General features: G+C 41.4%; 5 protein-coding genes across 8 annotated transcripts; all 5 read left to right on the top strand.

The window, feature by feature from the left end:
* Nucleotides 1-13921: 13921 nt before the first annotated feature.
* On the top strand, nt 13922-17837 carry LOC311173254 (keratin, type I cytoskeletal 10-like; the record flags this gene model as incomplete). The annotated part of the gene is made up of 8 exons (XM_084237105.1): nt 13922-14566; nt 15329-15411; nt 15710-15866; nt 15952-16113; nt 16204-16329; nt 16642-16859; nt 17182-17429; nt 17731-17837. 8 exons carry the CDS (start codon nt 13922-13924, stop codon nt 17835-17837), a joined length of 1746 nt encoding a protein of 581 aa, XP_084093231.1.
* A 12242-nt stretch (nt 17838-30079) lies between these two features.
* Nucleotides 30080-33936, top strand: LOC311173251 (keratin, type I cytoskeletal 10-like; the record flags this gene model as incomplete). The annotated part of the gene is made up of 8 exons (XM_084237100.1): nt 30080-30736; nt 31492-31574; nt 31806-31962; nt 32048-32209; nt 32300-32425; nt 32743-32960; nt 33282-33529; nt 33830-33936. The coding sequence occupies 8 exons, from the start codon at nt 30080-30082 to the stop codon at nt 33934-33936; spliced, it is 1758 nt and encodes a 585-aa protein (XP_084093226.1).
* Nucleotides 33937-37373: 3437 nt separating this feature from the next.
* On the top strand, nt 37374-41298 carry LOC311173252 (keratin, type I cytoskeletal 10-like; the record flags this gene model as incomplete). 3 transcript variants are annotated; one of them, XM_084237101.1, is made up of 8 exons in its annotated part: nt 37374-38030; nt 38786-38868; nt 39167-39323; nt 39409-39570; nt 39661-39786; nt 40104-40321; nt 40643-40890; nt 41192-41298. In XM_084237101.1, the coding sequence occupies 8 exons, from the start codon at nt 37374-37376 to the stop codon at nt 41296-41298; spliced, it is 1758 nt and encodes a 585-aa protein (XP_084093227.1). The 3 variants fall into 3 exon arrangements, with proteins under 3 accessions (XP_084093227.1, XP_084093229.1, XP_084093228.1); XM_084237103.1 differs by lacking the exon at nt 41192-41298 and having other exon boundaries at nt 40712-40911; XM_084237102.1 differs by lacking the exon at nt 41192-41298 and having other exon boundaries at nt 40703-40911.
* Nucleotides 41299-44752: 3454 nt separating this feature from the next.
* LOC311173253 (keratin, type I cytoskeletal 10-like) lies at nt 44753-48676 on the top strand (the record flags this gene model as incomplete). Its single annotated transcript, XM_084237104.1, has 8 exons — nt 44753-45409; nt 46165-46247; nt 46546-46702; nt 46788-46949; nt 47040-47165; nt 47483-47700; nt 48022-48269; nt 48570-48676. 8 exons carry the CDS (start codon nt 44753-44755, stop codon nt 48674-48676), a joined length of 1758 nt encoding a protein of 585 aa, XP_084093230.1.
* Nucleotides 48677-56864: 8188 nt separating this feature from the next.
* KRT28 (keratin 28) lies at nt 56865-65913 on the top strand (the record flags this gene model as incomplete). 2 transcript variants are annotated; one of them, XM_084237110.1, is made up of 8 exons in its annotated part: nt 56865-57549; nt 58527-58609; nt 59471-59627; nt 61561-61722; nt 61800-61925; nt 64635-64852; nt 65458-65507; nt 65771-65913. In XM_084237110.1, exons 1-8 carry the CDS (start codon nt 56998-57000, stop codon nt 65911-65913), a joined length of 1491 nt encoding a protein of 496 aa, XP_084093236.1. In that variant the 5' UTR covers nt 56865-56997. The 2 variants fall into 2 exon arrangements, with proteins under 2 accessions (XP_084093236.1, XP_084093235.1); XM_084237109.1 differs by having other exon boundaries at nt 65455-65507.
* Between the last annotated feature and the right edge of the window lie 6176 nt (nt 65914-72089).

The following is a 72089-nucleotide window of genomic DNA, read 5'->3' as shown; positions in this document are numbered from 1 at the left end:
CCTTTGCATTTCCATATGGGTTAATGGCAGCCCCCAAAGTGTGAAATGGAAACCTCCTGTCATTTTAGGTTCCCCCCACCCCTTCATCAGCCCGTGACTTGTCAATAGTCAAACGCCACCATGTCTCTCTTCTACCGTCTCCTTAGCACCTCCTCACTGCTCTTCCCTGGAAGTCTCACTGTCTCTTCTCCTTACCCTCAACGTTTCCTATCTCATCTACCTGCCTCTGGTTTCCCTCCAGCTCATCGTGTACAGTGCCAACAGTGTTATCTTTCTCCAAATTAAGATCACTTCATCCCCTGCTTGGGAGTGTTCAGTGGTCCACCCCCTGACTATGGGACCAAGTCCAAATTCTTTACGTGGTTTTAAAGGCTCTTTGCCATCTGGCCCCCATCTTTTTCCAGTCTCACCTCTTGGCACTCACTCTCTCATATAACCTCATGTGCCAGCCAAACCACATTTCGCCGAGTCTGTCCACTATGCCACTCATGTTTACACCTCCTTCACCATGCTCGTCTTCCCTCTGCCTGGAATTCTTCTCCCCACACAATGAATTCCCCCTCGTTTTTTAACCTATCATTCAAATGGCCTCTCCCTAACTCCCCCAGACACTAGTTTGGTTTTTTGGTGCTTGATTTGCCTATAAACCTGTATCTATTTTTTAATTATCTATGGCTTATCTCTACCCTCCCCCACCCTTGAGGGTGAGGACCACATCTTATCTTTGCATCTCAGGACCCCGTAAAATCTCTGGCATACAATAGCTATCCAGTGAGTGACTACTGTATATGAATGGGGGGATCAGAGTCAAGGCACTGGCCCTCCCCACCAGAAGGTAAGGGGGAAAGGCTTAGAGACAAAAAAGAACACTTTTCACCCCCTTTCCTGCTTCAGCTCATCTGAGGATCAAGTTGCATCAATTAAAAGCATACAGAAAAGGCCCTTCTCCAAAATTTTTATCACCACAATGTCTAAAACTCCACTGGACAGGAGGTAGCTTTGGTGACTACCTCTGCATCCCTACCCACCTGTGTCAGTAAGTCACACCCAGATGCCATTAGATGCTTATCCTCCTAACACCTATTCTCATAGCAGGCTGAAAAGTTTTTCTGCAGAGGGAAAAATATGGAAGCGGAGTCCAACAGGGGAGGACAAACTAAATTGGGGTGTAGTTTTATGGTACCAGGGAGCAACTTCAGAGCACAGGGTAGTTGGGGGGTGAGAGGGGGTGCTGCAGAGAGGAAGAGGGCAGCAAGACAAAGATCCAAATCCAACGATGGAAACCGGGTAGGTACTAGTTCTCCTACTCCTCCCCAGAGCTGGGGGAACACCCTCTCTCACGGTAAAGGCAGCCCCACCTGTGCACACAGGCCAGCCTGCAGGCAAAGAACCCATCTCCCATTGTTACTTAACTCCAGTTAGCTCTTGTAACCTAACCATTGTTCCCACCTACTGCCTGCAGTATCCTGCCTCTCATCTAGTGAGGAGGCGAGGAGAGGGGTGAGCTGGTTTCTGTAGTTTGGAGACATAGACTGTCGCTGAGGATTAGATCTCATCTTAATCTGTCCCCTGATCTACCTGAGAGCTTCTTTCTCCTCCTACCTTACCTGCAGCAGTGAGCAGGCCTTCCAAGAGGAAGACTGGAAGGTACAAAACCAGAAAGTTTCCATGCAGAAGACAAGAAAGAGAAGACAAGAAAGCCAGAACTCAAGCACAGACCCTTTAACTCCAGGGTGCAGGGACTGCTCCACGCGCTCCCTGGCCAGGGACTAGGCGTTGCCTTGAAGAGTTAAGTGGAAGGTGAGCGATGCCTGAGCTGGCTCAGGAGCATGAGGATGACATGAAAAGCAGGTCAGAAGGAAACCAAGGTTTTCTATTTGAGGAGAGCTCCCGGGATTCAGAAATGACCATTCATCATGGTTCAAAAGACAAAGTCATGAAATCATGGTCTCCTGTGCTTTTCCACACAGAGATTCCTGTCACATATAAGAGTCCAACGCCAGAAGGAGGCATCACTTGAGCATCTGCGGCTCATCAGGCACTAAGCTAAGGGATAAAGAGATTAAGCTGACCCCTAAAATCTATACTTTAAAAAAAAACGTATCATTAAAGATGACGCGATGTTACCAGGATCATAGTCACAATCTGAGTCTCTGGAGCGTGCCGGCTGGCTCCAGCTGACTGCACGTCCTCTCAGTGGCCTGGCTTGGAGCAGCGCGGCAGTGGCTGTGAGGCTACTAGGGCCTCAAGAGGAAGCTGTGGTATTGTGGGGGCTCAGAGAACACAGGGGCCTGCTGGTGGAGTTTGGGGTGGTGGGATCGGGTTGGGAGCCTGAGTGCTGGACCAACTGCAGGCCTTGGAGATGCTGGTGGTACTAATGAGGTGGCCTCCCTTCACGTCAGGAGAGAGAAACCATGCAGAATTTAAACACCTGCACAGTCTCCTGATCAGCCAAGTGCTCTGCTTAGAAAGTGACAACCCTGATCTTGAATTTAGCTTATGAAAGGTTTCACAGGAATGCTCTATCTTCAGAAGCCAGAAACCCTGTACTGATTTCACAAAACACAAATAAAAGAGCAGTGCACAGTCAGCATGTCTACTAGGCTTTTCACCCCTCTTTCCTTTGGCACAGCCCACTGCCCTCAGTGACAGCTCCCGGGACCCCAGGCACGAGAGAGGATCTCACTGAAATTCACGCATTCTAAGAGCAGGATCGCAGGGCCCTGTGCTGGGCAGTACTCTCAACTGGAAGCAAATATGAAAATAAGGGCTGGCAATGCTGGCTGATGGGATATGTTATTTCTTACATTATCATTTGCATCTTTCCAAATCTTAAAACTTGATGCTTTTTCTGCACTTTGCAAATGTCTCAAAATTTTTCAAAACAGCACTGGGCTAGGAGTCAAAAGCCTTGGATTCAGGTTCATGCTTCGTTCATCATGATTTTGATGAGTTATTCTTCATTAAGTCCCAAACTTTTTTAGTAATTAATAAACAATAATGCCCCTCTCCCCGCCTCTCAGCAAAATTTAACTCTCAGGGTAACTGTCAGGGTCAAATAAATCACTTAAATTATTTTGTAAAATATAAAAAATACGATTATATTACATGGCCCTAAATATTTTTCTAATACATTACTAGATAAAATACAGGACACTCGGTTAAACAGGAATTTCAAATAAGCAATGAATAATATTGTGGTACAAATATATCCCAAATGTTGCAAAGGACACACTTATAGTAAAAAAAAAGTATATACTGTTCATCTGAAATTCAAATTTAATTGCACATTCTGTGTTTTTACTTGCTAAATCTAGTAACATTTTTGTGATCTCTTAGAAATTGTTAAAAATCTCAAGTTATTTCTAAAATCTGTATTTCCAGTTTTATCTTCAAGTTATCATATGCCAGACGAAAAAACCAAGTAACCTGTGACATTTCAAATTATATATTAGATGTGGAAGTGAAGGGCGACAATGATAAGGTGCCTCAAGGTGATGTTAATGTGGAAATCAAGATGGTCCAGGGAGGGACCAAGAGCCCTATGGAGTGAGAGAGGGGTGCGATGCGGCCCAAGCTAAACAGTGACACAAAAGCCTGGCTTAATGAAAGGGAAAACTATCACCATCCAAAATACTACCCGATATTAAGCAGCACCTGTGAGAGCTGGGGCTAAGTGTCTTTGTTTGTATTCTACTCCTCAGGGTAAAGAACTGAGTGGGCAAGTGTTGGCGTCTGAGTATAAGCCCAGCACAAGAGGAGCAGGACTACGGGGCTGCGGCAGCTCTACGGGCATTGGGTTAGAGCTCCCTGCCCAGACACCTCCAGTAGCATGTTGTTTTGAAAGCCCCAGTGGTTTCCCCTATGTGAAGGGATGCAGTGGTTATCTATTGTATGACAGCTACAGCGCTGCTCACAGAATTCCCAAACCATGTCTCCCCAGAATAACATCTGCACTATAAAAAAAAAAAAAAGCAACCTCGTTTATGGTTAAACAATAGGGGAATGGTAAATTAGGATAAGAAAGACAACAATTCCAAGAATAAACAAATTTGGAATGGTTCCTTTAGGTTATAAATTAAGCTCTGCCTTACCAGACGATGTCATTCTGCTCTGCTTTTCTGCATTGCAATGTTTAACAAATAATCTTTTCACTTCTATTTTCCATTCCTTCAAAGAAAATCCTGTGGCTCTAGTTTGACAGAAACAGAAAGTTAGTACTGTGCTCAACTTTCACAAGTGTTAGAAATGATCCCCAATCTGGATGTTCAAGTTAACAAATCAGGACTCAAGTAGAGAACCAAAATGCTGAATAGGAACAACTCTTGAGGTGTGAAGATGCAACTGATGAATGAGAGAAACTGATGAATGCAAAGTCTGGGTAGGCAACAAAATAAACACTCTACTAAATACACAGTTCTTAAAACGATGGTGTGTACTTACTCACACCAAGGCTATCAGGTCACACCAAGGCACCTGCCATAAACCAGGCTAGCATCATGACTGACCCTCTCCCAAACCCAGCCAAGTCCATTACCCTCAAAACATACACGTCACAAAGTCGTTACAGCACAACTTTGAAATAACATTTGTAAATCAATTTTTTAAAAAGGAATGCTCATCAAATCTTCTTACCTTAAAAATTCCACTTAGTTCATTTATAAGGAGGAAAGGTAAGCCTATCCTAAAACAGGCCTGCTATTATAAACATTTCTGGGACAGCCTTTGAAGCCACCAAGCAAAGTTTAATTAAACATTTGGCAGTGAAAATTAGTAAGAATGTGGGATTTAGAGAAGACAGACCTGGTTTCAATTATGGCTCAGTTACTAATTTATTACCCTGAGCTTGATACATAACCACTCTAAATTTCTGTTTCCTCCTTTATAAAAAATATCAATAACAGTACCTGTCTATCTTAGGGTTGTTAAGTAGGTTGTATAAGAAAATGTACATAAATCCCTTCATACAGTGTGTACACAGTAAATATTAACTAAATGTTAGTGATTAAAGGAGGCAAAGCACTTGTTATTCTTGGTCTTCTTGTGCCCAGAGTGATTTGATGGCTATGAGTGTGCTGGGCTGTCACAGTAGTCATCCCAGTGCAGGTTGTAGGATCCTGTGCTTGGAGAGTTTGCTTTTTTTTTTTTTTTAAAGATTTATTTATTTATTTGTTTGTTTGTTTGTTTATTTATTTATACAAGCACTGGGTACAGTCAGAAGTGCGGGAGGGTGAGCAGAGCCAGAGCAGGGAGCAGAACAGGCAGACTGACGAAATACACTGCTGAGGGGAGCAGCGGGGGCGGCAGGAGAGGTCTGTCGCGCCATGTGGGACCCTCGCCAGAGGCCGGGGATCAAACTGGCGCTGCAGAGGCTGTGGGCAGCTTCTCAGCCCAGCGCTCAACCACTGTGCCACCAGGGGAGGCCCTGGAGAGTTTGCTTTGAAGGGAAAAAAAAAAAAGACCTGTCTACTAGATCATATTTAAATTGCAGCATTTGTACCACGGAAGTCAAGAAAAAAATAACATACACCTTTCCATAAACAGCCACTCATTTCTATCTAAGCTAGAAATTTAAGTCTAGAAAGGACTAGAAAATGTTCATCTTAATTCTACATTTTAGGTAAAATTATCAATATGGTAAATTATTTGTGAGAGACAACCAAAAAAAAGTATCTTTTTAGCTCTTGGATTACAGAAGTTGGGAAATTGCAAAGCAGCATCACTTACTACTGCATAGTTTACTATTGCATTAATTCAGACATACACCACATGTTCACGACTTAGAATAAAAACCTGATGAAAAGCAGATAATCTCTGTGTGAATGAAAAGCAGATAATGATGTGTGTTAACTCCCTCTGGAAAAGCCAGCATTATAAAAGGATTAACTCTGCAATCATGCATGGTAGCTAATTGCTCTGATTTGTTATTTTAGTAACTGGCCTGGAGTTGAAGGACAATCCTGCCAAAGAGTTCAGAACCTCCAGAAACCCAAGCGGGAGGGACCCTCAGAGAGCTGGGGCACAGCCACCTGGCACAGGCAAGAGCCACCAGGCTGACCTATTCCAGAGCAGGGACGCTTGTCTCCATTATTTTCTTTCCAAATTAGTCTGGGGTTTGCCTTTGTTTAGTTGGCTGGATGGGGACGGGGTGGGTTACAAATGCAATGATAAGAAAGAAAGTTTGTCCAACCCTTTCGTTCCTGGTAATTCTCTAAGTCACAAGACTGGGAAATACAATTTCAGGTCACTTTAGGAGAGTTTTCTGAAGGTAAATGTCTGTGTTCAAATACCAACTGAGCCCTTTCATTGAACCATTTTGGAGAAGCTACTTAATTTTTTAGGTAAAAAGCTACGTCATCCAGTGGCTGCCAGGATTTGAGGAAACAAAAATGCAGGTCAAGTGCTTAGCACAGACCCTGAAGCATAGAAAAGTCTCAAGTTATAAAAGCTCTAATTATCTGAGGACTGATTTAGCAAGTGTTACCTACCTATTTATTTAGTGGCTTTAATTTAAGAAATTAAAAGTTCTTTGGGCATTATCAATCTATATACCTGAATCTTTAGTTTTATAGAAGGAGGTTACATTAAATTATTAATAGTATTAATTAATTTCATTAATATTAATTTTATTTTATTTATTTAAAATTTTATTTTATTTAAAATTTAATTATTAATATTAAATTTTCTCCATTGCTATTGTGTTTCATCTAAATAATAATTTAAATCTATTTGTTAACATGCCCCACCATCAAAAAATAAGGGTGATCTGAACAATAATTATTCCTGACTTGTTAGAAAACTGACAAGTTGTTTGCTCATTTAAAGTCAAGTATTTTAAAAATCTCTGAATAATAATAAAAAGATTTACTCCATAAGACTTTTTTTGTTTAAATCTATACACTTTGCAAATATTCACTTAAGATCATGAGTAGGGAATCAGAGCTTGAATTATGTACTTTAACCACTGTATGCATAATTTCTAATCCAATTTTTTCTCTAATATTTTTAGATCTGCCCAGACTCCCGGATGAGGTGGCTGAGTGGTTAATGCAATGGAATGCTAACATAACCTATTGATAGTTATTTTCTCTTATTACCAGCCATCTTTGAAATGATCAGTTTTGATAAACAACCACAACCGGACCTAAAGTAATTTTCTTGCATTTATGAGTAGCGGGCAAAACGGCCACTGAATTTTTGGCAAAGTCCACTTTCAAGATTTTAAGTTTGGAGTCTGAAGAGGTGGGTGGGTGGGTGCTTTTAGCTTTACTAATTTTTGTGAAAGCTAAAGGGGATACTAAGTTTCCACTTTCTTTTCCATGTCTGTTAAATTTTCCTATTAATCTAGGTAATTCATAGTGACCTTTCACAGAAGGAAAGTAACTCCATCAAAAGGAAGACCTTGAGGACATACTACAGAAACTTAAAACCTAAGTCATGTTACATGTAATCCTTAAATTACACCATAGTCATAGTCTAGCTAGCCAGAAAGCCAACTCTAATAGCCAATTCACCTAATAAAAATACAAATTTTAGCAGCTTACTAGTATCAAGATTATCTCAATAATGGACACAAGACCAAAGAAGGGAGCTTTAATATAAAGGAAAAGGTGAGGGCCCAAATGTTTTCTTAACATACAATATGTATACATGATGGAATACCACTCAGTCATAAAAAATGACTACTCAGTCATTAAAAATTTTCAGCAATGTTGATCGACCTTGAGGGGACTAGCTAAGTGAAATAAGTCAGGAGGAGAAAGACAAATACCATTTTATTTCACTCATTTGTGGGCCATAGAGGAGACAAAGCAACGGAACAAATGAAACTAAAACAAAAGCCCTTAGACTCTGAAAATGGAATGGTGGTTACCAGAGGGGAAGTTGGGGGAGAAAACAAGAACAGGGAACTGATTGGTTGGTCATTAATGGTGACTGGACATCTGGTGGCGGATGTGAGGTGATATATACAGTTATCGAAGTGAGAAACTATATACCTGAAATGCATACAGTGTTGTAAACAAATGTTATCTCAATAAAAATTACATAAATATATATTCTAATGTATATATCTTTACACATTTCAAGCTATCTAAAAATTTCTATGCAGAATCTTGGATTTCTTAACATTCTTACACAACATTCTCACATCTAAAAGTTATAATTTGCTTCAAAGTAAAATTAAATTGTCTTCAACTGACCTTTAAATTTTGGATTTACACTCTTGCCAAAAAAATGAGGTAGAAGAGTTTCGAGAACAAAATAAAGGCTGAGAAAAGGAAGTAGAGAAAGACACTGAGGACATGAAAACATTCAATAAGTACCTTCCTGGTTCAGCAAGCTATAAGGCATCCACCCATCTCTGAGGGAACTTAGTGTCCTAACTCACTCTGAGCAATAAGAATATATTGTAGCACATTATTATAAAATACTAAGTTGTACACAAAGGAAATGAAAAGAGACAGACATGACTAAACTAATGGTGAGAAGCCTAATGAAGATGACATTTAAATCAGAGCTTGGAATTGAGGTAGAACTATTTGGACAACAGCCAAATGGAAGAAGGCTGTTCCAACAAAAGTAACAAGGGTCTTTTTCCCCCTTGTTTCTGTTAGAATAATTGATTTTACTTAAACTCTAGGTACAATATTTTAGCTGTGTCTTTCCAGCATCAGGATTACATTCATTTTACTTAAGACAAACAAGGTCTTAAAATGGGGTTAAGTATAGAGACTTTGCCAAGATTAAACAGAAAAGCTAGCTTAAAATTAAAGGAAAACACTCTTCATGGGATCATGGACTATTACTGTTATATATATTTTAATATTTATTATCCATATTTTATAAGCTAGTAAAAGACACAGAAAGGCTGAGCATCTTGCCCAAGCTCACAGAAACACTATGAGGAGAACATAGCACCTGTTGCACTCCATCACCCTCAACTTGAGGATGGACAGACAACACAGGTCAAGGTTATTAGGAAGACTCAATCTACCCAGGAAAGAAAGATGCTGTGGGTGCTTCAGTATGTTGCTGAAGTCACGACAATGCTTTCTCAAAAACTTTAACATTGCAGCAGCAAACAGATCTTAAGTGATACCACACCGAGCCAAGAAAAACAGCTCCAAAGCTGGTGATATAATCCTTGAGAGAGGGGATGACAGCCTGGCTGAGGGCGGTTACCGTGGTACTCGACCAAAAAAAAAAAAACCCAAACACATCAGAAATGGCAAAAGAAAATGTGATAAAAATGGGAACTTGGTGGCTATAGGAGGTAAAAGAATGAATGACGTTAAAAATGAAAGCTAGTATCATTCAGAGAAAACAGATGACACAGATTTTCACAAAATGGAAGAGAATCCCCTATTCTCCTGCCTATTCTCCTCACTGGTCATATTCCGACTCCAACCTTGTCCTTTCCTGCACTCAGCTGTTGCTAGTTGTGGGTTAACAGTGGGTTAGACTGTGAGAGAGATCACAGTAATAACAACCACCACCAAAAACTATCAAGCACCCTATATATGCCTGGCACTGTCCTAAATGGTTTGTATTTATTAACTCATTTCACTCCCACTACAATTTATACCTAAGTAAGTGATTATTCCTGCTTTGGAGATGAGAAAACTGAGACAAAATCACAGCACAAGCAGTTGATCCCAGAGCCCACCCACTCCACCCCTCTGCTTCAGTACGCTGAGGCGTTTTCGAGCTTTTGTGACTTCCATTCTGAAGTCCCAGACGTTTCATAAGAATTGTGTAATATGGGAGTGTCTACAGACATCAAATCCTGACTTTTAGAAGTTTGCCAATGAGAAGACATGGGCTTTATCAATACCTTACCTGTCTCAGTTACTCAGAAAGCACCAGTCTGTCAAACACTGGTTCAACTTTCCATTTGGGATTTGCTCCAATGGCAGTAACCAGAAAGGCATATTCAGCAATTTGCACAAAGCCTCAGAAGATTCAAGCCCAAAAAAATGCCTAACACTCAAATTTTATGTGATCAACAACAGAAAATTCTCAACATTTAGCTCATCAACCTTGCGGTCTTGAGACACAATCTGCATTACCAGATTTGTCTATTTGCAATGACCTGATTTATTATTGTATTTCAATGACTCAATCAGAAAAAAGAAACTCACAGAATTTCCAACTAGAAACTTCAAAAGGGAATTTTATTTGAACTAAAATAAGGAAGAAAGAGGAAACATTTAAAACCCAACAGTGACATAAATCAAGCTGATAACAGAGCCGGATCAACAACATGGTTCACTTGTTCCAGCCAAATTAGCCATGGGAACAGCACCTGTCCTCATTCTAACCATGACACAAAGTCCAGAAACAACTACAGAAGAAATTTATAAACAGAAATACAAGAAAATAAAATGCCAATAAGCAAAGTAATCAGTTCCAGTATTGGGCACTGACCGTGGGTTCCCATCACCACTCTCTGCACCTGTCCTCTGGAAGGATGCCAATGGTTCCTACTGGCCAAACCAAGTTTTTAATTTCCTTTCTCTTCAGCCTCTCTCTGGAGATCACCCCCACCTTGTTCTTTGGGTTCCCTGACTTTTCCATGACCCTTTTCCCCTCATTAAGCACCCTCCTCAGTTTTATTCCCTATTATTCTTCCCAGCCCCTAAAGCAGTGTAGACATTCTGCTCATTTCTCTAAATTTCTTCCCTTAGTGATTCCAACTATCTGAAATATGCTGCTTTAATTTTCCTCTTAAATTATAAACCTATGACTTTAATGGCATTGCTTCCAATTCATTTGTCTTAAACCACTCATCTCCCAAAAGCTGATCTACTATTCTTTCATTGAGCACACGTACCTCTCTCTCTCTCTCTCTCTCTCTCTCTCTGCTTGTTTGCTCACTCTCGCTCTCTCCCTCTCTCTCTCCCTCCCTCCATCCCTCCCTTCACTCCCTTAAGCACCTATCCACACTTCAAATGTAGCCCAGATTACCCTATATGATAATCCCTGATTCATGGGTATGTTTGTTTGTCTCTCCAAACAGAGTATAAACTCCTTGAGGGGCATGAAGTATATATAAGTCACCTATATACCCCAAGGACTACCATTGATGTTCAGTATAATCTATTTAAAAATTCAATAAATATGGATAATCTGTTCCAGACAAACTGATCCATTTAGTCTTCACCTGCTTGGCATTTTCAGTCCCCACTTTCCAGAACAGTCCTTTGCTGCTGCACACATGGAAAATTCCTACCCATCCTTCATGAGATTCAGTTTAAATTCCAATAAATTCAGTTTAAATTCCATTTTGAAAGTTTATTTTTTTTCACCTATTAAATGAAGCAAGTAATACATATCACAGAGGATTGGGGGAGGATTGGGGGAGAGTAAACCATCTAGAACACAGATCTTGAGGAAGTTGTTAACTCCTCTCCATCCCACCTCCTTTACCATCTATGTAGAGTTTATGTTGGTAATTTATCTTACGTCTCAAGTAGGTTGTAATGTAAAAACTTTAAGGGAAACAGCTGAATTTCATTCATGTTTCTATCTTCTAAACACCTACCAATGTAGCTTTCATAGAGACAATAACAATCGAAAACAATGAAATTACAGTTACAGTGGATTGTGGCAATCGTGTAAATGGTGCCAAGGCTACATACGACAATTTTAAATTTTCATCCAATTTAGCTACTAAATTATTAAATGGCACCTCTGTAATTTCACCCAAGCCAAAAGGCTGATTTCCACAGATGATAGTGCAAATATAAACAAATCCATTTCTAGAGTATGCAAGTTAAATTCATCTTCAATTATACTATTTATATATAATCTGGGCTACATATACTAGCCACAAGGTGGCTTGAAGCAAATGTTATAATCAGTATTCAAAGAAGTTTAATACATATATGTGTGCCCATGTATTTTCATGCAAAGGCTTTCTTTCACATGATTCTTTGAGTTAATATACTCTTAACAGATCTCTTCATATCACTTGTTACTAGATAGAGATTTTTATATTTTCCTACTGGCAGAAAAAGTTAAAGACTAATATTAAAGCAAAACTGGTAAAATCAAGATCCAAAATTTGTGATAATTACAGGCAAAAATCGATTAAAATCACTCTTTAATTGAAAAGCTTTCTTTCCAAATTGCATTCATTAATACCAAGGCTCCAACATCCTCTCTGAACTTACTGAATTTTTTTTCCACCCTGATTCACCACAGCCTTCCTTCATTGCATGTTATCTTTGCCAAGGATCAATTCCCATAGGTGAGTTTCATTTTTTCTTTTATCTGCTGCCCCACTTGCATGTACTGACAAGCTAGAGGAGCTGCAGTGTGTTGGGGAGTAACCTCCATTCTAACAACCAACTCTTCGTTAATCCTCCCAATCGCATTCTCTTTTCCTACAGAAACTCTTTCTATAATTTTCATAAACTGGGAGGTGAGTATATAAATTTAATTTGAAAAAGCAATTAGTAACAGAAGGGTATATGCCAAGTGCCCTACCCTTTCAATAATTTCATACTTCCAAGGAATTTGGCTTTCCCATGTGAAAAGTTTATGCTATGAAATAAAGGCATTCTGTTCTATCAGACCAAATCCACCAGAGCAAAGAACATATACACACACTGACATAATAGAAAAGTCAAAAGCCAGGTGTCAAAAGACCAGCCACCTATCATATATCTTTAGACAAGATCATACACTCTCTGAGCTTCAACTTTCTCTCCCACAAACTAGAAATTAATCACCATCCCTATCCCAAGATTATAAAAGCACAACACAAATTGCACTATATAACTGTAAAATAAAGTGAATATATAGGGACAGAATAAATATGTAAACATATTTCAGAACAGTAGCAATGTAGTAGGATATGGGTAGATATAAAATTATTTTATATCACGTATTAAAGTCCCAATTATATACTTTCCTACAATGACTGTTACACCAAGTTATCATTTTCTAACATGGATTTATATCCCTGCAGGAAAAGTTTTACTCACAATCATAACACAACTAAATCCTCCCATTTCAATTACTCAAACACTGTAAAAAAAAATAGTATAGGGGGTTAGTCCTTATCTTGTGCTATAAATTTCTTCATTATGGTTTTCATAAATTTAATTACACTAACTGGACTTTATCAAATTAGAATAAATTTAAAAATGAAAAAAATAACAGGGTAGTTTCATGATTTTAGATTTTTTTTATGTTAAAAAGCACCACGAAATTGGAAAACTCCTAAGTCATTACTCATTTCCAACTTCCTAAGCAATGGATCAATATACTTTCGTTCTATAAATAAACGAAAATATTCCTTGCATATACACACAAGTCCTAAACTGTGCATTTAGGGCTTTAACATTTTGTCTGTGAAACTTCTGAACACTGATTAAATTGTTTAGCATAGGTTTGGAATTTTTTTCTTTCTGGTTGCTTTCAGTTTTCTACAAGACCCCTATTACAGCACAGTTCTGACAGACTTTATATTAATTGTTGTTCCAATTAAATAAAACTGCTTAAAACATGAATTTCAAAAAGACCTTAACTATAATTTTGGAGTTAAAACTTTCTCCAAACTTTGCAAATATTCCCTCAAATTAGTGCTGAAAAATAGATTTTAACTGTTGCCCAATGTTTTCAAATAGGTGAAAACACAAAATGGAACATATGCTCATCTGAACTACACCCCTTTTCAGTTTCAACACAGCAAAAATCCTGTTTGTTCCTAAGACAAATTCAAAACTATACCTATTGGGTTTGGTTATTACTGAAGGAAATTTATGCAATCATAAGCCCAAGATGCTAAATTGGCAAAAAGAAAACCAAGCAGGTAAGCAAACTCTGACACATGTGGGACACACCCTCTCAGTATATAAAGGCCTGTCACTGTCCGTAGTAGCAGGTGCTCCCAGGGCTACACAGCATCACCATGTCTATTCGCTGCAGCTCAAGCAGGCAATTCTCTTCCTCCCGAAGTGGAGGAGGAGGAGGATCATGCAGAATTTCAAGCAGCAAAGGCTCCCTCAGTGGAGGATTTAGCTCCGGAGGGTGCGGTGGTGGCTCTTTCAGCCGTGGGAGCTCCAGTGGAGGTTGCTATGGGGGTGGCTCATCTGGTGGCTTTGGAGGAGGAATGGGAGGAGGAATGGGAGGAGGAATGGGAGGAGGCAGCTTTGGTGGAGTTTATGGAACCAGCAGCTGTGGTGGTGGGGGCTATGGAGGAGGCAGCTTTGGAGGTGGCAGCTTTGGAGGGGGTGGCTTTGGTGGGGGTAGCTATGGTGGGGGCAGCTTCGGTGGGGGCAGCTTTGGTGGAGGCAGCTTCGGAGGGGGCTTTGGTGGTGGCGGATATGGAGGAGGAGGAGATGGCGGCCTTCTCTCCGGAAATGAGAAAGTAACCATGCAGAATCTGAATGACCGCCTGGCTAGCTACTTGGATAAAGTTCGGGCTCTGGAAGAATCAAACCATGAGCTAGAAGGCAAAATCAAGGAATGGTATGAAAAGCATGGCAACGCAGGCCAGCGAGAGCCTCGTGACTACAGTAAATACTACCAAACCATCGAAGACCTTAAAAATCAGGTAAGAGGCATTTTAAAAATCCAACTTAAAGCCTATTTCTTATCCACGTGGTTTAGATACACGAAACTTAAATTAAGCACAATATAGTTGAGTGTGTTTGCTGTTACTTTCTTGTTTCCAAAAATAATTCAGTCTCATCAAAGATAAATACTTGTGAAGATATGGCCACTGCCATCTTCATTCAACAGGTGTGTTGTATGCCTTATAGAATGCAGACTACTGAGACTGCTTTAGGTTTTAATGAGTATATGATGAGTCCATAGTTAAAATACACTAGATCTCTTACAAATATGAACTGAATTACTAAATGAAACAAAATATTATTCATATTAACAACAACAAAATTACATGTGCACTACCAGCAGTATGAATTCTACAGTATGGATGTGGGATGTTCCTTATCTCCAAGGAATTTGTGAGCTATACCTATTGCATGCCAGCTCAGGCTGTGTTCATTTAGAATATATATTTATAACAAGCTAAACTAAATACAGGTATGAATCAGTGAAAAGTTGGCTGAAATACATGGCAATCAGTTGCAGGACACACTTGCAGGAATATGTCTATGACATTCCAGTTAGTTTTCAGAAAGGGATGATACAGAGATAAGAGTACAGAAACTCAAATTTAAGTATATGGTTAAGTTTACAGTACTTCCTATTTGAGAGAAAAAAATTCCACCAAAATGAACATAAAAATGCAGTTCATCTATGCCACTATCAAAACCATACCTGCATCTAACTTACTCACTTGTCCTTCCAGATCCTCACTCTAACAACCGACAATGCTAATGTCCTGCTTCAGATTGACAATGCCAGGCTGGCAGCTGACGACTTCAGGCTGAAGTAAGCTAAGTGAATGTGATTCAAAACTGCCACCACAAATATCTGAGGAGTTTTTAACAATGACTTTGAAATCTGACAACAGCATTTACATTTTCCTAAATTCACTCAAATTGTAATTAGCAACTCCGGCAATATTGAAAGAAGAAAAGGCAGCTCAAAGTAACTGTTCAACTTCTTTGCAGTAAACCACTAATATCCCTGTGTGAATTAGTATATTATCAATGTGGCCATGATGCTTTTTAAACAGGCACCTCTCTCAGGGAAATTGTATCAAGGATTTGTCTCATGCTTGTTTCAGGTATGAGAATGAAGTGGCCCTGCGCCAGAGCGTGGAAGCCGACATCAACGGCCTACGCAGAGTGCTGGATGAGCTGACCCTGACCAAAGCTGACCTGGAGATGCAGATCGAGAGCCTGACCGAAGAACTGGCCTACCTGAAGAAGAATCATGAAGAGGTATACCAAAAAGTCTTACTTCCCTTAGGTAAAAGGAGCTCATTGTAGTCACAGTGCAAATTAAATTTTACTGCTCCTCAAACAGGAAATGAAAGACCTTCAGAATGTGTCCACTGGTGATGTGAATGTGGAAATGAATGCTGCCCCAGGTGTTGACCTGACTCAACTTCTGAACAACATGAGAAGCCAATATGAACAACTTGCTGAACAAAACCGCAAGGATGCCGAAGCCTGGTTCAATGAAAAGGTAATGCCTCTTCCTTCAGGGTGAAGCGGGTGGACGTTTGTTTATCATTTCAGACTTTTTTCATCTTCTCCTCTGTTTTTAATATTCTAGAGCAAGGAACTGACTACAGAAATCGACAGTAACATTGAACAAGTGTCAAGCCATAAATCTGAGATCACTGAATTGAGACGCACTGTTCAAGGCCTGGAGATCGAACTACAGTCCCAACTAGCCCTGGTATGTTGTTCACTCTCTGGTGAAATGACTTCAACTTTATCTTACAAAGTTTCATGCTCACATAAGAATATGCAGCACATGAGAAAATGCAGAACTGGGGTAAGACAGTAGAAATAGCACTGAAACTCTCAAGTATAGAAAAACATTATTGGCAGTGATCTGAAAGTGCCAAAATTGAACTGTCATTCAACATAAAGCTCAAGTTCTACTCATTTATTCTTCTGTGCAATGACTTATTAAATGAGTAAATAAGCTTCCCTGTATTCAACTGAATGAGATCATTAAGCCACATCTGTTCTCTCTTCTTTGCAGAAACAATCCCTGGAATCCTCCTTGGCAGAAACGGAAGGTCGCTACTGTATGCAGCTCTCTCAGATTCAGGGCCAGATCTCCGCTCTGGAGGAACAACTGCAACAGATCCGTGCTGAAACCGAGTGCCAGAATGCCGAGTACCAACAGCTCCTGGACATCAAGATCAGACTGGAGAATGAAATTCAAACCTACCGCAGCCTGCTAGATGGAGAGGGAGGGTAAATTATATTTTTTAATCCTTTTATTCAGTATTTCAAATCACAAGAGAATGGGCGTGAGAGGGCAGGAGCCGATGACAGGAAAACCAGTCTCATTTCCCATGAATTTGTCCAAGAATGATTCTCAGGGTTGTGTTACATAAAATGTTTCTTGGGGGTGGTTGTATTTTTATTTTTGAACCCATCTGGCAGGAATTTTTTTTCCTCGAAGCATTCCTGCTTATTTTCTAAAGTCACGATAAGCTGGAAAGCGGCCTGCCGTTTTCCAAAATTAAGCGTTAGCCGAAAAAATGTGAACAGAGCATGACCTTACTCCCCGCAGCATCGGAGGCGGCTCCGCAGGCGGCTCCTACGGCGGCGGGCGCGGCGGCGGAAGTTCCGGCGGCGGAAGTTCCGGCGGTGGCTACGGCGGCGGGTCCGGCGGCGGCAGCTCCGGCGGTGGCTACGGGGGCAGCAGTTCCGGCGGCGGTGGTTCCGGCGGCGGCTACGGCGGCAGCAGTTCCGGCGGCGGCCAAAGGCCGTCCGGGTCGGAGAGCTCAAAGGGACCAAGGTCAGCAGAAACAAACTGGGGTAATCAGAACTAGTTTTAACTTTCTGAGCTGGTTTGGTTGCTTTTTAAGCACTAGAGCTGCTTTTTGAAAAATTGAAAGCTTGCGTTTTGGGCGAACTGTATGCTTGACACCAACCCTGAAGGAACTTGGTGTGGTTTAAGTGCTGTCTTGGACACGGCTCGGTTTTTTAAAACAACATTTATTGTTGTTTTTAAGCGAATTTTTCTCTTAGAAGCTTTGGTTGCTAATTAGTAAGACCCCTCCCCGCCCCGCCCCAAATTGCGTGGTCCTTATTGTAATTCTGTGTCATTCCTTTCCAGATACTGACAAAATCAGGGTAATCAAGACAATTATTGACGAGGTGGCACCTGATGGGAGAGTCCTTTCATCTGTGGTTGAATCAGAAACCAGGAAACACTACTATTAAGCCACAACGACTGAAAAGAGTCTCTCTTCTACAAAAGCCATTCGGTACAGAGATGCAGGGGAAAAATCTCCAGGGACGCACTTCAGTCTTAATGGTCTATGGAAATAGGTTCACTCCTCGAAAATAATTGATCGAAAGGTGTCTTGTGGTTTCTGTAGTTCTTCTTTTCACTTGACCAGAAAGTGATTTAATGGATAAAAAGGAAAAAAACCTTTCTGTTCTCATTTACTAATGAATTTCAATAAACTTTCTTACTGCCGCAAACTATCCATATGGTCGTAACTGTCCTTATTTAAATTAGGTAATAATTTTAACTTTGAAGATAGATTTATCCCAGAAATTCTCAAGACGGGGTTATTGTCATGATGATTTCTCAGTAATCTCACTGACTAAAAAAAACACATGAGTCAACAATCTTATTCTTTCTTAAAAATACACACTATACTGAAAGCAGCCCTGGCTTTCAAATCATTTCAATCCTAGAAATTCTAAAATAACTCCATTAAGATCCAAAATATTAAATGGAACTGTTGTAGAGCAACCCCGATACAAAACGGGGTGCCTGACTGTGGGTCCTCACCCGCGCGCTTAAAAGGACTTATCAATGCTCTACTGCAGGCACACGTGAAAGGTTAATAAAAGGTTTATTTACAAGGGAAGGGGAAATGAGGAAATGTACAGCTCTGGGAGAAAAGCGGGAGACAAAGTTTTAAATGAGTCCTACCCGATCCACAGATCAGGAATCCCAAAATGGCGCTCTGAGAGCTGGCCACCAGCCAGGAGCCGTGAAGCCGGGAGGCGAGCGATCGCGAGCCAGAGAGCCCAAGGCCCACGTGTTTGGTTTTTTATATCCAACCTGGCTGCCCAACTCCACCCTCAGGTCCCAGCCACCCTCCCCTTGGTGGTGATGGGATTTGTCTTCCCCAATGTCCTGATGGTTATAGTCTGGAGTGGGGGGTGGAGTCCACAAAGCCTGTATGGGATTAACTCAGGACATCACTTCCCCCTAACAATTCTCCCCTTTCACTTTTTGCCACCATTTCCATGGTGATGAAGATCAAACATATGGATGCTGGGATACAGTCTCAGATGAAAGTTTTCCAGGGTTCCAGTCTGAAAGAAAACGAATCCCTCCAGGTATTGTCCATTGTGGAAAGCAAAAGTCCTCCATTCCTGGAAAAACAGTTCATCAGTCCCAGCCGAAAGAAAACATCTGGAGGCATTAGCCAGAACAAGACAGCAGATATGTCAAAATCACAGGAAAAAAAAATGTTAAAATGGTTCTACTTATGCAAAAATGAATTCTCTCAACCTTGATCCCAAACTTTAACAGCATAGCAAAAGTTTGCAATTAAGTCTACTTTTAAACCATTTTGCCTATTTTTGCATAAAATCACAGGGCAGAATAACTAAGCAGCAATTTTAGCTGGCTTTGTTGAAATACTCCATATAGGATCAGAGCGAACCATTGGCATCTGGTCGATGTAGGCTTCAGGTACAAAGTTAGTCTCATCAGACTCCACCTGGGCTTTCCTCTTCTCGAGGGTACCAGGGCATTTTCGTTGGCCGGGTTGGCCAGTCCTGCCAATGGAGGCAAGCTTCCTCACCTTCTTTGGAGGTCTCTGGAACCCTACAAACAAGGCAGACAGGTTCTCCTCTTCTTGGTTCAGCTCTGTTTCAACTTTCTGGAAGAGCTCCACAGAAAGCCACACAATGAAACTTATGTCCAATTTTTTCAGTTTAAACAAAATCCCTATGGAAGTTATGCAAAAACAGACTCTGAGATAAGTAGTAAAAGATTACTACCACTATTTTTATGCCGTGTTGGTATCAAGGGGAGAGAAAATGCAAACACAAGTTAGCTTTGTTGGAAAAAAAATTACAACCTTGCTGCAGATCCTGGTCACCAAAACAAGAAAACTTTGTGGATTTAGAGCAAAATGCAAAAAAATCATCAGTATTATTATGTCAAGGAAAACTTAGTAAATATGAGGTGTATTTCCAAGTCTATTCAGTCCTTAGTAGAAAAGTTTTACTCTCAACAGTTCCATCAATAGGAATCTGTTGAGACCTTTTCTCCCTATATTTTCAGAAACAATTTCTGTAGATGTGAAACAATTGAATTATATAATATTACAAGGTGACAATCACCATTGACAATTTACATACATACCAGATACTACTGTTAACATTTTGTACATACCAAAGTTTTACCACTTTCCCAAGTGACAATGCTTCCCTTCCAGTTTTACTTCATTAGGTAAAATCCAAATAGAACAAATTCATCTAATGCCTTTCCCAGGAGGAAAGGGAGAAACTTTGCGGAGTGTCTCAGGAGCTCTACTGAGGTTCCACAAAATTTCCTTGCATCAGCCAAATGACAGGCTACCAAATTTGTACTTGAATTTAGATTTCTGGGAAGCTTTGCCATAAATATCAGAAAAATAACAGAAACAACAATGTTCAATCTCTATGAAGGCACCGGCTTAGTTCAGTAGCACAATGTTGACAATCAAACCATAACCTTTAGTTTTTCTCATAACTGGAGACTCTTTTTTTTTTTTTCAACGTCTATGGGCACCATGTATACCAATTTGTCAATCACTTGAGGTCAAGACAAGGACACAAGGAAAGGACATACAGACATACAACATATAGACACAAAGAGCTCATTAGTTACCATTTATCACGCGTGGGATATCTCAAGCAACTGCAGTTTCACTCATTGGCCAAAGTAACAAAAAGAAAGCAGAGAAAAAAATCTCAAAGGTAAAAAAAAAAAAGCAGAAAGTTAAAAAAAAAATAACAAAATCAAAATCAAGATTGAAAACCTTTCTGTGTAAAAAAAAATAGTGGCACCATATGCATGATCCTAGATGTTATTTCACGTCTCCTAAACTTTGAAAAGAAGAAGATTGGTTAGAGCATGTTAGTTTTCTCAGGGTTTCTTCAGGAAAAAAAAATGAGTCCTTGGGTATCCTGTAACAATAACTGGAAAAGAAGTCAGTAACATTCAAGTTTTTGTCTGTTTCTTAAACAAATACCTCAAGTCCTCAATGGGTTCACAAGACCAATGGGACTTCGTCTCTGGGTCAGTTCCTCCTGGGGCTTTCTTAACTCTGGAATGATGTACCCAGGGTTTTATGCCTGCAAGTTTCAGAGAAGTATGTGTGCTCAACAAGACATCATAGGGACCAGTCCATTTTTCTGACAGCTGGTTTTGAGCATCCCCACTCTGCCAAGTCTTCAGTAAGACCTGATCTCCAGGTTTGAAGGGATGCAATGGTTGATCAGGAGGCATAGAGATCCTTGAGGTTGCAAAGTTATGAATCACTGCCAGAACCTCCTGGATGTGTTTCACATATTGCGTGATCCGGCAATCTTGTGTTATTTCCGGACTGGCTTTCAGAACTGAGGCCTGAAAAGGTCTTCCAAACACAATCTCAAAGGGGCTTAATTGTAGCCCACTTCTAGGTGCCACTCTTATGCGGAGGAGGGCAAGGGATAGTACCTGGTCCCAACGAAGTTGTGTTTCTTGGCACAGTTTTGCCAAGGTTTTCTTCAAGGTGTGGTTCATCTTTTCTGTTTGCCCGGAAGACCGCGGTCTCCAAGCAGCATGCAATTTCCAGTTTATCTGTAACGCACTGCTTACTGCATGGGTGACGTCAGAGACAAATACCGGCCCATTATCACTCTGGATAGAGTCCGGCAACCCAAAGCGAGGGATTATCTCTTTCAGTAGCTGTTTGGCAACCTCGGAAGCTTTTTCCGTCTTTGTGGGAAATGCTTCCACCCATCCCAAAAACGTGTTGACAAAAACCAAGAGATATTTGAAATTGCCTGTTGTTCTAGGCATTTGTGTGAAGTCCACCTGCCAGTCCTCAAAAGGACACTTGCCCCGATATTGAACCCCAATGGCTTTAGGGTGGGAGTCAGTCTTGGGGTTATTCCTGGCACATAATTCACAACCTCTGGTGATCCGTTGTGCTATTTTGTGTAAATACGGGCCCCTCAAATATGGGCGCACTGTTTCTAATAAGGCATCTCTCCCATAGTGAGATCCTTCGTGAAGATGTTTTAGCACCGGATATACCAGGGCCTCCGGGAGGAGTATCATCCCATGAGAGTTTACTCTCCAAGTAGAGCTGGGATCAAACTCAGTAAATCCCCATGCACGAGCTCTCTCCTCATCCCGCTCGGTGTATTCAGGAGCATACTGAGTCAGGTCCACAAGAGGGATGAGTGCACCCTGGAGGGCAGAATGGGCAGAACGGGCAGCGACCTTAGCCACCCGATCGGCTGCCCTGTTGCCCTTTGCCATGTCAGACCCACCCTTTTGGTGGCCAGGACAATGCATCACGGCAACAGCTGATGGTAAAGCTACTGCCTTTAACAGGGCCAGGATTTCTAATGGATGTTTGACGTCCTTGTTACTGGCAGTAAGAAGTCCCCGCTCCTTCCAAATGGCCCCATGCATGTGGAGAATCATAAAAGAGTACTTGGAGTCGGTAAATATATTGACTCTTTTACCTTTCGAGAGTTCCAATGCACGGGTCAGGGCTATTAATTCAGCTTTTTGCGCTGATGTACCTGCCGGAAGAGCCTTGGCCTCCACGGTGTTCTGGAGCGTCACCACTGCATATCCAGCACATCGACGGCCTTGGTCCATGAAGCTGCTGCCATCTGTAAATAGCTCCCACTCTGGGTCTGGCAGAGGCTGGTCAGTTAGATCTGGTCGGCTGGCATACACTGTGTCTATGGTTTCTAAACAATTGTGGATTAAAGTGTCATCCTCAGGTCCATCTGCATTGCTTGGAAGCAGTGTGGCGGGATTCAGGGAGTTAGAAACCTGCAGCTTCACATTAGGATTGTCTAACAGAGCTGCTTGATATTTTCCCATTCGCCCGGCAGTCAACCAAAGTCCACCCTTCTGCTCCAGCAATGTCAAGACCTGATGTGGCACACACACAGTGATGGGCTGACCCAATGTAAACTTCTCCGCCTCGTGTAGGAGGTCACAAGTGGCAGCTACAGCACGTAAACATGGAGGCCATCCCTTAGTGGTGTGGTCCAATTGTTTGGACAGATATGCAACGGGCTGCATTTCTGGTCCCAACAATTGGATTAGTACACCAAGGCCAACACCCTGTCTCTCATGTACATAAAGTTTGAATGGCTTCCTAAGATCTGGAAGCCCTAATGCTGGTGCTGAAATCAACTTTACTTTTATTTCTTCAAAGGCCTTTTGACATTCTGAGGTCCAAGACAAAGGTTCAGAATCCAGGCCTTTGAGAGCATCATACAAGGGTTTTGCTATTAATCCAAAGTTAGGAATCCAAATCCTGCAAAACCCAGCCATACCCAAAAATCCACGCAACTGTCGCCGGTTGCTGGGGACTTTAAGGGCTGAAATTACTTGTTTCCTTTCTGTCATCAAGCTCCGTCTGCCTTTCCTAATTTCAAACCCCAAATACGTCACCGTTTGTTTACAGATCTGTGCCTTTTGGGGTGACACCTTATAGCCACATTCTGCCAGGTGGTTCAGTACCACTATGGTATTTTCCAGACAAGATTTGTAGTCTGGACTTGCAATCAATAAATCATCTACGTATTGCAACAAGACACCCTGGTTTAATTGAACCTTCCTGAGATCCCTGGCCAGTATTTCCCCAAAAATAGTTGGGGAGTTCTTAAACCCCTGTGGAAGCACAGTCCAGCAATACTGGAGAGTGCTCTTGGACTTAGGGTCTTGCCACTCGAAGGCAAAAAGCGGTTGATCCTGGACATCTATTGGGATACAGAAAAAGGCATCCTTCAGGTCTAATACCGAAAACCACCCAAAGTCACCAGGTATGGCAGTTAATAAGGTGTAGGGATTAGGCACAGTGGGATGTAAATCCCGAACAATGTCATTAATGGCCCTTAAATCTTGGACAAGACGGTACTCGCCTGTATGGGGTTTCTTCACTGGCAGAATCGGAGTGTTATACGGTGAGCGACAGGGCCGAATGAGTCCAGATTGAAGGAACCTTTTCAATACTGGCTCAATTCCCCTCAAGGCTTCCTCCTTTAAGGGGTATTGCTTCCTCCTCGGGGTTCTGCTCCCCTCTATCACTTCTATTTTTACAGGCTCCGCATTTTTCGCACGTCCTGGGGTTCCATCAGCCCATACCCCTTTACTTACTCTTTCAACAATTTCTGGAGGTAAAATTTCACCTTTCGGTGGAACATCTTGAGTAAGTAACATCTGGAACTGCAGAGCATGCTCTGGAGGCACCTGTAGGTGAAGCCTCTGATGTTTTGGTGAGAATATAATTTGTGCGTTGAGCTTACTTAAAAGGTCACGACCAAGGAGAGGGATTGGACACTCTTCCATGTACAGGAAGCTGTGCTGGAGCTGTGTGGTGCCCAGCCGGCACTCCAAAGGTTGCAGGAAGGGTGTCTGTTGTGACTTCCCTGTAACCCCAATGATTGCTGCAGTCTTTTTGCTCATTTTAGTTAATTTCGAATTCAAAACTGAGTATGTTGCTCCAGTGTCCACCAAGAAATCAATGAGACGATCCCCCACAGCGAGGGTTACCCGGGGCTCTGAGGGGGTTATTCTAATGGGCTTCTCTAGATCTAGTGGAGCCCCTGGGCACCCCTATTCTGCATCTGAACTTTCTCCATGAACTATTATCTGTCTCCTCTCCTCTGTACTTGGTTCTAGATTCCTTCTACTCTGTCTGTATTCCCTCCTATCTTCACCTGAGGCTCTACCCTGTGCTGTCATTTGTCTCCTGTCCTCTGTACTGGGCTCTCGATTCCTTCTCTGTCTGTATTCCCTGTCATCATCTGAGCCTCCACTCTGTGCTAACATTTGTCCTCCTTCCTCTCTCCTTGGTTCCTGGTTCTGTGTGCTCCTTCTATATTCCCTCCTGTAACCCCTACGTGAATCATCATGTCTTGGGGTTCTCTGTCTTCTATCCTGCCTTCTATAATTATTGCGTCTGCCGCTTCCCTGTAACCTGGGACAACTGTGCTGCCAATGTCCCTCTTCCCTACAGAAAGCACACTGATTTCTTCCTAGGGGTTCACGTCTCTGTCCATTATTGTTTCCCTGAAACCCTGTTCTGTGTTCTCTTTGTAAAAAAACAGTCGCAGGTTTCGGTCTCCTATGCTCTCTATTATTATAAACCCTGAATGCCAGGTCCACTACCTGGGACGGACTCATCTCAGTGATGCCGTCCACCTTAGCTAACTTTTTCTTTATGTCTGGGGCACTATGGGTAATGAAAGCCGTAGTGATCAGACGAGCATTTTCTGGGGCATCTGGGTTTATGTCCGTGTGGTTAGTGTAAGTTTGAATAATCCTCTCAAGGAACTCTGACGGATCCTCATTAGCTCCTTGCTCGAGTTGCAATATTTTGTTAAAGTTTTTTTGTTTGGGGATCCGCTGCTTCAGTCCTACCAATAAGCATTTTTTATAGAGATCCAACATCGCCGTTCCTCCATTGTTAGGGTCCCATCCAGGATCTCTCTCTGGGACAACAACCTCCGGCTCTGGGGACTGCCTATCCTGTTGGTGGAGACGGTCAGCCTCCTCCCTGGCTTTCCTGAATACCATCCTCTGCTCATCCAGCGTTAATAAAGTATGCAGCATGGACTGTATATCTGCCCAGTTAGGGCGGTGGGAGACAAAGATAGAGGCAAACAAGTTCGCCATCCTCTGAGGAGCCTGCCGGTACGAGGGAACAGAGCTCCTCCAATTTAGGAGGTCCGCAGTACTGAACGGATGGTGCGACCAAAAGTACCCAGCAGGTCTCCCATGTTCATTTAAGCCACCCATTGGCATCTGGCGAAGGGGAAACTGCCCTGCCTCAGGTTGATCCTTCCTGCCAAAATGGGTGCCGAGTCTAGTGTGGGGAGGGGACGCCATTTTAGTGTCCTCCCCAGAGGGCAGTGGAGGCTGTGCAGCCTCAGGGGTCTGCACGGGAGGGGCTTTGTCACGTGGAAGAGGATTTTGTCCTCGTGTATTTAAAGTATTTAAAATATGATGCTCCTCCTCTTCTAACTCTGCTTGCTGGCTGTCCTCATGGAAAGGGGAAGGTCTATCCTTTCTCTGCACCATTAGCCTAGCCTTCGCCTCCGCCATATCTAATTTATGGAGGGCGGCCTGCATCTGGTCCTGCATACCTTTAAAAGCTGACTCAAAAGTCCGATTTTGTTGTTGCACTTGATACAGCATCCTTTGATAAGCTGACTCAAAAACGTTATGATTTTCATCCCTTATACTCTTAATAGTTAAATCAAAAACCTGATTTAGTTGTTGTATGGCCACATTAAAAGCCTGAATTTGTTGTTGCACATTCTCAGTATGTGAAGTAGAACTTCTACCTCTCACAGAAACAAGAATGTAGCAAACTGCGCTTACACATATTACCAAAAAACCACCCAGAAGCAGTCTGTAAAGGGATGGCTTGTAAACCACCCATGTATGTATACAATAGTAAAATCACATGCCATACACCAGGCTTCATCAAATTATTTATATTAATGAAACTGGTGGTGATATTTAATGGAAGAAGGCTGCTCAAATTCAAGGCCGGAAGGAAACTGAAAGAACTCAGGCTAGGGATGAAACTGTATAGGCTCATGGTTGAGGCCATATTTGAGTCAAAACACACCCACAAGGGCTGTACGCACAGGGAAAAAAACAGACTTTTCAGGACTAGAGACAAATATTATACTGCTAGTCCTGCAGAACTAGTGCGCTTATGGTGACCAACGCAAGGAATGTTACTTTGGGCTGGTCAACCGCGGGTGTAACTTGGAAACCACGCTGGGCGCCAAACTGTTGTAGAGCAACCCCGATACAAAACGGGGTGCCTGACTGTGGGTCCTCACCCGCGCGCTTAAAAGGACTTATCAATGCTCTACTGCAGGCACACGTGAAAGGTTAATAAAAGGTTTATTTACAAGGGAAGGGGAAATGAGGAAATGTACAGCTCTGGGAGAAAAGCGGGAGACAAAGTTTTAAATGAGTCCTACCCGATCCACAGATCAGGAATCCCAAAATGGCGCTCTGAGAGCTGGCCACCAGCCAGGAGCCGTGAAGCCGGGAGGCGAGCGATCGCGAGCCAGAGAGCCCAAGGCCCACGTGTTTGGTTTTTTATATCCAACCTGGCTGCCCAACTCCACCCTCAGGTCCCAGCCACCCTCCCCTTGGTGGTGATGGGATTTGTCTTCCCCAATGTCCTGATGGTTATAGTCTGGAGTGGGGGTGGAGTCCACAAAGCCTGTATGGGATTAACTCAGGACATCACTTCCCCCTAACAGAACTTTCACACTTTCGATCACTTCTCACATTTACCTGCCCTTACATTCTTCTCAACACTGTTATCTACAGCTTGTGAGATAGCGCCCAACACAGTCTTGGAGTGAAATCATATCACCCCAGCAAAGCTATCTGGTGTGTCTCTCAGATGGACAGAAGAAGCACTGTCAACATGTTGTTGCCAATTTGACCAAAGAGTGACTTCCAGGCCCCTGCCTTCTCCAGCCTTGCCTAGTGAGCAGGACTAAAGACCTGATACTTGTAAGGTCAACCCAATCCTATCCTTCAGTCAACAAAACCCATTCTGTATTACTTAGTACTCTACTATATATGGAGTAGTGATAGCTGGAGTTACACTGTGCCCCTGCGACTACCTTGGGTTCCCTGATGGGTTCCTGCATTACCGTGTCCACCAAATAGCAGCCTTCCTCCATATTCTTCCTGATTTGAATTGCAGTTTTCCCCAGGACTTGAACCCTGATCCCCCTCCCCACCCCCAGGACATTTGCTTGGGACCTGATGGATAAACCCTAATCTCTGTATCTCACACTGATGACTGATGCCCTATACCAGTGTGCATGGACTCCAACAGTCAAGTTTTCATCATCTACCTGGCACCAACATTGTCATAGTTCAGACAATCTTGACTGTAGTTCACATGTCTTTCTGCATGTACCGGGCACTCTTCTTGGGGGCCACTCTTGTAAGGTACATTGTTGAAGTCCCAACATGCTTCAATGTAAAGCCCTTCAATGTAAAGCTGGGTAAGGACTCTGAGCTCTTACTGTGTACATACTGACTGCTATCCTTTAAAATACTGATCTATCAAAGTTAACCAAGCCCTGGAGATCTAGAGTATTGTTCATAACCTGAGATGATCTTTCCCCTTTTCCTGGAGAAATTAGTGTTTTCTTTATCAATAACACTAATTTGAGACCAATACAAGGGGAGGTGCAGCAGTTAATCAATATTAGTATTTATTATTAAGCTTTGTCTTTCTCCTCAATCTTCCCCCAGTCCCTCCAAGCCAAAGTTCTTTATCTCAGAGTGGTGACCCAAACTTTCATTCCTGAGAGTTCTGAATCACAGCGGTCCTATCTTCTTACCTTTTCAATTAGCTTATATCACCAACAGTTATTTATGTCAAATTCTCTCTGATAAAGTACATTATGTCTAATAACTACTTTTTTAATAGATGTTAACTAAACTTATTGTGATAACCAATTCTCAAGTCATTATGCTGTGCATCTTAAACTTACTTGCTACTGTTCATTATATCTCAAAAAAAAAAAAAAAAAAGAGAACTGGTTTCTTTACCAGACTGTGAACAATAGTTTAATAAAGACAGTCTAAGTAAACAATGTGCTATTTTATTTTAACAAGTACATGGCGGGGGTGGGGGGTTAGTAAGAATATTGTTGACTGTGCAGGTCATTTTTCTACATTGATTTATCATGTAGCTATCATTCGAAAAAAATCCTGTACATGTCCTCACATATTCTTAACTTGTTACAGATACTACTATTTAAGCAGTCTCCAATGAGAGTAGCAAAGCCAATTTTTGATACTCATAGAAGATTTATGCAGAACAGCAAAAAAAAATTGTTTCCCCTCCAAAGATTTTGCATAATTGCATTGTCCTGCCATAGGCCTTCAACTTTCTCTCCCACAAACTAGAAATTAATCACCATCCCTATCCCAAGATTATAAAATCACAACACAAATTGCACTATATAACTGTAAAATAAACTGAATATATAGGGACAGAATAAATATGTAAACATATTTTTGAACAGTAGCAATGTGGTAGCCTATGGGTAGATATAAAATTATTTTATATCACGTATTAAAGTCCCAAATATGTACTTTCCTAGGATGACTGTTACACCAAATTCAGATAAACGCAATCTACCTTAGAAACATGTTTGCAATTTAGTTCCTAATTTGGGGAGCAAGTTATCATTTTCTAACATGGATTTATATCCCTGCAAGAAAAGTTTTACTCACAATCATAACATAACTAAATCCTCCCATTTCAATTAATCAAACACTGTAAAAAAAATAGTACTGGGGGTTAGTTCTTATCTTGTGCTATAAATTACTTCATTATGGTTTTCATAAATTTAATTACAATAACTGTACTTTATCAAATTAGAATAAATTTAAAAATGAAAAAAATATCAGGGTAGTTTCATGATTTTAGATTTTTTTAATGTTAAAAAGCACCATGAAATTGGAAAACTCCTAAGTCATTACTCATTTCCAACTTCCTAAGCAATATACTTTCATTCTACAAATAAATGAAAATATTCATTGTATACACACACATGTCCTAAACTGTGCATTTAGGACTTTAACGTTTTGTCGGTGAAACTTCTGAACACTGATTAAATGGTTTAGCATATGTCTGGAATTTTTTTCTTTCTGGTTGCTTTCAGTTTTCTACAAGACCCCTATTACAGCACAGTTCTGACAGACTTTATATTAATTGTTGTTCCAATTAAATAAAACTGCTTAAAACATGAATTTCAAAAAGACCTTAACTATAATTTTGGAGTTAAAACTTTCTCCAAACTTTGCAAATATTCCCTCAAATTAGTGCTGAAAAATAGATTTTAACTATTGCCCAATATTTTCAAATAGGTGAAAACGCAAAATGGAACATATGCTCATCTGAACTACACCCTTTTCAGTTTCAACACAGCAAAAATCCTGTTTGTTCCTAAGACAAATTCATAACTATAGCTATTGGGTTTGGTTATTACTGAAGGAAATTTATGCAATCATAAGCCCAAGATGCTAAATTGGCAAAAAGAAAACCAAGCAGGTAAGCAAACTCTGACACACGTGGGACACACCCTCTCGGTATATAAAGACCTGTCACTGTCCGCAATAGCGGGTGCTCCCAGGGCTACACAGCATCACCATGTCTGTTCGCTGCAGCTCAAGCAGGCAATTCTCTTCCTCCCGAAGTGGAGGAGGAGGAGGATCATGCAGAATTTCAAGCAGCAAAGGCTCCCTCAGTGGAGGATTTAGCTCCGGAGGGTGCGGTGGTGGCTCTTTCAGCCGTGGGATCACCACTGGAGGCTGCTATGGGGGTGGCTCATCTGGTGGCTTTGGAGGAGGAATGGGAGGAGGAATGGGAGGAGGAATGGGAGGAGGAATGGGAGGAGGCAGCTTTGGTGGAGTTTATGGAACCAGCAGCTGTGGTGGTGGGGGCTATGGAGGAGGCAGCTTTGGAGGTGGCAGCGTTGGAGGGGGTGGCTTTGGTGGGGGTAGCTATGGTGGGGGCAGCTTCGGTGGGGGCAGCTTTGGTGGAGGCAGCTTCGGAGGCGGCTTTGGTGGTGGCGGATATGGAGGAGGAGGAGATGGCGGCCTTCTCTCCGGAAATGAGAAAGTAACCATGCAGAATCTGAATGACCGCCTGGCTAGCTACTTGGATAAAGTTCGGGCTCTGGAAGAATCAAACCATGAGCTAGAAGGCAAAATCAAGGAATGGTATGAAAAGCATGGCAACGCAGGCCAGCGAGAGCCTCGTGACTACAGTAAATACTACCAAACCATCGAAGACCTTAAAAATCAGGTAAGGGGCATTTTAAAAATCCAACTTTAAGCCAATTTCTTATCCATGTGGTTTAGACACATGAAACTTGAATTAAGCACAATATAGTTGTGTGTGTTAGCTGTTACTTTCTTGTTTCCAAAAATAATTCAGTCTCATCAAAGACAAATATTTGTGAAGATATGACCATCTTCATTCAACAGGTGTGTTGTATGCCTTATAGAATGCAGACTACTGAGACTGTTTTAGGTTTTAGGGAGTATATGATGAGTCCATAGTTAAAATACACTAGATCTCTTAGAAATATGAACTGAATTACTAAATGAAACAAAATATTATTCATATCAGTAACAAAAAAATTACATGTGCACTACCAGCAGTATGAATTCTACAGTATGGAGTGGGATGTTCCTTATCTCCAAGGAATTTGTGAGCTGTACATACTGCATGCCAGCTCAGGCTGTGTTCATTTAGAATATATAGTTATAACAAGCTAAACTAAATACAGGCATGAATCAGTGAAAAGTTGGCTGAAATACATGGCAATCAGTTGCAGGACACACTTGCAGGAATATGTCTATGACATTCCAGTTAGTTTTCAGAAAGGGATGATACAGAAATAAGAGTACAGAAACTCAAATTTAAGTATATGGTTAAGTTTACAGTACTTCCTATTTGAGAGAAAAAAATTCCACCAAAATGAACATAAAAATGCAGTTCATCTATGCCACTATCAAAACCGTATCTGCATCTAACTTACTCGCTTCTCCTTCCAGATCCTCACTCTAACAACCGACAATGCTAATGTCCTGCTTCAGATTGACAATGCCAGGCTGGCAGCTGACGACTTCAGGCTGAAGTAAGCTAAGTGAATGTGATTCAAAACTGCCACCACAAATATCTGAGTAGTTTTTAACAATGACTTTGAAAGCTGACAATAGCATTTACATTTTCCTGAATTCACTCAAATTGTCATTAACAACTCTGGCAAATTGAAAGAAGAAAATGCAGCTCTGTGGCCATGATGCTTTTTAAACAGGCACCTCTCTTAGGGAAATTGTATCAAGGATTTGTCTCATGCTTGTTTCAGGTATGAGAATGAAGTGGCCCTGCGCCAGAGCGTGGAAGCCGACATCAACGGCCTACGCAGAGTGCTGGATGAGCTGACCCTGACCAAAGCTGACCTGGAGATGCAGATCGAGAGCCTGACCGAAGAACTGGCCTACCTGAAGAAGAATCATGAAGAGGTATACCAAAAAGTCTTACTTCCCTTAGGTAAAAGGAGCTCATTGTAGTCACAGTGCAAATTAAATTTTACTGCTCCTCAAACAGGAAATGAAAGACCTTCAGAATGTGTCCACTGGTGACGTGAATGTGGAAATGAATGCTGCCCCAGGTGTTGACCTGACTCAACTTCTGAACAACATGAGAAGCCAATATGAACAACTTGCTGAACAAAACCGCAAGGATGCCGAAGCCTGGTTCAATGAAAAGGTAATGCCTCTTCCTACAGGGTGAAGCGGGTGGACGTTTGTTTATCATTTCAGACTTTTTTCATCTTCTCCTCTGTTTTTAATATTCTAGAGCAAGGAACTGACTACAGAAATCGACAGTAACATTGAACAAGTGTCAAGCCATAAATCTGAGATCACTGAATTGAGACGCACTGTTCAAGGCCTGGAGATCGAACTACAGTCCCAACTATCCCTGGTATGTTGTTCACTCTCTGGTGAAATGACTTCAACTTTATCTTACAAAGTTTCATGCTCACATAAGAATATACAGCACATGAGAAAATGCAGAACTGGGGTAAGACAGTAGAAATAGCACTGAAACTCTCAAGTATAGAAAAACATTATTGGCAGTGATCTGAAAGTGCCAAAATTGAACTGTCATTCAACATAAAGCTCAAGTTCTACTCATTTTCTTTATTCTTCTGTGCAATGACTTATTAAATGAGTAAATAAGCTTCCCTGTATTCAACTGAATGAGATCATTAAGCCACATCAGTTCACTCTTCTTTGCAGAAACAATCCCTGGAATCCACCTTGGCAGAAACGGAAGGTCGCTACTGTATGCAGCTCTCTGAGATTCAGGGCCAGATCTCCGCTCTGGAGGAACAACTGCAACAGATCCGTGCTGAAACCGAGTGCCAGAATGCCGAGTACCAACAGCTCCTGGACATCAAGATCAGACTGGAGAATGAAATTCAAACCTACCGCAGCCTGCTAGATGGAGAGGGAGGGTAAATTATATTTTTTAATCCTTTTATTCAGTATTTCAAATCACAAGAGAATGGGCGTGAGAGGGCAGGAGCCGATGACAGGAAAACCAGCCTCATTTCCCATGAATTTGTCCAAGAATGATTCTCAGGGTTGTGTTACATAAAATGTTTCTTGGGGGTGGTTGTATTTTTATTTTTGAACCCATCTGGCAGGAATTTTTTTCCTCGAAGCATTCCTGCTTATTTTCTAAAGTCACGATAAGCTGGAAAGCGGCCTGCCGTTTTCCAAAATTAAGCGTTAGCCGAAAAAATGTGAACAGAGCATGACCTTACTCCCCGCAGCATCGGAGGCGGCTCCGCAGGCGGCTCCTACGGCGGCGGGCGCGGCGGCGGAAGTTCCGGCGGCGGAAGTTCCGGCGGTGGCTACGGCGGCGGGTCCGGCGGCGGCAGCTCCGGCGGTGGCTACGGGGGCAGCAGTTCCGGCGGCGGTGGTTCCGGCGGCGGCTACGGCGGCAGCAGTTCCGGCGGCGGCCAAAGGCCGTCCGGGTCGGAGAGCTCAAAGGGACCAAGGTCAGCAGAAACAAACTGGGGTAATCAGAACTAGTTTTAACTTTCTGAGCTGGTTTGGTTGCTTTTTAAGCACTAGAGCTGCTTTTTGAAAAATTGAAAGCTTGCGTTTTGGGCGAACTGTATGCTTGACACCAACCCTGAAGGAACTTGGTGTGGTTTAAGTGCTGTCTTGGACACGGCTCGGTTTTTTAAAACAACATTTATTGTTGTTTTTAAGCGTATTTTTCTCTTAGAAGCTTTGGTTGCTAATTAGTAAGACCCCTCTCCGCCCCGCCCCAAATTGCGTGGTCTGTATTCTAATTCTGTGTCATTCCTTCCAGATACTGACAAAATCAGGGTAATCAAGACAATTATTGACGAGGTGGCACCTGATGGGAGAGTCCTTTCCTCTGTGGTTGAATCAGAAACCAGGAAACACTACTATTAAGCCACAACGACTGAAAAGAGTCTCTCTTCTACAAAAGCCATTCAGTACAGAGATGCAGGGGAAAAATCTCCAAGGACGCACTTCAGTCTTAATGGTCTATGGAAATAGGTTCACTCCTCGAAAATAATTGATCTAAAGGTGTTTTGTGGTTTCTGTAGTTCTTCTTTTCACTTGACCCGAAAGTGATTTTAATGGATAAAAAGGAAAAAAACCTTTCTGTTCTCATTTACTAATGAATTTCAATAAACTTTCTTACTGTTGCAAACTATCCATTTGGTCGTAACTGTCCTTATTTAAATTAGGTAATAATTTTAACTTTGAAGATAGATTTATCCCAGAAATTCTCAAGACGGGGTTATTCTCATGATGATTTCTCAGTAATCTCACTGACTAAAAAGACACATGAGTCAACAATCTTATTCTTTCTTAAAAATACACAATACACTGAAAGCCCTGGCTTTCAAATCATTACAATCCTAGAAATTCTAAAATAACTCCATTAAGATCCAAAAAATTAATTGGAATTTTCACTTTCTGATCACTTCTCACATATACCTGCCCTTACAGTCTTCTCAATACTGTTATCTACAGCTTGTGAGATAGCTCCCAACACAGTCTTGGAGTGAAATCCTATCACCCCAGCAAAGCTATCTGGTGTCTGTCAGATGGACAGAAGGACTGTCAACATGGTGTTGCCAATTTGACCAAAGAGTGACTTCAGACCCCTGCCTTCTCCAGCCTTGCCTAGTGAGCAGGACTAAAGACCTGGTACTTGTAAGGTCAACCCAATCCCATCCTTCAGTCAACAAAAACCCATTCTGTATTACTTAATACTCTACTGTACATGGAGTAGTGATAGCTACAGTTACACTGTGCCCCTGCAACTAGCTTGGGTTCCCTGATGGGTTCCTGCATTACCGTGTCCACCAAATAGCAGCCTTCCTCCATAGTCTTCCTGATTTGAATTGCAGTTCTCCCCAGGACTTGAACCCTGATCCCCCTCCCCACCCCCAGGATATTTGCTTGGGACCTGATGGATAAACCCTAATCTCTGTAACTCACATTGATGACTGATGCCCTATTCCAGTGTGCATGGACTTCAACAGTCAAGTTTTCATCATCTACCTGGCACCAACACTGTCATAGTTCAGACAATCTTGACTGTAGTTCACATGTCTTTCTGCATGTACCGGGCACTCTTCTTGGGGGCCACTCGTGTAAGGTTCATTGTTGAAGTCCCAACATGCCTCAATGTAAAGCCCTAAAAAACAGATGTTGCTGGGTAAGGACTCTGAGCTCTTACTGTGTACATACTGACTGCTATCCTTTAAAATGCTGATCTAGCAAAGTTAACCAAGCCCTGGGGATCTACAGTATTGTTCATAACCTGAGATGATCTTTCTCCTTTTCCTGGAGAAGTTAGTGTTTTCTTTATCAATATCACTAATTTGAGACCAATACAAGTTGTTAATCAACATTAGTATTTATTATTAAGCTTTGTCTTTCTCCTCAATCTTCCCCCAGTCCCTCCAAGCCAAGTTCTTTATCTCATAGAGTGGTGACCCAAACTTTCATTCCTGAGAGTTCTGAATCACAGCGGTCCTATCTTCTTACCTTTTCAATTTGCTGATACCGCCAACAGTTATTTATGTCAAATTCTCTCTGATAAAGTACATTATGTCTAATAACTACTTTTTAATAGGTGTTAACTAAACTTATTGTGATAACCAATTCTCAAGTCATTATGCTGTGCATCTTAAACTTACTTGATACTGTTAATTATATCTCAAAAAAAAAAGAACTAGTTTCTTAACCAGACTGTGAACAATAGTTTAATAAAGACAGTCTAAGTAAACAATGTGCTATTTTATTTTAACAAGTACATGGCGGGGGTGGGGGGGTTAGTAAGAATATTGTTGACTGTGCAGGTCATTTTTCTATATAGATTTGTCATGTAGCTATCAATCGAAAAAAATCCTGTACATGTCCTCACATATTCTTTAAGTTGTTACAGATCCTGCTATTTAAGCAGTCTCCAATGAGAGTAGCAAAGCCAATTTTTGACACTCATAGAAGATTTATACAGACAGCAAAAAAAATTGTTTTCCCTCCAAAGATTTTGCATAATTGCATTTTCCTGCCATAGGCCTTCAACTTTCTCTCCCACAAACTAGAAGTTAATCACCATCTCTATACCCAAGATTATAAAATCACAACAACACAAATTGCACCATATAACTGTAAAATAAACTGAATATATAGGAACAGAATAAATATGTAAACATATTTTTGAACAGTAGCAATGTAGTAGTCTACGGGTAGATTTAAAATTATTTTATATCACGTATTAAAGTCCCAATTACGTCCTTTCCGAGAATGACTGTTACACCAAATTCTGATAAACACAATCTAGCTTAGAAACATGTTTGCAATTTAGTTCCTAATTTGGGGAGCAAGTTATCATTTTCTAGCATGGATTTATATCCCTGCAAGAAAAGTTTTACTCACAATCATAACATAACTAAAACCTCCCATTTCAATTAATCAAACACTGTAAAAAATATAGAACTGGGGGTTAGTTCTTATCTTGTGCTATAAATTACTTCATTATGGTTTTCATAAATTTAATTACAATAACTGTACTTTATCAAATTAGAATAAATTTAAAAATGAAAAAAATATCAGGGTAATTTCATGATTTTAGATTATGTTAATGTTAAAAAGCACCATGAAATTGGAAAACTCCTAAGTCATTAATCATTTCCAACTTCCTAAGCAATATACTTTCATTCTACAAATAAATGAAAATATTCCTTGTATACACACACAAGTCCTAAACTGTGCTTTTAGGGCTTTAACATTTTGTCTGTGAAACTTCTGAACACTGATTAAATTGTTTAGCATAGGTTTGGAATTTTTTTCTTTCTGGTTGCTTTCAGTTTTCTACAGGAAGGACCCCTATTACAGCACAGTTCTGACAGACTTTATATTAATTGTTGTTCCAGTTAATTAAAACTGCTTAAAACATGAATTTCAAAAAGACATTAACTATAATTTTGGAGTTAAAACTTTCTCCAAACTTTGCAAATATTCCCTCAAATATAAATTAGTGCTGAAAAATAGATTTTAACTGTTGCCCAATATTTTCAAATAGGTGAAAACGCAAAATGGAACATATGCTCATCTGAACTACACCCTTTTCAGTTTCAACACAGCAAAAATCCTGTTTGTTCCTAAGACAAATTCATAACTATAGCTATTGGGTTTGGTTATTACTGAAGGAAATTTATGCAATCATAAGCCCAAGATGCTAAATTGGCAAAAAGAAAACCAAGCAGGTAAGCAAACTCTGACACACGTGGGACACACCCTCTCGGTATATAAAGACCTGTCACTGTCCGCAATAGCGGGTGCTCCCAGGGCTACACAGCATCACCATGTCTGTTCGCTGCAGCTCAAGCAGGCAATTCTCTTCCTCCCGAAGTGGAGGAGGAGGAGGATCATGCAGAATTTCAAGCAGCAAAGGCTCCCTCAGTGGAGGATTTAGCTCCGGAGGGTGCGGTGGTGGCTCTTTCAGCCGGGGGATCACCACTGGAGGCTGCTATGGGGGTGGCTCATCTGGTGGCTTTGGAGGAGGAATGGGAGGAGGAATGGGAGGAGGAATGGGAGGAGGAATGGGAGGAGGCAGCTTTGGTGGAGTTTATGGAACCAGCAGCTGTGGTGGTGGGGGCTATGGAGGAGGCAGCTTTGGAGGTGGCAGCGTTGGAGGGGGTGGCTTTGGTGGGGGTAGCTATGGTGGGGGCAGCTTCGGTGGGGGCAGCTTTGGTGGAGGCAGCTTCGGAGGCGGCTTTGGTGGTGGCGGATATGGAGGAGGAGGAGATGGCGGCCTTCTCTCCGGAAATGAGAAAGTAACCATGCAGAATCTGAATGACCGCCTGGCTAGCTACTTGGATAAAGTTCGGGCTCTGGAAGAATCAAACCATGAGCTAGAAGGCAAAATCAAGGAATGGTATGAAAAGCATGGCAACGCAGGCCAGCGAGAGCCTCGTGACTACAGTAAATACTACCAAACCATCGAAGACCTTAAAAATCAGGTAAGGGGCATTTTAAAAATCCAACTTTAAGCCAATTTCTTATCCATGTGGTTTAGACACATGAAACTTGAATTAAGCACAATATAGTTGTGTGTGTTAGCTGTTACTTTCTTGTTTCCAAAAATAATTCAGTCTCATCAAAGACAAATATTTGTGAAGATATGACCATCTTCATTCAACAGGTGTGTTGTATGCCTTATAGAATGCAGACTACTGAGACTGTTTTAGGTTTTAGGGAGTATATGATGAGTCCATAGTTAAAATACACTAGATCTCTTAGAAATATGAACTGAATTACTAAATGAAACAAAATATTATTCATATCAGTAACAAAAAAATTACATGTGCACTACCAGCAGTATGAATTCTACAGTATGGAGTGGGATGTTCCTTATCTCCAAGGAATTTGTGAGCTGTACATACTGCATGCCAGCTCAGGCTGTGTTCATTTAGAATATATAGTTATAACAAGCTAAACTAAATACAGGCATGAATCAGTGAAAAGTTGGCTGAAATACATGGCAATCAGTTGCAGGACACACTTGCAGGAATATGTCTATGACATTCCAGTTAGTTTTCAGAAAGGGATGATACAGAAATAAGAGTACAGAAACTCAAATTTAAGTATATGGTTAAGTTTACAGTACTTCCTATTTGAGAGAAAAAAATTCCACCAAAATGAACATAAAAATGCAGTTCATCTATGCCACTATCAAAACCGTATCTGCATCTAACTTACTCGCTTCTCCTTCCAGATCCTCACTCTAACAACCGACAACGCTAATGTCCTGCTTCAGATTGACAATGCCAGGCTGGCAGCTGACGACTTCAGGCTGAAGTAAGCTAAGTGAATGTGATTCAAAACTGCCACCACAAATATCTGAGGAGTTTTTAACAATGACTTTGAATGCTGACAATAGCATTTACATTTTCCTGAATTCACTCAAATTGTCATTAACAACTCCGGCAATATTGAAAGAAGAAAGTGCAGCTCAAAGTAACTGTTCAACTTCTTTGCAGTAAACCACTAATATCCCTGTGTGAATTAGTATATTATCAATGTGGCCATGATGCTTTTTAAACAGGCACCTCTCTTAGGGAAATTGTATCAAGGATTTGTCTCATGCTTGTTTCAGGTATGAGAATGAAGTGGCCCTGCGCCAGAGCGTGGAAGCCGACATCAACGGCCTACGCAGAGTGCTGGATGAGCTGACCCTGACCAAAGCTGACCTGGAGATGCAGATCGAGAGCCTGACCGAAGAACTGGCCTACCTGAAGAAGAATCATGAAGAGGTATACCAAAAAGTCTTACTTCCCTTAGGTAAAAGGAGCTCATTGTAGTCACAGTGCAAATTAAATTTTACTGCTCCTCAAACAGGAAATGAAAGACCTTCAGAATGTGTCCACTGGTGACGTGAATGTGGAAATGAATGCTGCCCCAGGTGTTGACCTGACTCAACTTCTGAACAACATGAGAAGCCAATATGAACAACTTGCTGAACAAAACCGCAAGGATGCCGAAGCCTGGTTCAATGAAAAGGTAATGCCTCTTCCTACAGGGTGAAGCGGGTGGACGTTTGTTTATCATTTCAGACTTTTTTCATCTTCTCCTCTGTTTTTAATATTCTAGAGCAAGGAACTGACTACAGAAATCGACAGTAACATTGAACAAGTGTCAAGCCATAAATCTGAGATCACTGAATTGAGACGCACTGTTCAAGGCCTGGAGATCGAACTACAGTCCCAACTATCCCTGGTATGTTGTTCACTCTCTGGTGAAATGACTTCAACTTTATCTTACAAAGTTTCATGCTCACATAAGAATATACAGCACATGAGAAAATGCAGAACTGGGGTAAGACAGTAGAAATAGCACTGAAACTCTCAAGTATAGAAAAACATTATTGGCAGTGATCTGAAAGTGCCAAAATTGAACTGTCATTCAACATAAAGCTCAAGTTCTACTCATTTTCTTTATTCTTCTGTGCAATGACTTATTAAATGAGTAAATAAGCTTCCCTGTATTCAACTGAATGAGATCATTAAGCCACATCAGTTCACTCTTCTTTGCAGAAACAATCCCTGGAATCCACCTTGGCAGAAACGGAAGGTCGCTACTGTATGCAGCTCTCTGAGATTCAGGGCCAGATCTCCGCTCTGGAGGAACAACTGCAACAGATCCGTGCTGAAACCGAGTGCCAGAATGCCGAGTACCAACAGCTCCTGGACATCAAGATCAGACTGGAGAATGAAATTCAAACCTACCGCAGCCTGCTAGATGGAGAGGGAGGGTAAATTATATTTTTTAATCCTTTTATTCAGTATTTCAAATCACAAGAGAATGGGCGTGAGAGGGCAGGAGCCGATGACAGGAAAACCAGCCTCATTTCCCATGAATTTGTCCAAGAATGATTCTCAGGGTTGTGTTACATAAAATGTTTCTTGGGGGTGGTTGTATTTTTATTTTTGAACCCATCTGGCAGGAATTTTTTTCCTCGAAGCATTCCTGCTTATTTTCTAAAGTCACGATAAGCTGGAAAGCGGCCTGCCGTTTTCCAAAATTAAGCGTTAGCCGAAAAAATGTGAACAGAGCATGACCTTACTCCCCGCAGCATCGGAGGCGGCTCCGCAGGCGGCTCCTACGGCGGCGGGCGCGGCGGCGGAAGTTCCAGCGGCGGAAGTTCCGGCGGTGGCTACGGCGGCGGGTCCGGCGGCGGCAGCTCCGGCGGTGGCTACGGGGGCAGCAGTTCCGGCGGCGGTGGTTCCGGCGGCGGCTACGGCGGCAGCAGTTCCGGCGGCGGCCAAAGGCCGTCCGGGTCGGAGAGCTCAAAGGGACCAAGGTCAGCAGAAACAAACTGGGGTAATCAGAACTAGTTTTAACTTTCTGAGCTGGTTTGGTTGCTTTTTAAGCACTAGAGCTGCTTTTTGAAAAATTGAAAGCTTGCGTTTTGGGCGAACTGTATGCTTGACACCAACCCTGAAGGAACTTGGTGTGGTTTAAGTGCTGTCTTGGACACGGCTCGGTTTTTTAAAACAACATTTATTGTTGTTTTTAAGCGAATTTTTCTCTTAGAAGCTTTGGTTGCTAATTAGTAAGACCCCTCCCCGCCCCGCCCCAAATTGCGTGGTCCTTATTGTAATTCTGTGTCATTCCTTTCCAGATACTGACAAAATCAGGGTAATCAAGACAATTATTGACGAGGTGGCACCTGATGGGAGAGTCCTTTCATCTGTGGTTGAATCAGAAACCAGGAAACACTACTATTAAGCCACAACGACTGAAAAGAGTCTCTCTTCTACAAAAGCCATTCGGTACAGAGATGCAGGGGAAAAATCTCCAGGGACGCACTTCAGTCTTAATGGTCTATGGAAATAGGTTCACTCCTCGAAAATAATTGATCGAAAGGTGTCTTGTGGTTTCTGTAGTTCTTCTTTTCACTTGACCAGAAAGTGATTTAATGGATAAAAAGGAAAAAAACCTTTCCGTTCTCATTTACTAATGAATTTCAATAAACTTTCTTACTACCGCAAACTATCCATTTGGTCGTAACTGTCCTTATTTAAATTAGGTAATAATTTTAACCTTGAAGATTATAGTATTTGAAGATATATTTATCCCAGCAATTCTCAAGATGTGGTTATTGTCATGATGATTTCTCAGTAATCTCATTAACTAAAAAAACACATGCGTCAACAATCATTCTTTCTAAAAAATACACAATATACTGAAAGCAGCCCTGGCTTTCAAATCATTTCAATCCTAGAAATTCTAAAATAACTCCATTAAGATCCAAATTAATTGGAATTTTCACTTTCTGATCACGTCTCACATTTACCTTCCCTTACATTCTTCTCAATACTATTATCTACAGCTTGTGAGATAGCTCCCAACACAGTCTCAGAGTGAAATCATATCACCCCAGCAAAGCTATCTGGTGTGTCTCTCAGATGGACAGAAGAAGCACTGTCAACATGTTGTTGCCAATTTGACCAAAGAGTGACTTCCAGGCCCCTGCCTTCTCCAGCCTTGCCTAGTGAGCAGGACAAAAGACCTGGTACTTGTAATGTCAACCAATCCCATCCTTCAGTCAACAAAACCCATTCTGTATTACTTAGTACTCTACTATATATGGAGTAGTGATAGCTGGAGTTATACTGTGCCCCTGTGACTACCTTGGGTTCCCTGTTGGGTTCCTGCATTACTGTATCCACCAAATAGCAGCCCTCCTCCATATTCTTCCCGATTTGAATTGCAGTTCTCCCCAGGACTTGAACCCAGATCCCCCTCCCCAACCCCAGGACATTTGCTTGGGACCTGATGGATAAACCCTAATCTCTGTAACTCACATTGATGACTGATGCCCTATTCCAGTGTGCATGGACTCCAACAGTCAAGTTTTCATCATCTACCGAGCACCAGCATTGTCATAGTTCAGACAATCTTGACTGTAGTTCACATGTCTTTCTGCATGTACCGTGCACTCTTCTTGGGGGCCACTCGTGTAAGGTTCATTGTTGAAGTCCCAACATGCCTCAATGTAAAGCCCTAAAAAACAGATATTGCTGGGTAAGGACTCTGAGCTCTTACTGTGTACATACTGACTGCTATCCTTTAAAATGCTGATCTAGCAAAGTTAACCAAGCCCTGGGGATCTACAGTATTGTTCATAACCGGAGATGATCTTTCTCCTTTTCCTGTAGAAGTTAGTGTTTTCTTTATCAATATCACTAATTTGAGACCAATACAAGTTGTTAATCAACATTAGTATTTATTATTAAGCTTTGTCTTTCTCCTCAATCTTCCCCCAGTCCCTCCAAGCCAAAGTTCTTTATCTCATAGAGTGGTGACCCAAACTTTCATTCCTGAGAGTTCTGAATCACAGCGCTCCTAACTTCTTACCTTTTCAATTTGCTGATACCGCCAACAGTTATTTATGTCAAATTCTCTCTGATAAAGTACATTATGTCTAATAACTACTTTTTAATAGGTGTTAACTAAACTTATTGTGATAACCAATTCTCAAGTCATTATGCTGTGCATCGTAAACTTACTTGATACTGTTAATTATATCTCAAAAAAAAGAACTAGTTTCTTAACCAGACTGTGAACAATAGTTAAATAAAGACAGCCTAAGTAAGCAATGTGCTATTTTATTTTAACAAGTACATGGCGGGGGAAGGGGGGTTAGTAAGAATATTGTTGACTGTGCAGGTCATTTTTCTATATAGATTTGTCATGTAGCTATCAATCGAAAAAATCCTGTACATGTCCGCACATATTCTTTAAGTTGTTACAGATCCTGCTATTTAAGCAGTCTCCAATGAGAGTAGCAAAGCCAATTTTTGATACTCATAGAAGATTTATACAGACAGCAAAAAAAAAATTGTTTTCCCTCCAAAGATTTTGCATAATTGCATTTTCCTGCCATAGGCCTTCAACTTTCTCTCCCACAAACTAGAAGTTAATCACCATCCCTATACCCAAGATTATAAAATCACAACAACACAAATTGCACCATATAACTGTAAAATAAACTGAATATATAGGAACAGAATAAATATGTAAACATATTTTTGAACAGTAGCAATGTAGTAGTCTACGGGTAGATTTAAAATTATTTTATATCACGTATTAAATTCCCAATTACATACTTTCTGAGAATGACTGTTACACCAAATTCTGATAAACGCAATCTAGCTTAGAAACATGTTTGCAATTTAGTTCCTAATTTGGGGAGCAAGTTATCATTTTCTAGCATGGATTTATATCCCTGCAAGAAAAGTTTTACTCACAATCATAACATAACTAAAACCTCCCATTTCAATTAATCAAACACTGTAAAAAATATAGAACTGGGGGTTAGTTCTTATCTTGTGCTATAAATTACTTCATTATGGTTTTCATAAATTTAATTACAATAACTTTACTTTATCAAATTAGAATAAATTTAAAAATGAAAAAAATATCAGGGTAATTTCATGATTTTAGATTATGTTAATGTTAAAAAGCACCATGAAATTGGAAAACTCCTAAGTCATTAATCATTTCCAACTTCCTAAGCAATATACTTTCATTCTACAAATAAATGAAAATATTCCTTGTATACACACACAAGTCCTAAACTGTGCTTTTAGGGCTTTAACATTTTGTCTGTGAAACTTCTGAACACTGATTAAATTGTTTAGCATAGGTTTGGAATTTTTTTCTTTCTGGTTGCTTTCAGTTTTCTACAGGAAGGACCCCTATTACAGCACAGTTCTGACAGACTTTATATTAATTGTTGTTCCAGTTAATTAAAACTGCTTAAAACATGAATTTCAAAAAGACATTAACTATAATTTTGGAGTTAAAACTTTCTCCAAACTTTGCAAATATTCCCTCAAATATAAATTAGTGCTGAAAAATAGATTTTAACTGTTGCCCAATATTTTCAAATAGGTGAAAACGCAAAATGGAACATATGCTCATCTGAACTACACCCTTTTCAGTTTCAACACAGCAAAAATCCTGTTTGTTCCTAAGACAAATTCATAACTATAGCTATTGGGTTTGGTTATTACTGAAGGAAATTTATGCAATCATAAGCCCAAGATGCTAAATTGGCAAAAAGAAAACCAAGCAGGTAAGCAAACTCTGACACACGTGGGACACACCCTCTCGGTATATAAAGACCTGTCACTGTCCGCAATAGCGGGTGCTCCCAGGGCTACACAGCATCACCATGTCTGTTCGCTGCAGCTCAAGCAGGCAATTCTCTTCCTCCCGAAGTGGAGGAGGAGGAGGATCATGCAGAATTTCAAGCAGCAAAGGCTCCCTCAGTGGAGGATTTAGCTCCGGAGGGTGCGGTGGTGGCTCTTTCAGCCGTGGGATCACCACTGGAGGCTGCTATGGGGGTGGCTCATCTGGTGGCTTTGGAGGAGGAATGGGAGGAGGAATGGGAGGAGGAATGGGAGGAGGAATGGGAGGAGGCAGCTTTGGTGGAGTTTATGGAACCAGCAGCTGTGGTGGTGGGGGCTATGGAGGAGGCAGCTTTGGAGGTGGCAGCGTTGGAGGGGGTGGCTTTGGTGGGGGTAGCTATGGTGGGGGCAGCTTCGGTGGGGGCAGCTTTGGTGGAGGCAGCTTCGGAGGCGGCTTTGGTGGTGGCGGATATGGAGGAGGAGGAGATGGCGGCCTTCTCTCCGGAAATGAGAAAGTAACCATGCAGAATCTGAATGACCGCCTGGCTAGCTACTTGGATAAAGTTCGGGCTCTGGAAGAATCAAACCATGAGCTAGAAGGCAAAATCAAGGAATGGTATGAAAAGCATGGCAACGCAGGCCAGCGAGAGCCTCGTGACTACAGTAAATACTACCAAACCATCGAAGACCTTAAAAATCAGGTAAGGGGCATTTTAAAAATCCAACTTTAAGCCAATTTCTTATCCATGTGGTTTAGACACATGAAACTTGAATTAAGCACAATATAGTTGTGTGTGTTAGCTGTTACTTTCTTGTTTCCAAAAATAATTCAGTCTCATCAAAGACAAATATTTGTGAAGATATGACCATCTTCATTCAACAGGTGTGTTGTATGCCTTATAGAATGCAGACTACTGAGACTGTTTTAGGTTTTAGGGAGTATATGATGAGTCCATAGTTAAAATACACTAGATCTCTTAGAAATATGAACTGAATTACTAAATGAAACAAAATATTATTCATATCAGTAACAAAAAAATTACATGTGCACTACCAGCAGTATGAATTCTACAGTATGGAGTGGGATGTTCCTTATCTCCAAGGAATTTGTGAGCTGTACATACTGCATGCCAGCTCAGGCTGTGTTCATTTAGAATATATAGTTATAACAAGCTAAACTAAATACAGGCATGAATCAGTGAAAAGTTGGCTGAAATACATGGCAATCAGTTGCAGGACACACTTGCAGGAATATGTCTATGACATTCCAGTTAGTTTTCAGAAAGGGATGATACAGAGATAAGAGTACAGAAACTCAAATTTAAGTATATGGTTAAGTTTACAGTACTTCCTATTTGAGAGAAAAAAATTCCACCAAAATGAACATAAAAATGCAGTTCATCTATGCCACTATCAAAACCATATCTGCATCTAACTTACTCGCTTCTCCTTCCAGATCCTCACTCTAACAACCGACAACGCTAATGTCCTGCTTCAGATTGACAATGCCAGGCTGGCAGCTGACGACTTCAGGCTGAAGTAAGCTAAGTGAATGTGATTCAAAACTGCCACCACAAATATCTGAGGAGTTTTTAACAATGACTTTGAATGCTGACAATAGCATTTACATTTTCCTGAATTCACTCAAATTGTCATTAACAACTCCGGCAATATTGAAAGAAGAAAGTGCAGCTCAAAGTAACTGTTCAACTTCTTTGCAGTAAACCACTAATATCCCTGTGTGAATTAGTATATTATCAATGTGGCCATGATGCTTTTTAAACAGGCACCTCTCTTAGGGAAATTGTATCAAGGATTTGTCTCATGCTTGTTTCAGGTATGAGAATGAAGTGGCCCTGCGCCAGAGCGTGGAAGCCGACATCAACGGCCTACGCAGAGTGCTGGATGAGCTGACCCTGACCAAAGCTGACCTGGAGATGCAGATCGAGAGCCTGACCGAAGAACTGGCCTACCTGAAGAAGAATCATGAAGAGGTATACCAAAAAGTCTTACTTCCCTTAGGTAAAAGGAGCTCATTGTAGTCACAGTGCAAATTAAATTTTACTGCTCCTCAAACAGGAAATGAAAGACCTTCAGAATGTGTCCACTGGTGACGTGAATGTGGAAATGAATGCTGCCCCAGGTGTTGACCTGACTCAACTTCTGAACAACATGAGAAGCCAATATGAACAACTTGCTGAACAAAACCGCAAGGATGCCGAAGCCTGGTTCAATGAAAAGGTAATGCCTCTTCCTACAGGGTGAAGCGGGTGGACGTTTGTTTATCATTTCAGACTTTTTTCATCTTCTCCTCTGTTTTTAATATTCTAGAGCAAGGAACTGACTACAGAAATCGACAGTAACATTGAACAAGTGTCAAGCCATAAATCTGAGATCACTGAATTGAGACGCACTGTTCAAGGCCTGGAGATCGAACTACAGTCCCAACTATCCCTGGTATGTTGTTCACTCTCTGGTGAAATGACTTCAACTTTATCTTACAAAGTTTCATGCTCACATAAGAATATACAGCACATGAGAAAATGCAGAACTGGGGTAAGACAGTAGAAATAGCACTGAAACTCTCAAGTATAGAAAAACATTATTGGCAGTGATCTGAAAGTGCCAAAATTGAACTGTCATTCAACATAAAGCTCAAGTTCTACTCATTTTCTTTATTCTTCTGTGCAATGACTTATTAAATGAGTAAATAAGCTTCCCTGTATTCAACTGAATGAGATCATTAAGCCACATCTGTTCTCTCTTCTTTGCAGAAACAATCCCTGGAATCCACCTTGGCAGAAACGGAAGGTCGCTACTGTATGCAGCTCTCTGAGATTCAGGGCCAGATCTCCGCTCTGGAGGAACAACTGCAACAGATCCGTGCTGAAACCGAGTGCCAGAATGCCGAGTACCAACAGCTCCTGGACATCAAGATCAGACTGGAGAATGAAATTCAAACCTACCGCAGCCTGCTAGATGGAGAGGGAGGGTAAATTATATTTTTTAATCCTTTTATTCAGTATTTCAAATCACAAGAGAATGGGCGTGAGAGGGCAGGAGCCGATGACAGGAAAACCAGCCTCATTTCCCATGAATTTGTCCAAGAATGATTCTCAGGGTTGTGTTACATAAAATGTTTCTTGGGGGTGGTTGTATTTTTATTTTTGAACCCATCTGGCAGGAATTTTTTTCCTCGAAGCATTCCTGCTTATTTTCTAAAGTCACGATAAGCTGGAAAGCGGCCTGCCGTTTTCCAAAATTAAGCGTTAGCCGAAAAAATGTGAACAGAGCATGACCTTACTCCCCGCAGCATCGGAGGCGGCTCCGCAGGCGGCTCCTACGGCGGCGGGCGCGGCGGCGGAAGTTCCGGCGGCGGAAGTTCCGGCGGTGGCTACGGCGGCGGGTCCGGCGGCGGCAGCTCCGGCGGTGGCTACGGGGGCAGCAGTTCCGGCGGCGGTGGTTCCGGCGGCGGCTACGGCGGCAGCAGTTCCGGCGGCGGCCAAAGGCCGTCCGGGTCGGAGAGCTCAAAGGGACCAAGGTCAGCAGAAACAAACTGGGGTAATCAGAACTAGTTTTAACTTTCTGAGCTGGTTTGGTTGCTTTTTAAGCACTAGAGCTGCTTTTTGAAAAATTGAAAGCTTGCGTTTTGGGCGAACTGTATGCTTGACACCAACCCTGAAGGAACTTGGTGTGGTTTAAGTGCTGTCTTGGACACGGCTCGGTTTTTTAAAACAACATTTATTGTTGTTTTTAAGCGAATTTTTCTCTTAGAAGCTTTGGTTGCTAATTAGTAAGACCCCTCTCCGCCCCGCCCCAAATTGCGTGGTCTGTATTCTAATTCTGTGTCATTCCTTCCAGATACTGACAAAATCAGGGTAATCAAGACAATTATTGACGAGGTGGCACCTGATGGGAGAGTCCTTTCCTCTGTGGTTGAATCAGAAACCAGGAAACACTACTATTAAGCCACAACGACTGAAAAGAGTCTCTCTTCTACAAAAGCCATTCAGTACAGAGATGCAGGGGAAAAATCTCCAAGGACGCACTTCAGTCTTAATGGTCTATGGAAATAGGTTCACTCCTCGAAAATAATTGATCTAAAGGTGTTTTGTGGTTTCTGTAGTTCTTCTTTTCACTTGACCCGAAAGTGATTTTAATGGATAAAAAGGAAAAAAACCTTTCTGTTCTCATTTACTAATGAATTTCAATAAACTTTCTTACTGTTGCAAACTATCCATTTGGTCGTAACTGTCCTTATTTAAATTAGGTAATAATTTTAACTTTGAAGATAGATTTATCCCAGAAATTCTCAAGACGGGGTTATTCTCATGATGATTTCTCAGTAATCTCACTGACTAAAAAGACACATGAGTCAACAATCTTATTCTTTCTTAAAAATACACAATACACTGAAAGCCCTGGCTTTCAAATCATTACAATCCTAGAAATTCTAAAATAACTCCATTAAGATCCAAAAAATTAATTGGAATTTTCACTTTCTGATCACTTCTCACATATACCTGCCCTTACAGTCTTCTCAATACTGTTATCTACAGCTTGTGAGATAGCTCCCAACACAGTCTTGGAGTGAAATCCTATCACCCCAGCAAAGCTATCTGGTGTCTGTCAGATGGACAGAAGGACTGTCAACATGGTGTTGCCAATTTGACCAAAGAGTGACTTCAGACCCCTGCCTTCTCCAGCCTTGCCTAGTGAGCAGGACTAAAGACCTGGTACTTGTAAGGTCAACCCAATCCCATCCTTCAGTCAACAAAAACCCATTCTGTATTACTTAATACTCTACTGTACATGGAGTAGTGATAGCTACAGTTACACTGTGCCCCTGCAACTAGCTTGGGTTCCCTGATGGGTTCCTGCATTACCGTGTCCACCAAATAGCAGCCTTCCTCCATAGTCTTCCTGATTTGAATTGCAGTTCTCCCCAGGACTTGAACCCTGATCCCCCTCCCCACCCCCAGGACATTTGCTTGGGACCTGATGGATAAACCCTAATCTCTGTAACTCACATTGATGACTGATGCCCTATTCCAGTGTGCATGGACTTCTACAGTCAAGTTTTCATCTACCTGGCACCAACATTGTCATAGTTCAGACAATCTTGACTGTAGTTCACATGTCTTTCTGCATGTACCGGGTACTCCTCTTGGGGGCCACTTTTGTAAGGTTCATTGTTGAAGTCCCAACATGCTTCAATGCAAAGCCCTAAAAAACAGATATTGCTGGGTAAGGACTCTGAGCTCTTACTGTGTACATACTGACTGCTATCCTTTAAAATGCTGATCTAGCAAAGTTAACCAAGCCCTGGAGATCTAGAGTATTGTTCATAACCTGAGATGATCTTTCTCCTTTTCCTGGAGAAATTAGTGTTTTCTTTATCAATAACACTAATTTGAGACCAATACAAGTTGTTAATCAACATTAGTATTTATTATTAAGCTTTGTCTTTCTCCTCAATCTTCCTCCAATCCCTCCAAGCCAGGTGGTCAACTATTCAAAGTTCTTTATCTCATAGAGTGGTGACCCAAACTTTCATTGCTGAATGTTCTTAATCATAGTGGTCCTATCTTCTTACCTTTTCAATTTGCTGATATCACCAACAGTTATTTATGTCAAATTCTCTCTGATAAAGCACATTATGTCTAATAACTACTTTTTTAATCGATGTTAACTAAACTTATTGTGATAACCAATTCTCAAATCATTATGCTGTGCATCTTATACTCACTTGATACTGTTAATTGTATCTCAAAAAAAAAAAAGAGAACTAGTTTCTTTACCAGACTGTGAACAATAGTTTAATAAAGACAGTCTAAGTAAACAATGTGCTGTTTTATTTTAATAAGTACATTGGGGGGGTTAGTAAGAATATTGTCGACTTTTTTTTTCTATATATATTTATCATGTAGCTATCTATCAGAAAAAATCCTGTACATGTCCTCACATATTCTTAAGTTGTTACAGATCCTGCTATTTAAGCAGTGTCCAATGAGACTAGCAAAGCCAATTTTTGACACTCATAGAAGATATATGCAGAACAGCAAAAAAAATTGTTTCCCCTCCAAAGATTTTGCATAATTGCATTTTCCTGCCATAGGCCTTAATATTTTGCACCCTGACCTTAATGTTTATGGTGGCTAAAGAGTTTGCTTGGGGGCCTCCCCTGGTGGCACAGCAGTTGAGTGCTCAGATGCGAAGCTGCCTGCAGCCTCTGCAGTGCCGGTTGGATCCCGGCCCCCAGACGAAGGTCCTACATGGCTGCAGACCTCTCCTGCCGCCCCTGCTGCTCCCCTCGGCAGTGTACTTCATCAGTCTGTCTGTTCTGCTCCCCACTCTGGCTCTGGTGAATTCTCTCACCTTCCTGCGCTTCTGAATGTACCCAGTGCTTGTATAAATAAAATAAAAATATTTAAAAAAAAAAAAGAGTTTGCTTGGTTGGGCATGAAAAGTAACCTTTTTATGGTCTGATTTAAGGGGATATAGCTTGAGTAATGTTAATTACATAAGCTTCAGCATCTAGATTGCACCTTGAGAATGGGGGTTGGGGAAAGGTTTCATTTGTGGATAAGTGTGCATTTCAAAGTTACTAGTTCCTGGACTTCATATCTTGGCACTGGCATTTACAAATCTGGTAACTTGTGGACAAGTAACTTCAACCCTCTGAGTCTCGGCTTCCTTATGTATGCAATAGGGATAATAACTACCTCTTATGAGATTAGTGTGAGGTTAATGTCTGTAAAGCTCTTAGAAAAATGCCTGCCCTATAGAGTCAGTACCGGAGAGACAACATTCTGTTCATCTTCAAAGAAATATACTTATTAGGGCCTCCCTGGTGACATAGGGTTTAAGCCTCAGCACTACGAAGCTATCAGCAGCCACTGTAGCATGAGTTCGAACCCTGGCCAGGGAGCTGACCCATATGGCACAGCAGACCTCTCCTGTCTTGCCTGCTGTTCCCCTCAGCAGTGTATTTCAGTAGATCCACCTGTTCTGATCCCCACTCTGTCTCTGGTGAATCCTCACCACCCCCCACACCTCTGGCCTAGACCCCAGTTCTTATATGCATAAATAAATAAAAAGAAATCTTTAAAAAAAAAGAAATATTAGCTAGAAAAACTAGTTTTTCCAGAGATTGACGTGAGCATCACAATAAGTTGTTGATTAGGTAATCATGGGTGTGCGGCCCCAGGGGTGGAGAACAAGGTCAAGTTGCTATCCTAGGACTGAAAAACTAAATTCCAGACAGTATGAATATGGTGAGAATGTGTCACAAAGGACTGAGACTAATCTAGTCCTGTGAACCTGCGTCCCAATATTATATACAAGAGGGATGTGGGAGTTATTGGAAGGACCAGCCGTTGCCCCCAAAGAACTGAGGTATTTGACTACCCTTAAAAGCTGCAGGTGTGCCATAAGGCAAACTGTCTAAAATGTGTCCACACAGAAACAAGTCAGCACTGCAGAAATAAATGCAGTCCAGAAACAGGAACAAAGACCTTTTTGAAGGATAATTTTCAAACAAGCTTGTCCTCCAGAAAACCATGCCAGAAGAGGAAGGACTCTTAGTGTCACATTGGGCCTCAGTCTCCAGCTAAAGACACAAACACTATTGACATCCCATCACCAAGAAAGCTCTTTATGCAGCTTAGCATCACTTAGAAAAGGAAGAAATTATTGTGAATTGGTGTAAATTACCCTGAGAAAGATGAAAACATTCTGAAATGGTTTTGTCCTCCAGGATTTTTTTTCTTGTTGGGGGCAGGGGAAACACATCCATAAGCTTTTAATTAACCTGTTTAACTCAAAATGAGTTCTCTCAGGAGAAATATTTGAAACACATGAATACATGATTTGAAAAGCATGACTACAAGGTTACCTGAACCCCGGCCAAGCTAACAACCCCCTTTGAAGACCTCTCATTAAAAGTTTTCCCCTATAGAGTCACTATACAGTTTTGTAAGTAAGATATTTGTAGGGGAGACTGGAAGACAAAATGGCACCAAAATGCATCTTGAAGGTTGAACAACACTTGTAAAGATGAAAGCAAATGGGTTATTGCCAAAAAAAAAAATGAAAAGAAGCTCAACATCAATAATTACTGGGGAAATGTGAATCAAAACTGTAATGAGATACCATCTCACACCCTTTGGGATAGCTACTATCTAAAAAAAAAAAAAAAGTAACAGGTGTTGGCAAGGAGGTGGAGAAGCTGGGATCCTGCTGCCCTCTTGTTGGGAATGGAAAATGGTGCAGCTGCTACTGAGAACAAGATGATGACTTCTTTAAAAATTAAAAATAGAATTACCAGATGATCCAACAACTATTCTTCTGGTTCCGTAGCCCAAAGATTGTGTCAGGAGCTTAAAGAGATATTTGCACCTGCTAATTTCATGGTGTATTATTCACTGTAAGAGCTTGGAAGACACCTGCTTTTTCCCTTCTGGAGCCTCTGCTAATAGTACAGTGCCTTGGTACATAATTGGTGTTCATTAAATATTTCTTGAATGAGCTAAAGAAATGAATGAATGACAGCTGATAGGCAGTGTAACTATAGTCAAGAGTGTCATTTCGCTGTTAACTAGAAATTGCTGTTCTAAATAAGATTCGTTAATCCTCATTAAAGAAGGATTTTTTTGCTTTTTATTCGTTTTATTTTCTTACTTAAAATAATTATATCAAAGCACTGAATCACAAGACACATCCTGACTTCATTCATCCAGTTTCACATTCTGTATACTCAAACACTCCTCTTCCTCAATTCCTCATCTTTAAAGCTAAGGAAAGAAACCTCTCTTTCTAATTCCCAAAAGCATTATTTAAGGTTCATTTGAGAACGTATACCACAAGTGTCTTTGGAAGTTGTGAAGTACCACGTAGGAATCTTGGGTTTATATATTCATCCTGCTCTAGATTTGTTGTTGTTGTTGTTAGTACATTTGCCTTTGCTTTTTATCAGGGGTTTAATTATTTCCAGGTGAGGCAGTGTGGGACCTAGCCAGAGGTGGCGGTTCCGCCCTAAGCAACATCCATTTGTAGGCCAGCACTGCCCTCTGGTGGAAATAGCATGGCAGGGCATGTGTGGTTAACCACCCGGAATTGCCGGGAATGATGCTTATTGAAAGGTGTTAAAAGAAACCACTTATTGGCAGCCACCTGCACTATGCAGTTGCCTCTCTTTTTCTTTCTCCTGTTCCTAATAAACCTGTCCCTTTAAAGCATAAAAAAGAGAAAGAAACCACATATTTAAGTATTGCTTTAAACAAATGGCTTCTTCCCCTCTTCTGCCACAGAATATTCTTTTGGAAATATTTTCTCACATATGCACGTAGTAGGCCCATTACACCATCAACTTGTGTAATTATTATTACTTACAGTTAATAGGCACAGAAGAGGTTTGCAATTCTTTATATATTTCAATATTCTATTTCTTTGACATTTCAACTTCAATATTCAATATCTTAATCATTCAATAATTTCACTTTTCAAATATTTAAAATCCCCACATGTTGAGACTATTGATGGAAGTACATAAAGTAGGTATTCATATTATTATGGATCATGTAGAATAATTATTTATATCTAAAATATGCCCATGAAGCCAGAATCTCAAGGGCCATCTTTAAACACATGACAGTTCTCCCTGAATAAGTCTGGTGACACTGAGCAAACTGTTTAACATTCCTGGGGCCTCATCTTCCAAATAAAGGGAAAGAATTAGGTGATGTCTAAGACTCTGTGCTGCTCTGAAATGATCAAGAATAGATCAAGATGTGGTATGTTTACACAATGCAATACTACTCAGCGATCAAAAAGGTAAACTCATACTATTTGCAGCAACATGAACAGAGCTGGAAGGGATTATGCTAAGCAAAATAAGACAGACAGAAAAAGAAAACTAAAGGATGGTTTCATTGATAGGAGGAATATAGGGAAACCAAATAAAGGGTCAGGAAATAGATAAAACTTGCAGGCAAACCACAAATTTGAGGCACACCACAGGGGAAGGGGATAGAGGAGTCAAAACAGGGTTGGGAAGAGCACAAGAGACTGTGGTGATGATTCAGGGGTGCTATGTCAGTGGGAATATTATGGGGACTACCCCTGAGAGGAGAAATCAAGTATTGTACAAAAATGAACAATGACATAAGAAAAAATAAATAAAATAAGAAATGCATTTAAAGGCCATTATCTGATGCCAGCTGAACAGACTTCAGACCGCTTGTGCCAACACAGTTCTAAAAGACACCCCCACAGAACCTGAAACCGATCCGTTCCCTCCCGTCCTTCCTTTTCCTGCCCTCCCACCACCTTTACACACACTCCCTCCACAGCATCTAGAGGAGACTGCTCATGTCCTCTCTCCCCGCTCACGTCTTCTTTCTTAACCTCCTCAATCCCTTTCACACACATCCTGCTCCAGACATAATAACAATCATAAGCACAATCACCTTTGGTGTCTCAACAAATGTATGAGGTGGATACTCTACATCCACACTTTGACAACCACACACACCCTTTCGCAGGCCTCACCACAGAAGAGTCCACTGAAAAAGGATATTTTATGTATCACTAACCATTTAAAATGCCTTTCTCCTGGGCCTCCCCTGGAGGCGCAGCGGTTGAGCACAGGGCTGCGAAGCTGCCCACAGCCTCTGCAGCGCTGGTTCCATCCCTGGCCACTGGCAAGGGTCCCACATGGCGCGCAGACCTCTCCTGCTGCGCCCACTGCTTCCCTCAGCAGTGTATTTCAACGGTTTGCCTGTTCTGTTCCCCGCTCTGGCTCTGGTGAATTCTCTCACCCTTCCACGCTTCTGACTGTACCCAGTGCTTGTATAAATAAATAAATCTTTTTAAAAAATGCAAAAAATAATAAAATGCTTTTCTCCTGAATCAGCCCCATTTTCTCTTGGAAATAAATCACTCATTCCCTGTTTCCATTCCTGGCTCTCCCCCACCCATCTCTGCCCTCTCTTTTCTTCCCTTCCCATCTTCTCTCCAGCCTCTCTCTCTTGACCTTCCATTTCCCCACCCCCTCTCCATCACCACCTTGCTCCTTCCCCCCACTTCCCTGTGCACTTCTCTCCCCATTCCCTCATCCACACCCCCACTCCACTTCCACATACCTGATACACGAACTTCAAGGAAAAGCTCGGTGTCTTCCTGCTCCGGGATTCGCAGTCTCCACTCATGTTATGGGATTCCCACTATCTGGAATCAATTTCCTAAGAGCCATCCCCAACCCCACCTTCTTCCTCCTTCTCCAAACTCAATCAATGATGGTACCTGCTCAGATTCTTCTTCCCTCTCTTTGTCTTCAGCCTTCATCCTCACCTGGCCCATTGTCCATGCCTTGCAATTACTCTTTCTTTCTTTTTTTCATTTCAACCTGATCATTCTGCCCTCTGCTTTCTTTTTTAAAGATTTATTTATTTATACAAGAACTGGGGTACAGGCCAGAGGCACAGGAGGGTGAGAGAATTCACCAGAGACAGAGCGGGGAGCAGAACAGGTAGAAGGACCAAAATACACTGCTGAAGGGAGCAGCGGGCAGGACAGGAGAGGTCTGCCACACCATGTGGGTATCTCCCTGGACAGCCAGAAATCTAACCCGCACTGCAGAGGCTGCGGACAGCTTCGCAGCACGGCGTTCAACCCAGGGAGGCCCTATCCTCTGCTTTTTTACTTAGAATTCATTCCAAACTCCTTAGACTAGCACGGAACACTATGCTACATCTGGTCCTGACATTCATGCATTTAGCATTAAACACCAGCTATTGTAACTATGCATTCATTAAAGAATCAGTGATACTTATGTTATTGTTCTAGGTACTGAATAGATGTTATAATCACGGTAATACAGGGAAGTTGTCATATTTTTAATAACACATGTTTTTTGCTCTGATGGGATAAAACATATGTTTTTGTAGCTGATGGTTCTTTTTACACCTCTCTGATAATTAAGACCCTGCTGGAGCTGATGGTCCCCTAGCACAATCTTCCTTAACTTTTAAAAACTTTATAATACCCTGTGCCACATAATGATGCTATATGCCTAGGTCTAGATGAAAGTAAAGGATTACTCACTCAAAATTAGAAGTTAAAATAATGAACTTAATATAGAATGAACCCTATTATATTTAAGATAACAAATATCCCGAAGCAACAGTCAGAGATGTTAGACATTAATTTACACACACACATAAAAAAAAAACCCACCCAATTATACATAATTTCATGCTAATCTGAATGATGCCCTTTTTCTTTTGGCATGCATCATTCAAATAGAAACACCCCCATAATTGCGTATAAAAGCCGAGCGAAATCTTTCCCACACGATATTCTGTTCTTTGCAGCCGAGCTGTCCCCAGGAAGGACGAACGTTTCTCAATCGGCCATGTCTCTCCGATTTTCCAGCGGGTCCAGGCCTGTTTGCTTACGGCCTGGAACTGGCTCTGTCAGGCCGTCCAGCGGCGGCGCGGGCAGCCCCCTGGCGGGAAATGGACTGTCCTGCGCCTTGGTCGGGGGCTTGGGCGGCGCTGCTGGTGGGAACCACACGGGCGGTGCCCTTGGGAATGCAGGCTGCGCTGGCTTTGCTGGGAGCGAGGGCGGCCTCCTGTCCGGCAACGAGAAAGTGACCATGCAGAACCTCAATGACCGCCTGGCCTCCTACCTGGACAACGTGCGCGCCCTGGAGGAGGCCAACGCCGAGCTGGAGAGAAAAATCAAGGGCTGGTATGAGAAATTCGGACCTGGATCTTGCCGTGGACTTGATCACGACTACAGCAGATACCACCTATCCATTGAAGATCTGAAGAGTAAGGTGAGAAATCCCAAATTTCAAACCTCAAAGTATTTTTTTCTTAAAGATTTATTTATTTATGTATGAAAGAGCTGGGGTGTAGGCCAGAGGTGGGGGGTTGGAGGATTCACTGGAGTGGGGAGCAGAACAGGTGGATCCACTGAAGTTACACTGCTGAGGAGAGCAGCAGGTGAGATAGGAAAGGTCTGCTGTGCCATGTGGGTCACCTCCCTGGCTGGAGATGGAACTTGTGCTTCATAGTGCTGAGACTTAACCCCTTGTACCACCAGGGAGGCCCCTGAAACTTTAAAGTAATTAAAGCTAAGAATTACTTTCTTAGCAAAAGACATATAGCAACAACAGGAAATGCTTTATCTGTAATTTATATTGTACTGACTTATTTATTTTGGTAAATAATTCTTCCTATCAAAATAGGCACTTTTAGGCCTCCCCTGGTGGCGCAGGCGGTTGAGCGCAGCGCTGTGAAGCTGTCCGCAGCCTCTGCAGCGCCGGTTCGATCCCTGCCTGCCGGCAAGGGTCCCACATGGCACAGCAGACCTCTCCTGTCTTGCCCACTGCTCCCCTCAGCAGTGTATTTCAGTAGATCTGCCTGTTCTGTTCCCCCCTCTGTCTCTGGTGAATCCTCTCACCCTCCCACGCATCTGGCTTGTACCCCCGTTCTTGTACAAATAAATAAATAAATCTTTTTTTTAAAAAAAAGGCACTTTTATTCATGAATATCAATGTAATTTAAATGTTGCTAGTTTTATTATTATTTTGAAATATAGTCACTGATAAAAATGTAGTCTATTCTAAAAGCTCTTATGAGCATATGAGAATAAAATCTTATTTATAATTTTTAAAAATTAAATTTTAGACATGTTGGTTGTTACTTAAGGAAGTATATTTCAAAAGCTCAATTGTGTAACATTTTTTTATTTCCCAAAAAAATAAGTTATGAGACTAATTTCTTGTGTTCTCCTTTTGATTTCTTGCAGATCATCTCTTCTACCACTGCTAATGCTAATGTCATTCTACAGATTGATAATGCCAGATTGGCCGCTGATGATTTCCGGCTAAAGTGAGTAGACAGAAAAAAATTCCAAAAAAAAATTTTCCTATCTACTTGACGTGTGAAATAAAATTTCATTTTCAACCTAACTAGAATGAACAACTAGCTTATAGCTAGTTGTTAACTAGCTTGTAGTTGAAGGAAGTAATGCCTCCTATAACACTACACTTCACGCAAGCAGGTCATATTGCAATCAGCTACACTCATGATTTATATGTGTTTATTGTGTGTTTGTAATCTAGGAACAAAATATCACTGTATTTCTGTGCCAACCCAGAATAGTGCCATGCACAAGATAGATATTCCTAAATATTTGTCAAGTAAGTAATTTTTTTAAAGATTTATTTATTTATTTATTTATTTATTTATTTATACAAGCACTGGGTACAGTCAGAAGCACAGGAGGGTGAGAGAATTCACCAGAGCCAGAGCGGGGAACGGAACAGGCAGACTGACAAAATACACTGCTGAGGGGAGCAGCGGGCACGGCAGGAGAGGTCTGTCGCAACATGTGGGACCCTCACCAGCGGCTGGGGATCGAACCGGCACTGCAGAGGCTGCAGGCAGTTTCTCAGCCCAGCGCTCAACCGCTGCACCACCAGAGGAGGCCCTCAACTAAGATAAAATTCTGCAGTGGCATACTTTCACTTAACTGGCATATACTTTCACTGTAATGTTTATGCTAAAGAACTGCTGTTGATCCTGCACAGAACTGGGTGAGCAGAGTGGAAGCGGCTTTTTGGGTATATTTTTTGTAATATTTGGTGTCCTGGTTTAATTTCTAACTTTCAGTTTGAAGCAACAGAGGTTTTATTGCTCATATCTTGAAGTCGTCTAACTTGTTCTGAAATTCACTGAATGCCCCTCAAGGTATGAGAACGAGCTGGCCCTCCATCAGAACACAGAGGCAGACATCAACGGGCTGAGGCGGGTCCTGGATGAGCTGACCCTCTGCAGGACTGACCAAGAGCTGCAGTACGAGTCCCTGAGTGAGGAGATGACATATCTCAAGAAGAACCACGAGGAGGTAGGAGAAGCTTTCATTGTATTCAAATGGCAGCTCTGTACATTTTCCATATGGGGGCAGGGGGACAGAAGAGGGTGTTAAATTATAAGAGTAACTCAGCCTCATTACAGCGACTCAAACAATGCCAAGGGATTAAAGGAAGAAATTCCCTTCTCCCACTCTGCCTCTGTAATCTCATCCCCTGAGGTAATAAATATGAACAAGTTGACCTGTGTCCTTCCATTTTTCAGGCTGATATATTCCATCTTTTGGAAAATAAAGCATTGCTTTTCTATTAATACAACCATCTTTCCCCACACTAGATAGATCATTTCTCTGATTCAACAGGCACGTCTTAGGTTAGCCTTCTCACCAAAGACCCCCAACTAGGGAAGATGTCAGTGTTTTCCCCACTGCACAAGCCTGGATTTATTCTAATGTCAAAGCCTGCACAATAACAAGCTCACTGTTTGATACATAACACCAGACAAAGCCAACTTCCTTAAAAAAAAAAAAAAGTATTGTCCCAGAGGAATTGCAGAAGTTTCCAAAATAATGAATGACAGATTTTTCAGGAGCCACCCAATAATAGGAGTGTCCTATCATTGACTAAGACACCAAACCTCCTTACCCCAGTGAGAAAATTATGGGAGAGGGGAAAAGCACATTACAATAAAAATGTTAGAATGAAAGAGAAGTGAAAAGAGAGGACAGTCACAGAGCAGAGGACTGGAGGAGGAAGGCGACCAGAGAGTGTTAGCAAGAGAGTGGAAAAGCCTGAGTGTGAAACAAAAAAAGAAACCAGCTCGGAAGAGAAGTGATAAGGACCACAGCGAGCAGCCCAGCCAGCCTGCACCTTCAGGGTGGGGTCAGGATCACAGCTCACCGAGGCCCCTCTGAATGCACTGAGGCAGGGAACCAAGACCCACTCACATCTCTGCACCCCTGAGAGTGTCCTCTTTACCAAGCTCACCCATGACCAGTGTCCTGAAGGTAACACCAAGCAATTCAATTTCTAAGCTTTTGTAGCAACAAGAATTCTTCACATGGAATCTTATGCAAAACCTCAAAATATGGGCAAGGTAAATCTTTTGCTCTTGGTGGATACTGGAAAGTCGCTGATCACAGGACACAGAGAGATGGTGTAAGAAAACAGAGATACCCATCCATCAAAAGCAAAATGAAAAAGGCATGGCTCCCTAAAGAACTAAGTTCCATCATTCATAGGCTGATTTGTCCAGAAACCCATTCCCTGGCCAGGCAAGACAGCTGAGTGACCCCGGTGGGGCCCAGTGCAGCTGCTAAGCAGATGCTGTGGAGCCAGCATCCACCTTGTTCAGTATTAAGTATCTTGGGAGAGGTATGCTACCTCTCTGTGCCTGTTTTCTAATCTGTTAAATAAGTCCAGCAATAGTGCCTACCACATAAAAATGTTAGAAGAGTTGAATGTATGAATGCATAGAAACTGCCGAGAACGGGGTCTGACCTGTGACAAGCACTCGGTAATGGATTGCAGTTACCCTGAGATGCCAGTTCCAAGGAGGGTAGGGATGGTTATGTGCCCTTTCCACCGCTCTATTCCCATCAACAAGGGCTTTTCCTGGTATTAGTCACAATTGATGTGCTTGATAACACTCTGGCCTTTTTATCCCTTTCTTGATTAAAAGAATAAAATGCTTCTCCTAAGATGCTGTATACCGCCTTCGCTGAGGTGTCGGTTATAGTTGTTTTAATAACACGTCATTAAAAACACATAATTAAATAGATGGCTGGCATGATTACAGATCCAGCGAGTCTATCTGAAAAATCTTGAATGGGTTTCCCTTCTGGGGTGAGTCAACTGTTCTCTCGAGGTTAAGCCACGAACCTTGCACGATCAAGTACCTCTCTGAAAATTCTCCTCGGGCAGTGGGTGAATACAAAGAGCCCCTGAGTCACACTCCTTTCCCTGCAGGAGATGAAGGCGCTGCAGTGCGCAGCGGGTGGCAACGTGAACGTGGAAATGAACGCAGCGCCCGGTGTGGACCTCACGGTGCTGCTCAACAACATGCGGGCCGAGTACGAAGACCTGGCAGAGCAGAACCGCAGGGACGCCGAGGCCTGGTTCAACGAGAAGGCGAGTCTTGCCACAAACAGCCCCGCAGCGCTGGGGGGTGCTCACAAAGCTAAGGTTTGCCTCTTGCCTCTCCCCAGAGCGCCTCTCTGCAGCAGCAGATCTCCGACGACGCGGGCGCAGCCACCTCAGCCCGCAACGAGCTGACCGAACTGAAGCGCGCCATGCAGACCCTGGAGATCGAGCTGCAGTCCCTGCTTGCCATGGTAGGTGACGGCGTGGGTAGCCCGGGCTTGGGGATTTGAAAAGTCTCTCTGAGCCCTGCCTTGCTTCCCGGTAAGTAGCTTTACTCACATATGCTTAAAGGAGCAGAAAGACAGACACACAGAAAGAGAGACAGAGTGTCTCCTCCTCCCAAGACCTCTGAGGCTTCCGTCCAGGCTGGGCTCAGCGCCCCTGGCTTGAAAATAACTCAAGGTTCTCGAAGCATTTTTCTCCCCCTGAGCAGTCAGCGGCAGGCCTGTGTCCTGCTGCTGCGCCTGGCAGGGCCCGCGTGCCTGACATCTCCAATTAGTGATGCCAAGTGCACATCATCCCGCAGAGTGAAGCAGTGCACACCTGCTCCCACAGAGCCCCCTCGTCAGCTTCATCCCCACGTGTCCCTCCCAGCCTCCTCCATACCCAGCCAGTTCCTTCAGAGGTTACCATAGAGACCACCCAAGACTAAAACTGGCTGACCTTCTGGGGAGTCAGGTGGCAGTACTCAAAAGGCTTGATTTAGAAAGTCATGCACAGACATAGCCCCAGTTTCCCTGTCCCCATAAGATGTTTCCTGCTCCCTAAGGTCACCCGATTGTGGCACAAAGAAAAAGGCAACAGTATTGCACAAATGAGTCTATGAGTCAGGAAGGAAAAGATGATGGTTGTGATGGAGACACCCGAAAGAGTGAGCCCTCTTACCATGCACATCTCATGAGATTTGTTTTTCACCGCTGCCCAGTCCCCATCCAATCAGCCTGACCCTCTTCTCAGCCTTGTGGCCACTGCCGACTGGTACCTGGACCCTCCCTGCCACTGTGGATTCCTGGGGTGCTCCTCCCTTCCCATCCCCCTTTTCCCTGCAAGTAGAACCCGAGGACCTGGTCCTGCTGAGCCCATGTCCTCCCTCCCATTCCCAAGCTGTGTCCAAGGAAATAAATCCCTGGGTCCCCAGGATGGAATTTTGTGCATTTTCACATAGAAGCAATGATGTTAGAAAGAAATATATGTATAATTTTCTAAGAGCATGCTTCCATGTGAAAATGTCTATGCCCACACTCATACACACACATGTATACAGTGGAATTTCATAACATTTATGAGCATACTGGAAAACAAAGGAAAGAGCTCATTCTGTGCTGCCAGAAGTACTATAGTTTGGACTCAGGAAATAACCCCAAAAAAAAAATTTAACAAACAACATAACTGAATTATAGACTCATGGTGACATTGAACTTAACTTTCATACCTAAGAATCATTTGGCGTAAGATGAACTCTGAGCTCCATCTTCCTAGGTTAACACACAAATCATGTGTAAGCTGGGCACTGTCTAAATATATAAATATGTCATATGCTTTCTGTAGTATCCAAACTGCCCAGTTCCACCTGCCCTCCTTCCCCATCTATAGTCAACCTTTAGAAGGAAGGCCCTGAAATAGAGATCCCGCCCAACTGATTTAAGAGAGTATTAGTGATCTTTAATAAATATGTGGTGATATCATGGGGGAAATTAAAGTTCTGAGCAGCCAAGCACACGCCTCCCTGACACCTGGCCACTTGCTGCCTCGCCTTGCCCAGGTCATCCTGCCCACCTTCCCCCCTCTGCCCTAGAGAGGCCAGCACCACATGTAATGCACTGACAGTCTGCCTGGCTAAGTCAGTGGTTCTTAGCCCATTAGACCCAGTATCTGCTTAATAAGATTAATATTTTATAACTTCTTCTTTAATCCTATTACGAAGGCAATACATAATCTACTTAGCCCTACACAGAACATCTTAAACCAAAATTTCTCCCAGGCCTGCAATAACAAGGAAAGCTGAAAGTATTGTTAAATATATATATATATTTACAGTTAGGTCCAACCACCCCAAAACATGGACTGAAAGAGACAGAGACTTGTGCCTTCCTTTGATGAGTCAGTTTTATTTTAAGTAATCAGGATCAGGAGTTGCTCCACACAAGAAGGGAAATGGAGTGTAAGTAAGGGTGGCTGCACAGGTAAGAACTGATACCAAAAGTAGGACCGCTCAGATGTATTTTCATATGATAAGGGATGGAGGAAAATTGCTTTACCTGAAGTAGGGGTCACATGATGGAGAAATTAGAGCCTATGGAAACAGCCGTGGGGCTGTATAACACTCAGAAGAGTGGTGCTGAAAAATGATCTGTGCCGAGTTATGAAATCTACGCGTCATCCTGAAATCCCACCCCCGCAACGGCATTCATTTTGTCTCAAGTGCTAAATAAAAGACCTTTGATGGACGACGGAGACTCGAGGAGGGGCTAAATAAAGAAAGAACAGCACAAACGGCTGCTAAGGAACAGTGTGGGGTGGAGCTCTAGCCACAGAAGCAAAAGATTGGAAAGCAGAAAACCCCCAAATCAATGTGTCATTTCAAAATGTCCATTTTTCAATACTAATTTCTCATGGTGCTAACCCCAAAAAAGTAATATATAGGTTGGTCATAATAGGAAGTATTACCTCAATATTATGACACTTGAGACACTCAGCAGTCTGTGGGAAAAGCATCATTACCCCGTCCAGGGTGCCTGCCCCCCATCTAGTAAACGCCTCTCTCTTCCTCTTCCTCTGCCACCTGCCTTTGTTGTGACAAGCCCCTCACGTTGTCAGAACTTATCTAGGGGGCAGCACTGGTCTCCACATAATCCTCAGAGTGGCTTCATCCCTTGCTCTGGCATCTTCTGCGTCCCTAGAAACACTCCCTGGAGTGCTCCCTGACCGAGACAGAAGGCAACTACTGTGCTCAGATCGCCCAGATCCAGGCCCAGATCACGGCCCTGGAGGAGCAGCTGCACCAGGTCAGAACTGAGACCGAGGGCCAGAAGCTGGAGTATGAGCAGCTGCTGGACATCAAGGTCCACCTGGAAAAAGAAATCGAGACCTACTGCCGCCTGATAGATGGAGATGGAAAGTAAGTAACACCATCTGAAAATCCAGCTTTTACCTCTTCCAAACCACAACCAGAAGCTGCCCGTTAGCCTTCTGAACCTGCAGGCCTTTTCTTTTTCATTCCACTGCAGAAAAGCATGTCCATCTCCTGCCTCTGCAGTCACCTGCTCCGTGACTTGTACATCACAGGGGCATCATCATCTGCCTTGAATGACCCCAGCTGTCCTGCAGAAGCCAGTATTTGTTGTCCATGTAATCCCCATGTTTCAGCATTCTCCCGACCACACCCCCAGGCATTATCTAGCTTCCAATTCATGCCTAATATCATCTCTGCTTCTCTGAAACAAGCATACTCTCGAAACTCCCTGAAGCTTGACATTCTTGAGTTTTAAAAAAATCAAACAGAAATAACATTGTTTTATACCCTCTCTTTAGATAACGTTTAATTATTTTCAGTTCCGGCACACAAATATTTTAACATTTCCTCTCTAGAGAATGAAGATCTGTTTCTGGCATATAAAGTTCACCTGAGTTCATGTTCATCTCTTGATTCAGTGATGGTTTCTTGCCTGATAAATAGAAGTAATAGAGACTAAACTGGACTTTATTTTTTTTTTTTTTTAGCAGCTCATGCTCCAAGGGCTTTGGGTCAGGAGGCTCAGGAAATTCATCTAAAGGTAATAAAATCGAGTTCTGTTTCTGTTGCAGCAAATACTTTCACATTAATGGCAATCAAATGTGATAGCAACAGGCTATATTTAAATAATCTTAAAAAAGTGCTCTGGACTTAAGACATTATTCTATCTAAACCAACTTACTTATATTTGTGAGTAAACTATGCTTACTCGCAAATACATAAAATGTTTAAAACAGCACAGGAATTCTTTGTCATGTAGTCTTTCAGGTTGAATATGTATATTCACTAATGTTTTGTTTCTAGAATTATCCAAAACCACACTAGTAAAGACAGTGGTTGAAGAAATAGATCAACGTGGCAAAGTTCTTTCCTCAAGGGTTCACTCCATTGAAGAGAAGACATCGAAAATGACCAACGGCAAGGCAGAACAGAGGGTTCCTTTCTAGCTGTCATTTTTGAGAAAAGCACTTGGGGAAAGATCCCATGTGACTGCATAATTCTAAATAGCAGGGAAGATAATAAAAATATTTCCTACCTTTACAAATAACTTACTTACACATAACTTTTACAGGATGCTGGGTGTTTGTTTTCAAATAAATTTAAAAAATTGATGTGCACTCTTTTCCACTTACTTGTGACTAATAAATAATTATTTGTGATTCTTTTTTCCTATGTTAATTCATGGGAGACATTTGTGGGATATATTGTCTTTGCTTTTCACTCTAGTCTTAAACAGTAATCAAAATCATATGACATTTAAATATCAAACATTCACCAAACATCATCTTCAATTCTCACCACTTTGGTGTGTGCAAATAAACTGTACAAGTTCAGAATTCTCTCTTCAAATTGAAAGTTTCCACCACTAGATGGCACATTCCCAGTATTTTGCCTACGAGCCTACAAAGTCAAAAACTCTTCTGGAGACTTGGATCAATCCAGAATACCATTGCCTTCATGAACAGGATAATCTCTAGAAAGATCCAGAGAAATAAACCTACTTTTTTCCTAGACTAAAGATGGGCAAATCTTTTCTGGGAAGGGCCTTACAGACACTAAGGTCTCTATTTCAACTGCTCGACTGAACAATTACAGCAGAAAGTAGCCATGCTACTTTGCCATACTGCAGCAAAAAGTAGCCATAGACAATAGATCAACAAGTGAGCTTGGCTGTGTCTCAGTAAAACTTTACTTACGGCCATTGAAATTCAAATTTTCAATGATTCTAATGTGTCCTACAATATTTTTCTTCTTCTGATTTTATTCAACCACATAAAATGTGAAAACCATTCTTAGCACATGAGATATATGAAAACAGAGAGCAGACCAGATTTAACCCACCAACACTTGTTCTAAAACTTCAAATCTCATCAAATTGATGAGCATTATGTTTACTATGTATTTCTATGTTTCTGAATCAAAACAGACAGTGGGGATTTCAAACAAGCGTTAACTTCTCACTAAGAGAGCAGTGCTCATATTTCTCTCAAATATGACCTGATACTAATGATCAGATTAGATCAGATTTAATCTCCAGGGAAGTGAGAAATTCTACCTAATAACTCAGCAGTCTGGTGGGATTTCAAAGGATAGGCTATTTATAAGACCTTGAACCAAGACTTATCAAATAAAGCAAATACTAGAAATTCATGAGGAAATAGCTTCCCAAATGTACAACATACAAGGCCAACTACATAGGTTACAAGACTCAATGAATATATACAGTTCTTTATTCAAACATCAGGGAGAAAGTATCATTAAAGCACTAAAATATGTTTTTTTTCCTGCCTTCTGCAGTCAAACTCTCAACTCATCATGGTTTTGTGTGTGTGTGTGTGTGTGTGTGTGTTGGGCGGTGGGGTGGGGGGGCTCTTGCCATTTAATGTCATTCTAAGTCAGTATAAATTAAAATAAATTATTGGTATAAATTTTCCCCTTCATTTTATATTGTACAATGCCAGGTTCAAATCCCAATATAAGAACATTTGACTTATGCAGAATCAGAAAATCACACAATTCATATTTTGTAGCTTATATGTGTGCGTATGTTGATCTTACCAAAACACTGGAAACACATCACCAAACACACTCAACTGTTCTCAGTTCATTTCTTCACATGGTCACATTCTACCAATATGCTCCACCAAAGAAACTATGGATTGTCTTATCTTCCTACATTATTGTTTTCAGCAAAAGGAGCTGGCTGATATAGAAACATAACACAAGTAATTACATGATATTTCTTTGATCATTCATTGTCCTCTTTCTGCTTTCAAAGCAAGTTCCATTTGAGTGGAAAGCCTGCATCTTGGGGCTGTCAGAGAACTGCTTGCTCAGTCGTAGACATAGATACGTCCCTTGTACTCCCTGTGAGTCTCCCCAGACTCCTGCCAACCTGGGTCCACCAGAAAGCTGTGCACATGGACATTGCACGTGCTATACACAACTTAGGCAATAAAGGTGACCAGAGACATTTCATATACTTCTCTGCCCATTCACATGCCCCATAGTCTTCACTTATAAGACCAAAGTTCAAAGATAAAAGTATCATAAATATCAAAATGGCAACAGGAGAGGATTAAACTAAATGTGTGAATCTTCTCCAATTTTGTGCCACAATGCCAGCCCTGCCTATGCCAGGAACTCATAACACACTAATTTTTTAAAATCTTGTCTTCATGATCTGCTTTCCATAGCTAGGACCACTATATACTATGAACACATATTGCATTTTGTGGCTGTGATAAGGGTGCTGTTGGTATGGAAAAATTTAAAAGGAAAAAAATAACTCTCATTCATCATTTCTTGCCAAAGAAATAAAACCTGCATATCTGTGTATCTACTTAGCCAAGGAATAAGTATAAAATTAAATTCTGGATGCATTTCCCTCATTTCTGTTGTGTTCACAGGATGGAGGGAAATATTCCATCCTCAGACCTTAGCATCCCAAGTCTGTCCTTCCTACCTGGACGTCTGAGAACTGACAATCTCCTCTGGGATTTTCCTTTACTCAGCAGAATTTTAGGGCTCCTGGGTTCTTAGGGAGTTTGGCTGAATGACTACATGTTCTTATCAATCCTTGAAAGCTCACATGCTTTTTGTTGGAATGGGAAGGTACTTCCAAGTAATCAGTTTCCATCTAAATGAAAGAATTCAGTTGTTACGCTCTGGTGGTTGTCAAAGCAGAAATCACATGTGGATCCGCTTTCTTTCTTTTAACAAACACCCAACATTTGTGGGAGCTCACTGCAAGGGAAGAAAAGTACTGCTTGTGAAAGGGTGATGGAAATGTTGATATTGCTATTTTTCTTTCATTTTTTGTCATCATTAAGACACATAATTCAATATCATATTTATTTATTTATTATTTTAATTTTATATATTTTTACATCATTTTTCATTTTTGCACAATGTATGCATTTTCATCTTGGTTATAGTCCCTCCCCTTGCTTAAAATTTCATCATTAGGTTCTGAGTTTTAAATCTGCTGAAGCAAGTCTTTGTCACTCCAACATTATAAATAAAATTGTACATTTTCCTTTGGTCCTTTTGAAATGATCACATGATTTTTTTTTTTATAAAACATTTCTAAGTAACTCCCTTGGAATATCATTTACTATTTGATATACTATTTAATTGTATTGGCTAAGATTTTATTTAAGATTGTATATTCCAGAATATGTCTTTTCTTTTAGGACTGATTTCCTCTGAACATCTCATTCTTGTGATTGTAATGTGCTTAGTGTAATGACTTTTTTATTTCACTTCTAATCTTTTCTAAGTCATATCCCCTAATTTCTAAATTTTCTATTTTTTGGCATTTTTTTCCTGTTGTTTCAAATGCATTATGGGTCACTTTGAAATAGTAGGTTATGTCATAATCTGTTTTGTGGGCCTGACTTTCTGACATGCTTTCAATTTCTGTAGGGATGTTATTCAGAAAATCATCTTATTTTAGTGTATTAAGATTCTGTGGGTCAAGTCCAAATCCTAATGTATGTGTTGTGCCCCAGACTGGGCAGGTTCACTGTTGATTCCAACAAACAGAAAAAGAATCTTTGAGGCTTAGGTATATACAATATGCCTTTAAGACTGAAGCAGGGGACTGGATACACAGACAGAACAGCAGGCAGGGAGGCAGGCAGGCAGCAACGGAGCCTCCTCATCCTGGACCCTAAGCTTGACCTTTTCTTCTTTATATTTCCCCTAGTAGCTTCTAGAAAAAGCGTGCAAGAGAGGTATATTTTTTGAGAATTTTCATGCTACTATTGCAGGTATAATGGAGAACAAAACAAACCTAGTCTCTCATGGGCTGGCCTGATCTGAGTGCACTCAGCTTCCTTTATGGTCTTTTCCCGGAGGGCTATTTTTTGCTGCTTTATCTCAGTCTCTGTCTTTATGTTGGAGTTATTTTTCAATATATGATATCTTTTGAAATTCTGTTTACCTTTAAGAGTAAAGCCTTTGTGGCCTCCCTAATGGCACAAGAGGTTAAGACGCAACCTATGAAGCTATCCACAGCCTCTGCGGCCAGGCCAGGGAGCTACGCACATGGTGCAGCAGATCTCTCCTGACTCGCCTGCTCCCCTCAGCAGTGTGTTTCAGTCAGTCTGCCAGTTCTGTTTCCCACTCTGTCTCTGGTGAATCCTCTCACCCCCGCACCTCTGGGCTGTACCCCAGCTCTTGTATGCATAAATAAATAAATCTTTAAAAAAAAAAAAAGAGTAAAGCCTTAAATATTTGGAGAATCCATGAATTTGTGTGTGTGTATTCACTTCAAGGTAGTTGTGTAGTGGCCTTCTATTTGTGGAAATCATGCAAATATCCATAGCTGGAAGTCTTTTTTCTAGGATTCTTCAGCTTCCCTACTGAAGGTCCCAACAACCAAAGATAGCTACATGATTTTCAGGGCATAGTACAAGGTGGAAATGTGAGGCTCTGTGTTCAAAAGTCAGGAAAAAGTTCAGTTAGAAGTACTAAAACATATTTTTTTAATGTTATTACTTAAAAAACATAATAGAGGTCATAATGATGCATATATAATAATATAAACTTACAAATTTCAAAAAGTAATATTTGCAATGTCATCCTTTCATGCCACACAATATATAGTAATTTATTAAAGTGATTTCTTAATTGATCAACTGATCTTTCTGGCTTGCTTTTCTGCAAATTCACTTATTAGGTCAAGAAAATATATATTTTTAGCAACTTCATTTTCAATCTATATAATTGAAAGTGATGTTAGTAATTCTTGGCAAATTCAAGATCTCAAATAATCTCAAGTGGAGAGAACAATATGAAGAAAGAAAGGAGGGGCAGTAAAATAAAAGAATGGATGGATTGGTAGGTAGAACCGATGTCAAGAATGACCTTAAATGTCAGGCAAAGAAGCTTCATCTAGTTGATAGTCAATGATTTTAAACTGGAGAGAGTAGAAAAGGGAAAAAATACTTACCAACTACCTATTATTGACAGATACAGTTGCTTTACATATTTTAACACCTCTTAACAGTCTTACAACCACACAAATAATTTCTCAATCTTAGAAATGAAAAACTAAGGCTTAGTTATGTGAATGATCAGTCACACAACTAGGAGGTGGCAAAACTGGGATACAAACACTGATGTACCTGATTCAAGAGCCCAAGTTCTTTCAATTGCATGAATGGGATGGTACATCAGGGATGGTACTTCAGCACCTATCTGCCTACCAACTAGGACAAAAAGGAAAAAGACTTGAAACTAAGAATCCAATTAAGACTTCAATAATTGTCTAAAAAAATAGTAGTGATAAGAGAAATAGAAAAGAGAAAAAACCTTCAGGAGACACTGCAGAAATAGATTCAGTAGAACCTAGTGACTTATTAGATGCAGACTGATAGAAAATGAGAGCAATTCTCGTCTTCTTAGTAATCTTGAGCATGACTCAGGGTAATTCCACCCACCCCTAATGAAAAAAGATGCAAAAGATCCTATTTTAATGACAAGGTGATTGAGTGTTGAGAAGTCAAGACAGAATACCAGAAATGTCTGGTGGGCATAGAATGGTGTGGGTTTAGAAAGGTGAAGAGGTCAGTGGTAAAGATGTAGATTTAGAAATCATTCACACAGAGCCACAGCAATAAGTAAGGACAAATCACAGAGTCTGTAGAAAACAGATGCATCAAGCCCAAAACTTTAAGGAATGAAAAAATGTAGAGAACAGAAGCTACGGCATGGAGGAACAAAGAGAAGCAACCAGTGGTAGAAGCATCCTCAGAAAGCAATTGCTTAAAACTCACCAGTACTGGGATTATCAGTATCAAATGTATCTAAGGGAAGAGAGGAGAATAAATACAAGAGATGATGGTTGGATTGGAGATGTGGGGTAACAAACAACCTTTGAGAGATCAATTTCAGTAAAGTTACAGGACCAAAAATCAGCAGTAAGTAGGAAGTGAAAAGTGAAAGAAAAGAATGCAGCACATTTTTATAGAATAATGAAAGAAAGAAATGTAAAATGACAAGAAATATAGAAATGCAAAGAGAATATACGGGTCATAGTCTTAGTCCCTTCATTTTTACAATGAGAAAACTGAAGCCTGGAGTATCTCACCAACACCTCTATTTAACCTGATTA

The sequence above is a fragment of the Talpa europaea genome (assembly GCF_964194135.1).
Source record: "Talpa europaea genome assembly, chromosome: 7".
Classification (NCBI taxonomy): Eukaryota; Metazoa; Chordata; class Mammalia; order Eulipotyphla; family Talpidae; genus Talpa; species Talpa europaea.
The sequence above is the reverse complement of the archived record's forward strand: the minus strand, read 5'-3'. Positions and strand labels throughout refer to the sequence as shown.